This window comes from Jaculus jaculus, chromosome X, assembly GCF_020740685.1.
Source record: "Jaculus jaculus isolate mJacJac1 chromosome X, mJacJac1.mat.Y.cur, whole genome shotgun sequence".
NCBI lineage: Eukaryota > Metazoa > Chordata > Mammalia > Rodentia > Dipodidae > Jaculus > Jaculus jaculus.
The window spans coordinates 97,250,852-97,322,940 of NC_059125.1; the positions used below are offsets into that span (position 1 = coordinate 97,250,852).

At 41.8% G+C, this 72,089-nt stretch overlaps 2 protein-coding genes across 3 annotated transcripts in view; both read right to left on the minus strand.

The window, feature by feature from the left end:
* The window catches only part of Morf4l2 (mortality factor 4 like 2), an 11,789-nt gene extending 7,745 nt beyond the window's left edge, over nt 1–4,044 (minus strand). Inside the window, exons 1-2 of one of the 2 annotated variants that reach the window (XM_045140339.1) lie at nt 3,982–4,044; nt 1,269–1,358 (exon numbers count right to left, since the gene is read on the minus strand). The gene's annotated coding sequence lies outside the window, so the exon portion shown is untranslated. Of the gene's footprint in view, nt 1–1,268; nt 1,359–2,700; nt 2,838–3,981 lie in introns of those variants that run through there. The other variant, XM_045140338.1, reaches the window with a different exon arrangement.
* Nucleotides 4,045–27,291: 23,247 nt separating this feature from the next.
* Nucleotides 27,292–52,429, minus strand: LOC101598882 (glycine receptor subunit alpha-4). The gene is made up of 9 exons (XM_004659168.2): nt 52,359–52,429; nt 48,545–48,675; nt 48,202–48,269; nt 47,109–47,332; nt 46,888–46,970; nt 44,799–44,939; nt 39,090–39,304; nt 33,360–33,509; nt 27,292–27,582 (listed from the first exon to the last, which is right to left on the minus strand). Exons 1-9 carry the CDS (start codon nt 52,427–52,429, stop codon nt 27,292–27,294), a joined length of 1,374 nt encoding a protein of 457 aa, XP_004659225.1.
* Nucleotides 52,430–72,089: the final 19,660 nt, after the last annotated feature.

The window sequence follows — 72,089 nt, forward strand, 5'->3', positions numbered from 1 at the left end:
TTAAGGTGTTTGCTTGCGAAGCCTAAGGACCCAGGTTCAATTCACCAGTACCCACACAAACCAGATGCACAAGGTGACACATGTTCCTGGAGTTCATTTGCAGTGGCCTAGAGGCCCTATAGTGTGCTCTCTCTCTAATGAATAAATGGAATTTTTTTAAAAAAGATTCTAATTGTTCACATTTTTGTGCATTTGTATCACATATTCATGTGCTTAACCCAACAATTTGTTGGATTAAATCCTTAAATGCCTATACCATATCAGTTACACCGATGTCAATTTTCTCATTTCTTCTTGGTCTTTTATCTAAAATCAAGTACATATCATTTTTCTCTTTTGGCTCTGAAATACTTCCTTCACATAAAACAGGCTGGTTTTTGTGGGGGGGGGTTGTACGTGTGTGGGGGGCAACAATGTCTCATGTATTCCAGGCTATAGCAGATGATACTCTGAATCCTCGTACCTCCATGTCCCAGTACTAGGTTAAGATGCATGCACCACCATACCCAGTTTGTGCAGGGCAGGGAATCATACCCAGGGCTTCATCCATGCTAGGCAACCATTCTGCTAACTGAGCTACACTCTCAGCCCAACAGGCTGTTTTTAATCTCAACAAGAAGGAAATGATTTAAAAACTATTAGCAGGGTACAAATGGTGTGATCTGCTAGTTAAAATTAAAGATCATATAATTTTGCTCATGAGCATACTTAAAACTTTCTTATATTGCTAGGACAAGTCAGAAGTCTTAATTTCAGAATTCAGTTCTAGTAGTAGTACCTGCTGCTTCTGGAAAATGAGAGAAATCAACATTATTATTATTATTATTACAATTCCAAAAAAAAGATGTATCCACTGTGTTCTGAAGTATGATTAAATGTACATGTATAAATCAAGATGTCTTATTTCCATTCTTCTTAATTATGTCTTGCCCAGGATTACAGAGTAAGTGGCAGAGCAACAATTCACATTTAGCAAGTCTTTATTTTCTCTCAAGAAAACTGATATTTTAATCTGTGGAATCATTATAAGGCATCAATTTTCTTAGGTTTTATTAAGGAATGCAAGAAAAAAAGCCCTATTTTGATTATCAGGTTTCAGAACCAGAAGCCACAATGGACTTTTATCTCCAATATTCCTTTCTCCGAATTGAGAGTACTTGAAGTACTTTCTCAGATGGAAGCTTATTAATCTTCAAAATATTCCTGGATAATTAGGAAGGCTATGTTGTATCTTATCTGAGAACTGAGTTCAGAAGTAAGGCACTTACCTCGGATACTGCTATCAGAGATGGTTCTGCAGTCAGGATCAGACCTTCTGATCCTTACTGTACAGCAAACTTAGTTTTTCTGATGGTGACCTAAATGGTCAAACAAAGAGAAAGAAAAGGACATAAAACAATATGAGATGATGGTTTTCATTTCCATCATTCAAACCAATTTTATCACACACAAAGGACACCAAAGCTGACAAAGTACAAGTGTTTTATTTTACCTTTTCATGGTTATATTTTCAAATTAATTTTGTTGTGCAGTTACCATTTTTTAAAAAAGGGTTACTTCTTATTAAGAATAATCTCAAATAAATGAAACTGTGAAGAGAACAGTATTACAAACCCAAGAGAATCCATCATCTAGCTTCAACAATTACTAACTGAAGGCCATCTTGTTTCATCTATAACCCCACCCACTACCCCCCCACCCTTTTAGCTCATCGAATAAACGTCTTCTGTATAAAGGAAAATAATTTAAAACACATTATCAGGTGAAACAGATTAATACAGAAAAGCCTACCTGCCTATTGCTCAATTTGAGGTCCCAATTTTGTTTCATTTACATGCCTCCCATGTCCCTCTATAGCTCAATTTTTTTTGAAGCAAATCCTAGTCACCCACATATTTTGAAGCCAATCTTAGTCATTATTTAGTCCGTAGTCACTTTTTGTATACATTTGCACAAAATAGACAATCTGAAAATATAACCACATTACCACCATAAACGTCTAAAAATTGACAGCAATTTCCTTAAAGAGCATCCAAATATTGAATCTGCATTCAAATTTTCCCAATGCACCTTAAAAGAATTTTACAACTGGTGTGGCTGAATCGGGATTCAAAAACAAGGCCTACTCATCACATGTGGTTCACATCTAGCTTGCTCTCATTTTCCGTCTTCCCCACCTCCCTTAAAAAAAAAAAAAAACTTTCTAAATATGGGAAAATCCAATTCCCGCTATTTTGAAGCAATTCTCAGCTAGTGTATAATTTCATTGGCAAAAAAAAAAAATAATATAGGCCTTTTATCTCTAATTTCTCTAGGAAAGAGGCTGATGTGCAGCAAACCACATCAACGGACAATTTTCTTAATTCATAATTTTCTCTAATTCTGTTACGGAAATATTTATCGCCATTAACAATAGCTAATATCTCTCGGAGACAGGCTTCACATTAAATGTCTTACACGCACTATTCTACAGGACACGTCCGAATACACGTCTATGAGGTAGATACTATTATTATCACCATTTTACAAACATGGAAACCCAGACACAGAAAAGAACCCAAGCCTTGGCGAAGCTGGGCGTTGGCGAGCAGGAAGACGAATCCAGCTCTACTCAAATGCGAAGCCACTAGTTAATCCTGTCTAATTCATGCGACGAAATGAGTAAACTATCGACCCTTTTCCCCACCCCCACCCCGAAACCTGAAACGAGAATCCAGTTCTTTCCAGCAGCCGACGTGTGACCACCGCCGCTCCTCCAACCGCCATAGTAAAGCCAGGTTTCTCTGGCAACTGATATCCATAGGCAGACACGTCACCTGGGGGCGGGCTTATGCCATCCAGCCAATCACAATCGTCTTGTCTAAGTTTGAGAATGTTCCATAACCAAATGATTGGATCACTGATCCCACGTCAGCAATGACACTTCGCCGCAGTAAAGGCGGGTGCTAGCAACCTGCTTCTTCATGGCTGAGGCCCAAAACCACCCAATCAGCTTCCTCCTTTAGTCCGTATTCAGACCAATGACGCTCGCCCTCTTAGGTTCTTAGCCCGCCCTCCAAAAGCGCTACCGTCCTTGGGTCATAAGTCTATAGGGCAGCGCGTTCACGTGGCCTATTTTCACGACCCAGAGTTCCCCTGACCAGGGTTTTTATCCACCCCCCTTTCTCTTGCAGGAAGGCATTATGGGTTTGTGTGTCGCCCCCTCACTAGGAGAGGAAGTGTCTACGTGGCTTGCGGAAATAGGATAGGCGGAAATGAGCTAAGGTTCCCGCGAGTGGGGAAGCGTGAGGTCAAATCTCGGGCCACGCCCACGAGCCTGTTGCGCAATTCACGGAGCTGCGGAAAAAGGCGCAATGGAGGTTTTAATGTGTGTGCGAGTTGAAGTGGTGAGTGCCGCGGGTGGATGTGCGTGGGCCATCTCCCGTGGCCTTGGGGTTTGGGTGCAGGCGCGCGCCATCCCTTGTGGCGTTGGAGGTGGAGGGTTTGCGCAGGCGTGCACCCTTGGCCTTGACGGGAGGGCGGGGGGAGCGTGAGTGAGTGATTTAGAGTGTGTGTGGGGGGGGGAGAGACAGAAAGGTGGAAGGTTCTAAATTAGCTGTTTTCTACTTCTGCGAGCTATTCTAACGGAAAATAATAATTAAAATGAAGTATCAACATGAACAGCTCTTGTTAGAAATTTTAGACAGTAAAAACAAATTTTACACGGCTTTTTGTCTGCTAAAATCTTTTTTTCTAAAATAAAGCCCTCCCGGGGTTAAAATCCAAACGTGTATTAGCAATTCTAAAGGGCGGCTCCTGTCAAATGTCCTGGTACACTCCCCCCTCTCACCACTGGCCGCCACCTCACGTCTGCCACCCTCCCGCCGTTCCCAAGTTTTCTACAGTTCTGGTAAAAATATTTCCTAATGAGAATATCAATATGCACCAGCTACCCCTATGACAGAAACCCCAAGTTTCTGTGGGGGGCTGAGGCTCTCCTACCGTTTTCTCCTGATCTCCAAGCACCGTGTTCTTCCTGAAAATTTTCCCTCAGCTTATTTTCCCGAAAATTCTCGCGAGAGTTTTATACATCGCGAATCCGCCGCTAGGTGTCACCAAATCCTAGGGAAGAAAGGCTATGCTGTTTGGGCGCAGAGGGTTGTGAAATCTTGCCTGCCCTCTTTCTGATTTGTGAGCTCTCTGAACAATCCATGAGGATTACTTACATATTATATTTTTCATTCCTAACAAAAATCAACTAATGGAAATAAAATTCGACTCCAGATCCAAATATTTTCATTAACTTCTTGTTTTCAAAAATTATCCTTTTGCCAGGTGTGGTGGCACATGCTTTAATACCAGCACATTGGAGACAGAGGTTGGAGGATGACAGTGTATTGGAGGCCACCCTGTGATTGCACAGTGAATTCCAGGTCGTCTGAACTAGGGCCAGACCCTACCTTGGAAAATCAAAGTTAAGAAAGAGAGGGAGGGAGGGAGGGAGGGAGGGAGGGAGGGAGGGAGGGAGGAAGGAAGGAAGGAAGGAAGGAAGGAAGGAAGGAAGGAAGGAAGGAAGGAAGGAAGGAAGGAAGGAAGGAAGGAAGGAAGGAAGGAAGGAAGGAGGGAAAAAATGAGAGAGAAAGATAGATTATTCTCTCCAACTTTTTTTTCTTTTTCAGTCAGTTGATACTAGTAAATTCTTTGCAGGGTGTGGTCGTGCAATTCTAGCACTCAGAAGGCAGAAGTAGAAAGATCCCATGTTTGAGGCAAGCTTAGGCTGCTTATTGAGACCCTTACTCAAATCATTTAAAGAACATACTAATATATACCTTTTGCTTTCTTGCTGACTTTCTCTACAAATGCCCATTTCTCCCAAATGGCACAAGTTAGATATTTGTGTTTGTACCTCATTTTATGTATTGATGCTACTAAAATTTATTGTATCATTAGAGTCAGGCTTCATTATGAACCATATTTATACTTGCTTGTCCCATGACCCTGTGCAAATAATTTATGTTGTGATCATCAGGTTTTGCATGGTTACTACATTTTCTCATAGATATTGCATTTTTTCTTAAGAGAACTAATAGATGGGTATACTGACTTTAAATTTAAAAAATCAGAAATTCATGAGATGGAAAAAAAGCCCTTCCGGGGTTAAAATCCAAACGTGTATTAGCAATTCTAAAGGGCGGCTCCTGTCAAAAGTCCTGGTACACTCCCCCCTCTCACCACTGGCCGCCACCTCACGTCTGCCACCCTCTGACTTTAAATTTAAAAAATCAGAAATTCATGAGATGGAATTTGGCAATCTGTGTCACTACAAACTGTTGCAGTAATCCTAATGGACTGTGAAGATTGAGAGCAACTGCTTTGGAGGGCAGAAATGTCATGCTTTTTGTTGTACACACCGCTAGAGGGTGCTACAGAACATAAAGCAAAATAATAGGTGGTTATGTTGTGAGGCACCCTGTATTTTGCCAGTCTTGTTCTGTATATTAAGAACTGATATGTAGACGTACAATAACCTTTCAGAACTTCAAAATACGTTGTAGGTATTTTATTTGCTGCTTTGACTAATGTTGACAGGAGCATCAAGAAGATAACAGGCCGGGCGTGGTGCCACACGACTTTAATCCCAGCACTCAGGAGACAGAGGTAGGAGGATCACTGTGAGTTTGAGGCCACCCTGAGACTCCATAGTGTATTCCAGGTCAGCCCGGTCAGAGTGAGACCCTACCTTGGAAAAAAAAAAAAAGAAGATGATAACAGGACAGCAAAGAAAGTACATAGAAACAAATAATTTTTATAGCCTTTCTCATCTCTGTTCTATAATTGGGTATAAATAAAAGCTTATGTGGAGACTACTTACTTAAAAAATATTTTAAATTTTTTACTTATTTATTTGAGAGAGAAAAAAAAGAGGCAGAGAGAGGGGGAGGGGGAGAGAGAGAGAATGGTTGCAATAGGACATCCAGCCTCTGCAAACGCATACACCACCTTGTACATCTGGCTTATGTGGGCCCTGGGGAATTGAACCTGAGTCATTTGGCTTTTTAGGCAAACGCATTAATCACTAAGCCATTTCCCCAGCCCAGACTACTCTTTAATTTGCCAGTGTTCTGTTTTGTTTTTGTTTTTTGTTTTTTGTTTTTTAACAAATCTTTTGTCCTCACTTTTTATTTATTATTTATTTATTTGAGAGAAAGAGGCAGATAGAGAAGGGGAAAGAATGGGCACATTAGGGCCTCTAATCACTGCAAACCCCTTGTGTATCTGGCTTACATGGGTACTGGGGACTCAAACCTGGGTCCTTAGGTTACATAGGCAAGCGCTTTAACCACGAAACCATGTCTCCAGCCTTTATTTATTGTTTATTAATACACATACTTAGTTTTCTCTGAGCCTTATCCATCTCTTCCTCAGACCCTCTCTCTACTCACCTACCCTGCTTTCACCCTCCCACCACCAGTATTTTCCTTTATTATTTATTATTTAAGATCTGATACCTTTTCTTTTTTTCTATTTACTTATTTATTAGAGAGGAAAGAGGCAGATACAGAAAGAGAGAGAGAGAATGGGTGTGCCAGGGCCTCCAGTTTCCGCAAATGAACTCCAGACACATATGCCATCTTTTGCCTTTTGCCTCTGGCTTATGTGGGTCCTGTGGAATTGAACCTGGGATCTTTGGTTTTTCAGGCAAGTGCCTTAACCTGTAGGCCATCTCTCCAGCCATGATACACACACACACACACACACACACACACACACACAGCAACTTCTATACTTACAGACAACAAACCATGGTATTTCCCTCCCCTCCCCACCCACACTTCTTCCTTCATAACTTTGCTCTCTATCATATCCCCTCCTTCTCTCCATTAGTCTCTCTTTTAATTTGATGTCATCATCTTTTTCTCCTATTATGAGGGTCTTGTGTGGGTATTGCTAGTCACTGCGAGGTCTTGGACATCGAGGCCAATTTCTTTCCAGACAGTTGTATGTAAGGAGTGGTACCCTCCCTTTGGCTCTTGCGTTCTTTCTGCCACCTGTACTCTGTGGGCTCCTTACTAGTTTCCTGACATGTACACACACTCGCAACTGGATTGGATAATGAAAATGTGATATATATGGAATTCTATTTGGCAATAAAGAAAAACGAGATTATGACATTTGCTGAAAATGTCATATTAATTGACATAACAGGAACAGAAAGGCAAGAACCACATATTCTCTATTATATGTGGATCATAGTTTAGAACCTTTCTATGTCTGTTGTGGGAAAGAAAGTGTGTATATCCTGGTGCTCCCTTTACTCTTCAGTTATCCTTTTCTAAAGCTATATCTGAATATTTTATGTATAATACAGGAATTAGAGTGTTAGGAAAGACAGTTGTTGAAAACCCATTATCGGCCACATGCTATGTTTTGCTCTAAGCCAATTATTCCCAACAATAGGCCTGTAAATTAGATGACAATTAGCATCACTTTATAGATGATGAAAGTGAGTTCTAGAATCTAATTATTTTTCTTCAGACATATGTAATGGAGCCTGGATAATTAAATTCTGATATATTTGCTTCTAGTGTTCTACTAAGTTTTCTAGTCCTCTGCTTAGAATTTCGTTCAGTTACTATTCAAGTAACTTTCAACAAATTCTCTTGAGTTTTCTAAGGTTCAGTGGCACCATATATTAGATTGAAACAAATATTTCTTCTTCATAATCTTAAAGCCACTCTATACAGTAAAGTATCCAGGTAGAACATGTGACTATTTAAGTTACAATTAATTAAAATTAAAAATTCCTTGGTGGCTTGGACCATGTTTCAAAGGTTCAGTAGCTACACATGGCTAGTAGCCACTATCTTAATGTAGTACAGAATATTCCTCTGTCACAGAAAGTTCTGCTGGACAGTGCTGTTGAGAGGACATAAGGAATATAAACCACCGAATATAGTATAGGCACCTAAGAAAAGTGATTTTCCCTGTTCTTTACATGCCAGAGCTGGAGTGTTCTGTTTTATGGGTGAGATCAAGAGAAGAGAGTAACTTACCAAAGGTACTTCAACAAGGTGTATGTACAACACTGGGATCCAAATTTTATGACTCTTACTCTAATATTCTGACTAATATATTCAACTTCATGCTTTATTGAGTGCAATTTCAAGACAAAAAATGTGAATTAACTTTGAATCAGAAGGGGAGCTGAAAAAGATATAAGAACAATGATTCCTATGTGCCAGGCATCACTGTGTCCAGTTCTTTCAACCTGTTTTCTTAGCAAATCTTTATTGAAGCACAGATAAGCTAAATAGTCATCCAGAGTTGCTCAATAAGTAAACTACAGAGCAAGGCCAGACTTGTCTCTGACTCTAAAGCCCAAGCTTATTCCTTCCTATCATGCTATCCTACTTCATCATCATTATTTATTTCCCTGCTGCTTCCACTTTCTAATGTGTTAAAGCTTTAGTAGATTCCTGACTTATAATGAGTTCTCAGAAAAATGTGACTTGTTTTTCTTTAGGATTAATAGCTAAATTGTTATCTTTATGCTGTTTCAACTGGAAGGGGACGATAGCTTAGGTTTGTTTGGTTCCAAGGCTCAAGGCCAGATAAACTATTTCTGGCTTATCCTTTACAGGATGGACACTCAATGGCTCCAAGAAACCTGCCTTAATTTACAAGGCTACCATTAGCTCACAGAATGTCTTTGTGCTAATCAGAAACATGGGCCACCTAAGGCCAGCCAAATTGCAGATATGCTTACTCCAGTAGAACAATGATAAAAAATACTCCACCTGCTCTAGACTGTTCACCCTCACCAGGGCAGTTGAAAGATGATTTTCAGATTTCAATTTCTTAGTGGAGTATCCATCTTTGTGTACTATGCAACCTGCTTAGTATTATATACAGGCCTTATTTATCTTTCCTTGTAGTTAACACAATCTTCCTAGATCTAGAAGGAAGTGGTCAGTCTGTTCTAGTTTGTGGAAAATGAGATCAATATTCTCCCATGTCATATGAATAGTAAATAAAATTGCTCGTCCCTACATTTGATTTTTTTAAAGTTTGCTTCTGATTAGCTTATTGAACATATCTTAAAAGAATAATTATTTGTTTAATGATGGGGATATAGTTCAGTTGGTATAGTGCTTATCTAGCATGCAAAGAGCCTTGAGTTTGGGATGGAGAGATGGCTCAATGGTTAAAAGTGCTTGCTTGCAAAGCTTGATGGCTTGGGTTCAGTTCCCCAGTACCCACTTAAAGCTATATGCACAAAGTGGCACATGCATCTGGAGTTTGTTTGCAGTGGCAAGAGGCACTGGTGTGCCCATTCTCTGTCTCTCTCTGCTTGGAAATAAATTAATATTGTTAAAGCCCTGAATTTGAACCCCAACTCTCAGCAGGTAGAGTCAGGAGGACCAGAAATTCAAAGTTATGCTCAGGTATATGAAGTTAAAGTCCAGCCTGGGCTACATGAGACTGTCTACAAAGGAAAAAAAAAAAAGAATCATTGTTTAATAATTTAGTTTACAAGATAAGAACATAACCTTGTATTTCAAGGCCAAGTACAATGGTATTTCTATAGTAGAGACATTTTTTGACTATTTATGCCTGCCTTATTGCATAAGAATTTCACAAAACCAGTCCCACCAATTGGTCTGGATCAGCCTACCTTGCTAGTTCAGGATTCTAGCAGTCAGCTTCAGGTTTGCTGAGGTGAACCAGACCAGGCACTGTTATGGAGGAAGGGATTTACTGAAGCTTATAGATTCAGGGGAAGTTCCATAATGGCAGAAGAAACTGGCCTGCTTTCACAGGGCCAAACACACACAGAGAAGCACAAGCCTAAAAGCTAAAAGCACACAAAACAGTACACTTTGGGAACTCCAGCTAGGCACACTTTGCATAGCTTTAGATTGAAATCTGAAACCCACCACCACATCTTAAGACCTGCCCAGTGACACTGCTTCCAGCCAGGTGGCTGAGATCCAAACTACAAGCTGACAAAACACTGAATATATTGGGGGCCATATATTCAAACTACCACATTCTACCCCTGGACCCCAATAGATTTAAAACCATCACACATTGTAAATTGTATTTAGCCCAATTTCAAAGGTCCCCACAGTATTGACCAACTTAAGATAGTGAGTCCTGTAAAACCAAAGAAGTTAAGTGCTTTCAACCTATAAAGACACAGAGTAAACATTTTCAACTGGTATAATGCATAACAAGAAGAGACTAAAACAGTGCAAATACAACTACTAGTAAGCAAACATCAAACTTTTGGAATTTCAGGTCCAATATAACCAGATACTGACCTCCAACAGGGCAGAGTAGCCAGGTAACACTTACATCCCAGGCTAACAGTATGCTCCATGGTAGCCCTTGCACAGTCCTGGTATATCCAACACATCATCAGGTCTCCATGCAAACCACTGTCCATCTTCCAAAGGCTCTTTCAGCCTATCAGGCCTTGCCTCATGCCACGTTAGTGGCTCCTGGAATCGTGGGCACTTTATGACCACTCCATGCATTTTTCATGCTTCCAAAACTAACACCAGGTGTGCAGAACACAGCCATATTCTTAATTGGTGGAAGAAATAAATTATAATCTTGAAAAGCAGGTTCTTTCTCCAGTCAACTCTTTCCAAAAGAGTTTGTGTTTCTATAATAGTCTTTCTTCAGGCATCCTTTCCATTGTTTTAATGTAAAGCAGTTGGGCCATCTTCTTTAAAATTGCTAATGTGACAATAGCAGGCTCAGTAACCTAAAACCAGTCTCAGTGCCTGTAATTTTAACTTGCTTAAGGGTTTTCCTTAAATCTCTCAGTCCAACATCTTGAGCCAAGCACATCAGTCCTTTACAAATTTAACCTTGATCAAACTCTGGGCCTAGGCAGCAGCACGCAGCAAGCCCTTATGCCAGTAGCCCAGTTCCAACAAAGTCCTCTGTAGTCTTTACTTCCCTTTAGAAAGCTCATAAGCCAAGCCTCAAAGTTCAGTACTGTCTACACTTACCATTCTCAAACTCTCATCAAAATAGTCCATAACAGAAGACATTATCAGTTGTAAGCACCAAGTCCATGCCTATTCCTCTAAAAAACAAAAGTTCCAAAAGACCAACATACACATGGTCAGGTTCATCTCACCCCACTCCTGGTAACAACTTCTGTAGCAGAAGCAGTTAGCTTCTGGTTGGCTGAGATTAACTTCCAGACCAGGCACCATTATGAAGGAAGAGATTTATTGAAGTTTATAGATCCAGGGGAAGTTCCATAATGGTAGAAGAAGTTGGGCCTTCTTAAAGGACCAGGCAAAAAAGCTAAAAGCCAAAAGCCACACAGCACAGCATACTTTAGGAACTCCAGCTAGGCACATTTGCATATCTTCAGATTGAAATCTCAACCCCCCCACCACAGTTTAACATTTGCCCAGTGACACTGCCTCCAGCCATGTGGCTGCAGATCCAAACTACAAGCTAACAAAACACTGAATATATTGGGGGCCATCTATTCAAGCTACCACAAGGACAGAGCAAAAAGTGAAAATAGTCATAGCAACATTGTAGCATTCTGCTTTTTAGGGATGTCTGTGTTCTATTCCTGTTATTAAACTACTACCTCCTGCCTGACCCATCTATTTGACAATACAAAGGGAAAAAATATTTCAAATGCTCAGAAAAACTGAGAAATTCAAATAACTAGTGAAGTCCTTGGATGACCTTGGGATGCCAAAATTGTTTTTTCTCTTCCTGAATTAATAGTTTGACATATAGTTTACCAAAATTCATGGTTTTGTGACCAACACATTTTACATGTGAGGATCATATAAAGTCACTCATGGTATACATTTCCTGAGATAAACACTGATTTTCACAGTGATTGTTGATGACTATAGTACCATGGTTTGCCTAAGTAGGTTTTTGCCAGCCATTTTTCCAGAGTTAAGTTTGCTTAGATTTATAGCAGTCTGTATTCCACTCAAAGTGATAAAAACTTGGGCTTTTGAAAATGCTAGCTGTGACAAACCAGTAGTACTTGAAAGTGTTTATCTAAATTGTTGAAGTTTATTGGTGGATATAAGTGTTCATTATACTTACCACTTTCCATTTTGTTATCCATTCTGAATGTTTACATAATATTTTTTGTTTGTTTCTTCATAGTAGGCTCTCACTCTAGCCTAGACTGACCTAGAATTCACTATGTATTCTCAGAGTGGCTTCAAACTCACAGCAATCCTCTGTCTCCAGAGTGGGGATTATAGGCATGCACCACCATGCCCATCCATATTTTTCAATATGATTTATTTATTTGCGAGGAGAGAGAGAGAAGGAGAGGCAGGTAGAGATTGAGAATGGGGGTGCCAGGGACTCCAGCCACTGCAAAAGAACTCCAGACACTGGCACCACCTGTTGCATCTGGCTTACATGTGTACTGGGAATTCAAACCTGAGTTCTTAGGCTTTGCAGATAAGCACCTTACCTAATGAGCAATCTTTCCAGCCCTTTTATTTTTTTAATTTATTCAATTATTTTATTTATTTGAGAGAGAGAATGAAGGAGAGAGAGATTGAGAATGGACCTCCAGCCACTACAAAGTCTAGACACATGCTTCACGTTGGTACATCTGGCTTACATGGATTCTGGGAATCGAACCTGGGTCCTTTGTCTTTTTAGGCAAGTGCCTTAACTGCTAAGCCATCTCTCCAAGTCATAATATTTTCTTAAAAATGAAAATGAGCCACAGGGAAGTGAACAAACCAGGTTTCTCTTAAGAAGAGTACCCATTAACTAAGAAGTTTCATGAAATGGTGATGACCATGTAAACATTTCAGGAGGGGGTCAAATGGAAGAAAAAACTATCTTCACAACAAATACTGGTAAGGCCTCCTAGAGGAGCATCTCCTCCTACCCACAGTCCCCTCTACTACACCTCATAAGTAGTCTTGCTGAAAGGAGCCAACATTAGTGTGTTTCATATCCCTCAGCCATGTATGAATGAAGGAGGGCTGAAAAATGCAAAATGAGTCTTTGGGTAATTGGTGAAAACTTAGCCCACAAACAGAACACAGGCAAAGGGAATGTGGGGCAAGAGTCAGCTATAAGTGTTCTAGGGCTTTGTGCTCCTCCTTGGTGAGTGCTGCAGGGAGCAAAGCTACTAAATATGAGGGAGAGCACGGAGCAAAATATGTGACAAAGGACCTCACCCAGGACCTCAGTGACTGTTCTTATCCTACCTGATTTGTGGTTTAAGAGTGAGAAAATGATCTGAAAGTAAAGATCTTTTATAAGCATGCACTCACATACATTAAAAACATACTATTTTATAGCTCAGCTTAGAAAGACGTGTTCCAGGACAAATGAGATAGCCCTTACTTTTTTTATAGAGAGTTTAATAGGTGTAGGCCCTCTTGTAGCCCATGATTGATGGTAGCTTGATATTGGAGAGTGGGCTTATATTTGGATGTGGTTCTGACTTGTTTACCAGCTCCAGCTATGGGTCTCATAACACTGAGGGGATCAGTTAGCTGAATCAAGAGCAGTTGATTCCCCACCATGGCTGTGTGCCACTATTGCACTTGTGTGGGCATCACAACAGGTTATTTGCTGCTAAGTAGGTTAGACCATGAGTTGCTTGGACAGATATTGGTCGTTTCCCCCAGTCGCCCATGTAGCACCTTCTAGCACTAGACGCGCTGACTGTCTGGGGACTGACTCTCTCCTGGCTTAGAGTCATGTCATTCCATTTATGTGTCAGCTGCATATGGAGTCTTCAGCAATAGGGTCTTACCACTAACATTTGGTGGGTCATCAAGTACTCTGACAGAAATCTGTCATTCTTTTAGAAAACCTTGTAGGTTTTTCTAATCAAAAGCTCATTGTGGGTGATAGCCCCATGCTGGTACTGGGAGTTACAGGTCAGTGCCCCCTAAGAAAATGAGGAAAAAGGTAACTAATATATAAGAGTTAGGAGAGAGAGAGAGAGAGAGAGAGAGAGGGAGAGGGAGGGAGGGAGGGAGGGGGAGGGAGGGAGGGAGGGAAGATGTAGAGGATTTAGGTTAGACTTGATCCTACCCTCTCCAGTGTCTTGTGGTTCAGGTGTTTCCTGTAAGGGCCTGGTGAAGGTTCAGCCATTTGGTCTGCCTTTTAGGAAGTAGAATTTTATGGTATCATTGCCGTTTGGGTCTAGATTAGTGTTTCCCACCCCTTCGATGCCCTCCCCTCCCTCCCCATCCCTCCTAGTGTCTAGTCCATGAGATGCTTCCTGGGTGTGAAGGTATTTGTCCTGGTGCTAACTTGCTCTCTGTTGGAGAATCTGCTTCTCTTTTTCAGATAGATGCAGATCCTAAGGAGAGAGCCACCACATCATACCTCAAAAGGGCCCCAGCTGAAACTAAGGAAAATTGGTGAAACAAGCAAGGGTGCTCTTTTCCTGATGAACGGGATACCAGCACAAGGGGGAAGGAGACCAACACAGAGAAAAATCAACTCCTACCAAATCAGAGAGCCAGAGCCCCAGAGGCCCCCAACACCTCATTACTGAAGCAGACCAAAAGTGAACCCAACATGGCTCAGGGAAATTTTGCGGAAGAGGGGGTGGAAAGAATGTCAGAACCACATGTTGGGTCATGATATAGAGACATTTATCTTACCAATACCTGTGGGCTAACTCCACAATGCACGACCCATATACCTCAACAAGGAGGGGCCAATGGGGAGGGTGTAGGTCACGGATGAGCCTAATAATGGCACCAAACTGCCTGTACTTGCAGAATAGAAAACTAATAAAAAAATAAAAATAAAAGAGACCAACATACAATAAATAAATAAATAAAAAGACGTGTTCCGTTAACTACAGATTGAAACAGTGTTTTGGCTCTGTTTGCCATTTTGTTTTTACCATGTGACTAAGGAAATGAGGGTGTTTGTACATTGCTGCTGATGAACAGATAAGGGTCTAGGGTGCAGGGACCTCAGGGGACATGTTCTGTCAAGGCTCTGGGTATAAGATGAAATGATCAGAAAATGAGGACAGAGAGGCAGAGCAGTTCCTAAAAGGTACAAAGCCGAGATTCACCAACTGCTCCCAGGCTAGAGTGGTGAGTGGGACGTCAGTGGGACCCAGGCGGGTACAGCCAGCTTTCAATAGAGCTGGTCTGTGAAACTTGGCTAAGAGGACAGAGGAAGATTGATGTTTGCTCCAAAGTGGAGCTGTCAGCTGTGCTCACCGCCACACCAGGGTCCCAGCTGTAAACAAAAGTCCTGGCCCTTCATGGCACTGCAGAGCAGTCCAGGCTGGTGTAAGTCTCTGAGGACAGCTAGACCATTTTCTCATCCTGGCTGACAACCAGGAGACAGAAGAAACAATAGAAGGTGGTATGGGGGAAGGGCCCGAATTGCAAGGAGTGAGAAGCAGAAACCATTGGAAAGGAGTGTCAAATTCAGATCTTAGGTCTTTGTATGAAAAGTAGAAAACATTTAGGGAAAACAGACAGACTCCTTTCCTTGTGTAAACTATACAAATAATAAAGAATTGCTAAAGGAGGCCTGCTGAGACTTATGTGCATCATTCATTTACTCCTTAAATTAGTACCATGTGTGCCCATCACTGTTCTAGGTATTCAGGATGATGCTAAAATAATAAAAGATAGTTTACACACTCAAGGTTCTTATAAGCAGTTTGGGAATGTGTGAAATTAGTCTTAACTGTACCAAATACTAGAATTTATTTGAATCAGGATCTCATGTAGCCCAGGTGTGGCTTCACACTCAATATGTAATCAAGAGTGGCCTTGAACTCATAATCCTCCTGCCTCCACCTCCTAATTAATGATATGCATATGTTATTATGCCCAACAAACAAACTTTAAATAATAAGTGACAAACACAGGATAGAAGTTTAAAGCAACAGTAGTCATATCTAGGTAGCATCACAGATGGTAAGATTTTTTTTTTTTTTTGGTTTTTCGAGGTAGGGTCTCACTCTGGTCCAGGCTGACCTGGAATTAACTCTGTCATCTTAGGGTGGCCTTGAACTCATGGCAATCCTCCTACCTCTGCCTCCTGAGTGCTGGGATTAAAGGCGTGCGCCACCACACCCAGCTACAGATGGTAAGATTTGAGAGAGCTGTGAAATGATAAACATGATGTGTGTAGGAAGCAAAGGTACCAGGAATCCCAGGAAGGGTCAAATTATTAATAAAAGAGAGACCAGTTTTCACTAAAGCAATAGGTTAGTGTGCCATAAAGTTTACCCTTTACCACTCCATACTCCTCACCAAGGCTAATCCTAGGCTACAACTTGTAGGCTAACCAGCCTACAAGTCTCCCTTTAAATGTCACCTCCTCAGGTAGTCCTTCCCTCATCTCAAGAACCAGGTTAAGTATCTTTATGTTCTCATATTACCAACTGCTTTCCCCTTTCCAAGGCACCACCATTTTCACCTGATAACCTCAGCTTATGTCCCGGCCACTTATTCTCTACATTAAAAGTCACAAGTTTTTTTATTGTTGTTCATTTGTTTGTTTTTGCAAAGTACAAATGTACTCCATTACTTCTATTTTTAAAACTCTATTGCCCCTGGTACCTTCCTGCTTTGCTTTTCCTTTTCCATTTTTTCCCCTTTCTACTCCTTTGCCTCTTTTCAGTCCATTCACTTCTGTCTCTCTGTCTCACAGAAGACTTCCAGAACATCTTTCCCAACTTTCACCATACCACAAGTAGACTAAGTCCATGATACCTACATATTTTCTCCGTTTTACTATTATCCAAAAACTTACTCCAGAATATGGGCCTTCTGAGAGCAGGAGATGTTTCTAGTTCATTATGTATCCCCTACTTTTACTAGTACCTGGCATGTGATGGTAGGTATTCCACAAACATTTGTAAATGAATTTAAAGGAGATGACAGAATATTAATTATGTGAAAGCCAGCCTGAAGAATTGATCATATACCTATGTGCAAAGATAAACATTTAGGTGTTTCAACTATTGAAGGAAGAAATTATGAAAAAAAAATGGTGTTGGTGATAGAACTTTTATGCATGCTAGGCAAGCACTCTACCACTGAGTTATATCTCCAGACCCTGAGAGTACACTGATTTCTGGGGGATGGGGGGGAGAGGGAAGCAGAAGATCTAAACTTAGTTTACACCAAATCCTCATGGACTTATGCCTTTTAAATATTTTATTGTATTTTATTTATTTGAGAGAGAGGGAGAGAGAAAGAGGGCCGATAGAGAAAGAGATTGAGCATGCTAGGGCCTCTAGCCACTGCAAGCGAACTCCAGATGCTTGTGCCCTTTTGTGCCTTAACCAATAAGCCATCTCTCCAGTCCCCAACTAATGCTTTTTAACTCACTCTTACTTCCCTGACTCTTGCCTCCATTAACATGAGAAATCGAATTCATTGATCTTCCTAACCAAAGAGAATTGGCATTTACTTCCACAGGTGCAGTTGTTCATTCTGCTGATTTTATTGCCCAGTTCAGTTGTACCAAGCTCAGTACATACAGATGAAGGAGACCTTCTGATTTCATGGAGTTCATAATTGCATGAATTCCTTATACTGATCACTCAACTTGATAGCTTCAAATACCTGGCAAGGCTTTCCCTTGCCAGAGCTCACTCAGTGAGGGAGATTTTTCATAGTATTAGAGTCTACAAAGAAACTCAGTCTCAGTGGTTGACCTCTAAAACTGAGAACTCAGTGAGACTCGGAATATATTCTTATACCGATTTACACCAAACTTTCCTCCTTCCATGTAAAAGTTAAATGCCATTGTAGAAAATTCTGGAAAGGCATTCAGGCAGTAGTCATTCTTTAATTTTATTAGAGTAGGCTTACTAAGGACAATAGGCCACTAAGGTGAACTTCTTAAGTAAAACATGGTAGAGGAACTTAAGGCATTATAAGGAAAGGAATTGGATATCCAATTAAAATAGAGGAGCTTCCCTATCCTCTCAAGAAACTGAAACAAGAGGATAGCTCTGAGAAAGCTACTGAAGAAAGGCAACACTTACCCTCACACTGGGGTACCTATTTATGTTAGAAGATTGCTTTCTTTTCATCTTTGATTTAAGGTCCAGGCAATTAGGCAGATAGTAAATGAAGAGGTCAGAGAGACAAACCTACCTCCCTTCACACTACCATCCTCAACCTAAGGAGGAGTAAATGGAAAAAACAGTAATTTGTATCTATACTTTTTATTTTTAGAGAGTATGGGTATGCAAGAGCCTCTTGTACTGCAAACTCTAGATGCATGTTCCACTTTGTGCTTTATGTAGGTATTGGGGAATTTAACCCTGGCTGGTAGGCTTTGCAAGCAAGTGCCTTTAACCTCGGAGGAACCAGCTTGCCAGCCTTATAGGTATTTCCTTAACTGGCTATCTCTTGGTTGAAAAATAACATCAGACATAATTTCAGTGACACTCTGAACATATATCCAGTAACTTTGATCCCTTTTCTCTTACTTGAGGCCTTTACCCTGAATATGACTCCACCACCAGGGGAATGTTTATGTATGTAAAAGAAAGGAATGAGATTAATTTCCATGATTCATTGCTCTTCTCTACTAGGTGGCATTGCTTGAAAAAAGGTTCATAAATCTAGAATTTGAAATCCTAGTGAGAGCAGATAGGAAGGATTAACTCTAATCGATGGAGTACATTTCATGCAAATGTAATAATATGTTAATGAAAGTCTACATTGTCTTCTTCCTTATAGGACTATCCTGAAGTTTAGGAAAATAAAATGATAACAGATGATGTTTCTACTAGAGAAAAACCAAAAGAAATATAAAAGATTGATATTCATAAAGAGCCTCTGGTAAAGAAGACCAGGACTTTTTAGAAATGGAGCTCAGCATGAGCTTTTTACATCTGTAGTATTATTCTGACTCATGCACAAGAATTTGTGCTCTCTTTCTATGAGGAATGTAGCTACTTACTATGGGTGTCAGGTGAAAAATGAGCAAATGAGGTTGAGGACTGCATGATCATTACAGGAACAATTTCCCTTGATAAAAATTAACTTTACATGAATCAGAGTAGTCAAAGACTGAGCCTTTGTATAGACATTTTTCTCTTCCACAGCTTCAACCAACTTGAAGGGAAAAAAGGTCAAAACTAGGGCCTAGGCTTTGCCCATCAAACCTTCAATATCCCCATGTTGTTTGATAAAGACACAATATGAAATGACTGGGGAATGTCCTAGTCCTGTGGTGCCAGGGTCCAGAATCCTGAGATGTGATATGTTGACCCAGATGTCTTATGGGGAAAACCTATGTAATACCAGTTTTTTAAATGAGTCAATGATTTGTTTCTCTGTGAGAAATTAATGATGAGTGGTAAGTGTACTTAAGATCCAAGTGTGTTGCTGTAACCAAAGTTCCAAGTATTCTTGCTCCTCGTGATGGTGTTGCTAATGGTAATTCTCATTGCCTGAAGTAGTTCAAGATCAGTGTAAAACTGAGGACTGATATGACTGAGATCAATCAGTGGACTTTGTTAATAAATGTAGGGGCAAGTAGAGTGACACTTATTTAGGACTTCTGTAGGCTGACCACTTGAAGAGAGACAAACTAATAAAGATGTCTAATTATTAGATTTCTTTCTCATGACTGCTCTTTAACCCATTTCGCCCCATGAATTTAGAATCACCTAGGAGATTGGTGTGACACACCTGTGGATGTATCTGTGAAGCAATTACAGGGAGCATAACTGAGCAGAGGACACACCCTTAATGTGGGTTTGGATTGCACTATCCCATAAGCTAGGGGCCTAGACCGAATAAAAGGGCGAAGAGAAGAAAGCCAGTCTAGAACCAATGTTCCCTTCTCTGCTTCCTGCTGGCTATTAACTCTCAGGGCTAGGGGATGACTCAACAGTTAAAGGAACTTGTTTGCAAAGTCTGACGGCCCAGGTGCATTCCCCAGTATCCACATAAAGTTGAATACACGTAAAGCCCAATACCTAAAGTGGTACCATGCATCTGGAATTCATTTGTAATGGCAAGAGGCCCTGTTGTGTCCATATTGCCTCTCTCCCTTTCTTTTTTAAGTATCTTTTATTTATTCACCTGACAGAATGGGCATGCCAGAGCCCCTAGAGGCTGCAAACAAACTCCAAGAACATGTGCCACCATGTGCATCTGTCTTACATGGGTACTGGGGAATTAAACCTGTGACCTGTGGCTTAGTCATCTCTCCAGCCCTCTCCCTCTCCCTTTCTCTACCTAAAATAAATGAACAAGTATTAAAAAAAAAAAAAACACTCTCACTCCTGCTAGCCATGCAGTGAACAGCTCTTACTCTAACATGATATCCTACCCAAGCATGTGAGGCCATGAGATTGAATCCTTTGAAACTGAGCAAAATAGATCCCTCTTCTCTATGATAGCTAATCTTTACTGTCAACTTGATTGGATTTAAATTTGCTTGGGAGAAAAATTTTTGGGCTTGTCTTTGAGGGAGTTTCTAGGTTAGGTTAACTGAGATAGGAAGACACACCCTGACTGTGAGTGGCATACTTACATGGTCTGGGGTCCTGGAGAAAGGAAAAAGTAGTAAACAAGCTAAGCACCGTTGTTCATCACCCTGTTTGCTTCCTAAATTCAGAATGAATGTGACAAGCTCCTTCATGCTTCTGCTACCATGTCTTCTCTGGTATGATGAGCTGTATCCTCTTGAAATGTAAGCTGAAATAAACCCTTTCTTTTTTAAGTTATTCCTTGTCAAGTATTTTGTCACTGCGAAATGGAAAGTCACCAATATACACCCTTAAGTTGCCTGTTTCAGGAACTTTTGTAACAGCAATGAAAAGCTAATATACCCCCAACCAAGGTTTTCCTTTAGTATTGGCTAAATAATGTAGTTGTAATACTCCTTATTGGCTTATCTCTGAAAGTTATAGATTATGCAGTTTTGATTTAAAAAAATTAAAGCAACTGTAAACTGTTTTTTTACTCCTTCCAAACAAAAATATTATGATGAAGCAATTATATAAGTTAAAAGTTCAGTTATTCTAATTGAATGTACATTTACATGTGGATATGTGAGAGAGGACGCCTGATTTTTCTTTTAGTAAAACTTTGGGACTCCTTGAAGATGACTTTGAAATTCCCTTGCCCCATAGATAAGGCATTGTACTGAGAAATAAAAAAATCTGGGTTTTGCTTCTCCAATATCAAGCTACCATCAATCATGGGCTACAAGAGGGCCTACACCTATTAAATTCTCTATAAAAATTAGTAAGGGTTATCTCATTTGTCCTGGTGCTAACTTACTCTCCATTGGAGAATCTGCTTCTCTTTTTCAGATAGATGCAGATCTTAAGGAGAGAGCCACCCCATCATACCTCAAAAGGGCTCCAGCTGAAACTAAGAAAAAATTGGCGAAACAAGCAAGAGTGCTGTTTTCCTGATGAACCAGATACCAGCACAAGGGGGAAGAGAAAAATCAATGCCTACCAAATCAGAGAGCCAGAGCCTCAGAGGCCCCCAACACCTCATCACTGAAGCAGACCAAAAATGAACCCGACATGGCTCAGGGAAATATTGTGGAAGAGGGGGTGGAAAGAATGTCAGAGCCACATGTTGGGTCATGATATCAGAGACATTTATCTTACCCATAACTGTGGGCTAACTCCACAATGTACCACCCATATACCTCAACAAGGAAGGGCTAATGGGGAGGGGGTAGGTCATGGATGAGCCTAATAATGGTAGCAAACTGACTGTATTTGCTGAATATAAAACTAATTAATAAAAAAATTAAATTAAAAATAATAATAAAAAAATCTGGGTTTTGCTTCTGTTGTGAGACTAGGGTTCATTGATGTTTTTGAGCCTCACTCCTCACTTCTTATATGGGTACATGGTTATTTTACCTGAAAAGCTTGTTTTACTGAAGTGATTGAAAAGAAAAAAATACAAAAAAAATGCTTATTACATGCACAGTATGGTCCTTCATGAAAAAATTTTTACAAGGAAGAATAGTGGATAAGAACTAGAACTGTAATTAGGTGGTTTAAAAAAAAAACCTTGGAGGAACTATAGTACTTGTAACTTTAAAAATATCTAGCAAAACATTGATTTTGTGCTACGTGTGGTATGAGGACTACAAAGATCAATACATTATATACTTAGCTTCATATTCACATTCATGTGTGAGGGAAATGGACAAAGGGACACTTTGTACTTGTACAACTACATATATAGAGTTATGTACAGAGAAATATTATGAAGACTAAGTCTGTCAATGTTGAGTTAGCAGGGATTTGAGACTAGTTCATAAAACAACATGTAGCTAGAGTTGTGATAGATGGGTAGAAGTCTCTCAGGTGTCAGAGGTCAAGGAAAAGTGTTTAAAGGCTAGGGAACAGCATGAACAAAAGCACAAAGCACAAGATAGGATCTGCTGTTGGGTTAAAAGTTGTGTAAGGTAGGTCAGCACAATTAAATGCAGGATGCACTTAAGGAATTGAAGGGTGTGATGACAAGATGACCAAAGCACTGGTGGGGGCCAGAGAAGAAAATCCAGTGTAGGGCATTTAAGGAATTTGGGCCTTTTACTGAGCCATGGAAGAAGCTATGGCAGGACTGAAAACACAGTTAAGGTTAAGGGAAGTGAGTGAATTTTTTCAGGAACCTGTAAGTGCCAGAGCCATAATTCAAATGCAGACTCTGTCAGGTACGAAAACCACCACACTTTCTTAATCACCACAATGAATAGAAGTTATTAAAGTAAATACTATGTGTATTTTTTCTAGATCCTTTACGCAAGAAAATGGTTCCTGAATTTACATGATACTAAGAATTTCCCTTTATTTCCTGGAATTGAGAATAAAAGCAGTACTTCCTTTGTAACATACTGTAATGCATTATAATACAATAAGGTATTTATAGAAGGCCTCCATGAAAACATAGGCCATAGGAAAGAGCTACAAAGTGATGGTAGTTGAATTTTTATGTGACTTCTTCAGGTGGCTATGTGATAGCAGACTTTCTTTGTCTTCCTTCAGAGAGAATGTTCTGAGAGAGTATATCGGCAAAGATACCCTTCTTCCTGGCGCAAGATTTGCTAACATGCAGTTCTGGTTAACAAGCCGTCAGCCCATATTAGTAGACTGCACACATTATTCTCATTGTGGAGTGTGCTGAATTGGAAGAACATCAGCTTAATTGCTGTCCCTTCAGAGATTACTCTTTCTCCAAGAGGACCAACATGTAGAGAAGTGGGAAGCAGATGGTTGTACTTCCCAAATTCCCACTATTGCACTCATCACTACCAGTGTTTTCAATTATACTTAGAACTAGCCTTATAGTATGGAGTAATGTTAGTATTCAGTAAGAACATTATCATTCCTATTTTGTGATAAGCTTTATAAGGTTTTAATATCTTAATTTTGTTCCATTCAGAGACCAACTCATGTGTATATATGAGTTTGCCAGATTTCTTCCATATCTAATTTTCTGTGATCAGTGAATTAAAGGGAAGAGAATGAACAAATATGTCATATATGGTAAAGCAGCTTGAAAGTTATGCTTTCATTTTACATGAATATAGTATTGCTGGTTATCAGGTATTGTGTAGGCTAGCAAGTTGTATAAAAATGCCCTCAAAAGCATAACCTGTATTTTTGTTCCATTGAACCAATGATAATACCTGACTTTCTAATCCTTGAGTGGTTCCTGAGTTTGATTAGTTGGTATTTATCAATAGGACAGCCTAACCAGATCATTAGTCCCAACATTGTAAAGTCAAATTTAAGATTTTGGTAGACAGAAGTGATGAGATAAGAATAACAACTATGGGCTGGAGAGATGGCTTAGTGGTTAAGCGCTTGCCTATGAAGCCTAAGGACCCCGGTTCGAGGCTCAGTTCCCCAGGTCCCACGTTAGCCAGATGCACAAGGGGGCGCACGCGTCTGGAGTTCGTTTGCAGAGGCTGGAAGCCCTGGCGCGCCCATTCTCTCTCTCTCCCTCTATCTGTATTTCTCTCTGTGTCTGTCGCTCTCAAATAAATAAATAAATAAAAAATTTAAAAAAAAAGAATAACAACTACAACAACTTTATATCAGTTTAACATTTTAAATAGAATGCCTGTTCTTTGGTGATAAACAAGGAAAATGCTCGTAAGAGACTGTTCAAGAAATGCATTTAATTCAGTCCTCTTTCACATAGAAATCTTTGAATCTGTGAATTTTGAGAGAGTAAGAGGCCCCGCAGGTAGATTAAGTTGGAAAGAGGAGTCCAAGCCACTCATTTTTCCAAAGAACATGACAAGCTACAGGGAAGGTAGAGGCACTGATAGGCTTAACAACTAAGTAAATAAAGCTTTTCCACTGGAAAAGTATATCTCTAAAGTATTTATCTGATATTAAACATTAACAAATTAACAAAAAATACTCAAAGCATGTTATTTATATAGGAAGTTCCCCCCCCCCTTTAAAAATGCCATCTTAAATCTAAAAAACACTTTCAATGTGATTCTGACAGAAAGTAATGTGTGGCTCTGGAGGGATAAGTAGTATAAGAAAGGCGATAATAGACCTGATCTCCAAATGAGGCTCTTGTGCCATCTCTCTCTTGCCAGTTCACTGTGTTAAAAAGAGGTCTAAGTTCAAGAATTCCATGAGTCAATAGATTTCTAGATATTAGATGTCTCAGTGAGACCTCACATTTACCCAACCCTTGTATATATGTTGGAAGATGAGGAAAATGAAAGTCATCTGCACCCCATTTTCACATTTCATATCCCCTCTCCTTGATTAGGGGCTCCAATGATAGGTATAGTACCTTCCACCTGGCACTGCCTCAGAGTAGTTTTGTGAGTTCCTTCGGGCCATTATATTGGTTGGTACTTTGACTTCTTTGGCACCCAGCACCAGCTGATGCCCTGTTCTGAGTCCCAGTTGAGCATGCTTTTTGCTCAGTACTATAGCTGTCTCCAGGGCATTGTTCTTGAGACTTCCAACAGGGCAGATTTGTGCAGTTGGCCCATCTGGACAAGATCTATAACAAGTAGAGCTCTGTGCAATAAGCTCATCTCCATAGTTCACCCCCTGCTATCCCCGCCTTCGGGCTGCAGCAGCCTGACACCCCATCCCTACCAGAGAGACTATCAAAGAGATACTCTCTGCTCCTTTCAAAGGGGTATTGCTTTGTGGCCTTCTCACTGATTGGCACTACCTGGGCAGAAATAGGAAAACAGAAGCTTTCTGCCCTTCTCAATTCAATCTCCTCCCTTAAGAAAATTTTAACATTTTGATTTCTGGCATGAGAGTGCTAATATAGTATATTAATATAATATATTAAGAATAAATTCCAGATGCTGGCATTGTAGTGCATGCTTTTAATTCCAGCACTAGGGAGGATGAAGCAGGGGAATTGTGAGTTCCAGGCCAGCCTGGGCTTCATAGTAAATTCCAGGGTATCCCAGGTTACATAGCAAGACATTATCTCAAAAAAAAAAATTCTAGAGCAGCTACCTTGATCATCCTAAAATACTTTCTTCAAAACTAGGGGTGACAGGTGGAATATATCAATAAATGGGAAAGATTAGACAAACTGAATATGAAAATAGAAAAAGAAAACTGAGTTTTCATTTGAGAATTGAATTTACATTGAACATTGATTTATTTACCTGCAATTTGTTACACTGTGTGGAATGAGGCATAGAGGGAGGGAATAAAGAAAAAAGCAATAAAGAGAGAGAGAGATTGCATTACATAGTTAGTTATTATTCTGGGTCCAGAAAGCAGCACATTGTATCTTAGAGGTAATTGGTTTATTTATTCCAAGTGCTATTGGCATACTTTAATCTTTGCCAGATCTTTCTATTCCTTACAGTTTGGTCACTTCAGAGGACTCACTGTGCCAGACCCATGCTTTCATGTGCCCCAGAGGCATAGCAACCTACTCCATTATGACCTTTCTGGTAGCTTTGTCTGAGTTCTACACCTACTCACTGGTCCTTCCTGTACTAGGAGAAAGAGAAGCAAGAAAAGGGTAAAGAACAAGTCATACTGTACCTCTTTAACTTGTACAACTACTACCTTAAGGAAGGTTGAGTTTGTTTGTCTAGAGTAGGGTCCTTCTATATAATACCTAGCTCCTCCTCAGGAACTTCAAAGTCCACGTTATCTAGAACAAGATGTCATGGCAATCACCAAAAAAAGGCGAAAGAGAAAGATGAGAATGAGGGGTCCTGGAGAAAGAGACTTTGGAGAAAAATAAGAAACAAATGAAAACAACAGTCTCTCAGGTGTAAATATATATATATGTTTTTTCAAGGTAGGGCCTCACTCTAGCCCAGGCTGACCTGGAATTCACTATGGAGTCTCAGGGTGGCCTCAAACTCACAGCAATCCTCCTACCTCTGCCTCCCGAGTGCTGGGATTAAAGGCGTGTGCCACCTCACCTGGCTAATTTCTATATTTTAATCTTTCTTGGCTTTACTACCTTTGATCTCTTCTTTCCTAGCATTACTAAACAAATTTCTCAAAAGAATAAGCCATATATTCTCTTTTTACACTACCCAGAAGCCTAACAAACCCAGTTTCCATGGTAATTGGTTAAGGAATAGAACAAATACTCCTAAGAATTGGAAGCTTAGGTGTATCTGGAAGGTGGTTTATCTGAGGGTCCAAGGTTCTTGCCACAACTCTGACAGTGTTGGCCTTCCTAGGGCAGTTGAACATACCTCTGTTAGATCATGTGACCCTATCCTAGCCCAGGACATCCTATAACTTTCCCTTCCTTGTTACAAGGTGGGGAACCTATGCTTTTGTCTTCCTGTCACTGTAAGGACACATGACTGGGACACACAAGGCAGCATTTGTGAATGAAAAAGACTCCACATTTGAACTTGCAGCAGGAGGGGCAGAGGTGCTGAGTGAAGGTCAGGCTATGCATGGGAGGAAGCAGAGTGAAGAGTGTGCAGATTAAGATGACAAACAAGAATCTAGTAGCTGTGCTCTGAAAATTCTTCATTGGACTAATGGAAAACATGGGCTCCTGCAGTAACAAATCTTCCTGGCCTCAGGAATATGGTCAAACCTTCCTCTGATGAGCAAGGGGAATGTAGAAAGAATGTGGATTAGAGTGGATAAGCCATATTTATAAGTACAGCCACCATTGGCCTTCTGCAGGATAAATCGGCATAACTTGGGGACTAGGAGTTAAAGTCATGAGTGTGAGGTCAAGAAGGAACTATTGAAGCCTATGATGGAGTTTAATGGAAGGGAAGTCCACCTAAGAGAAAGTGGGAAGCCAGAAGATGGATTCTATATAGCTACCGTCCTATTCACAATGCCTGGTGAATATCTTCTGACCGTAGAACTTTATAGACAACCCAGTAGAAGATATTGAAGATAAGAAAAGTAAAGGGGAAGACAGCCCGGGAGATAGTATCAATTCTTTTCGCTCGGTCCACATAAAGTTTCCTCATGGTTTCTCCCTCCTTTAGAAGAGGGGCTGGAGGTTGGGGGTTATAAATACTAGAACCTTCCATTGGCCCTCCATCCCTTGCCTGCAGGCAGTGTCCCAGGCCATAGCCTCGAAAATAGAAGCGGCTTTCTCGTATGATGTCTTCTTCCTGGAATTACAAAGGGAAAAAGGTCTTATTTGAGGTCAGAGTTCTAAGGCACAGGGATAAATGCCAAGCCACATATAAATGTCTCCTAGATAATGCAATACAGGCAAGATGACTGAATACCTAGACCAACTGCATGCTTTTTGATAGCCACAAGATTACAAGATGTGGTACATGCAGTATATATCATGATTTCCTTTACAGACAGACATTGAACTGCCTTTTAAAAATGCACAATCCTGCCAGGTATGGTGGCATACACCTTTTATACCAGCACTCAGGAGGCAGAGGAAGAAGGATCACTGTGAGTTTGAGGCCACCCAGAGACTACATACTGAATTCCAGGTCATCCAAACTAGAGTGAAACCCCTTATCAAAAAAAAAAAAAAAAAAAAAAAAGGTACAACAATGGGCTGGGGAAAGGGCTCAGTGGTTAAAGGTGCTTGCTTGCAAAGCCTGCCAGTCTGGGTTCAATTCCCTAAAACACATAAAGCCAGCTGCACAAAAAGGCATATGCATCTGAAGTTTGTTTGCAGTGGCAAAAGGTCCTGGCCTGCCCATCCATTCTCATTCCCATGTTCTCTCTCTCTCTCTCTCTCTCTCTCTCTCCGTCATATAGAAATAAAAATATTTTTAAAATGTACAACATCATGATCCATGGTGGTTCATGCCTTTAATCCCAGCATTTGGGAGGCTGAAGCAGGGGAATGCTATGAGTTCAAAACTAACCTGAGCTTCAAAGTGAGTTCCAGGCTAGTCTGGATTAGAATAAGACTCTACATTGGAAAAATTTACATCATTTAGAGTAGAGCCATCTAAAATTCACTGAGAGAAGTTTATTTCAATGTCAAATTATCTCTGACTGTTAAAGGATAGAACAACAAAAATCACCAGATAGTGAAACAGATATTTAGACTTGCTGAAATTGACTTTAATGAATTTCAAAAGCTTCAGAATTAATTCTCTTTGTATATAGTATATTTTTAAAATGATTTTGACTAAAAGATGAAAATTTCATGACCTAATAAGCTATTCATTGTAGTGTAGAACTGATCACTATTGTAAATTTGTATGTTTCTTTGCAGATCAGCAGGTTTAACATAAGGGTCAGTATATCCAGGATAACATTTATTACCCAATGAAAATTTCATTTGTCTACAATGCATGCCTTTGATGGACACATTAACACTGAAGAGGCACATTTTATATAAGCATTGAGCAATTTGGTTGACTGCAGAAAGTCCATTAATGTAATAGTCAGCTGACAACCTTGAGTAGCTATAACACAGCTGGGAGGCAGGAAGTAAAGACAAAGAAATAAAAGAAACTGAAGGGGGTGAGGGGGAGGACGAGAGAGAACACCCCAAACTCTGAGTCATCAGTAGAATTTTACTTATATAAGAGGCCCTCAGGTATCCTTCTCAGAACTTATTCTTATTCTCTCATTTGAGGTCAGATTTGAGAAAATTGTCATTCAAATAGAATATAGCTATAAATGTTAAGAGTACTGACAGCTGTAAAGTAAAAGCTTCATGGGACTGGGAAGATAGCTCAGCCATTAAAGATGCTTGCTTACAAAGCCTGCCACCTTGGGTTTAATCCCAAGCCACCTATGTAAATGGAATGCAAAACATGGCACAACTATCTGGTGTTTGTTTGCAGTAGTAAGAATCCTAACACACTCTTGATGATTACACCACCCAAAGCTGATCTGTTGTGAGGGTGGGCATGATACTGAGTATCGGACAGACAAGCCCAGGCCAGAAATTCCCCAACATATCCTTTCCTTTTCTCTACTGACCTTGGGCTCATGTACAGACTGAGGTATTCCTGCTGTATTCTCAATGACTAGCACCATGCTTGGAACCTAATAGGAATTCAGTAGATGTCTGTTGAGGGAATAAATAGACTGATGAGCCAGCCACATGCTTCAGAATATAAGGAAGGGAATATCTATGTCCTTTTGAAGCCAGTATCCTCTCAGTGTCTCAATTCGAGGAGTTAATTTAGCAGCAAATCTCAGTTATAAAGAGCTTGTCAGGAAAACAATTACTGTTTGCCATGCCCTGGCCAATGCTCTGATGCCTTTGGGTTCTAGACATAGAGCAGCACTTTTGCCATAAGAAAGAACTGGCTGCGGGGGAGCTTTGTTGTCGCATTCTTTTTTTCTTTTTTGAGGTAGGGTCTCACTGTAATACAGGCTGACCTGGAATACATTCTGTAGTCTCAGGGTGGCCTCAAATTCATGGCAATCCTTCTACCTCTGCCACCCAAGTGCTGGGATTAAAGGTGTGCGCCACCAAGCCTGAACTTGCTATCCCATTCTTGATTCATCAAGGTCTGTACAGAGTTGTAATTACCAAAGACACTTCACTATTCACCCAGCAACCCAACCCCAGCTAGATGATGCCAGCATATGATATGTGTTAGAATGTCTTAGAAGAAAAAGCTATTAAAGAAAAAGTTGGATCCAACTGCTATTTCTGTTTCTATAGATCCAATTATTTCCCCTTTTCTTCAGTCATAGTAAATCTTAAGGGAATTATTGGGGAAGATTTTTCTAGGCTAGAAAAAGGCATTCAATATAGGAGAGAAAATAATGCCCATTATAATAAGTTGCTCTTGGCCCTCTTTGATTATGCCATGCACCTCTTGTAGTTGGGGGAGCAAAGATGAGTGGCCTGAAATCCAAGGATAAGGGATAAGAGGTCTTTGGGTTTGGATATTACCTATTCAGTATAAATCCTGAGAGGTGTGTTTGTATGTGTATATGTTGGGCAGGAACCAATGTGCCCTTAAATCCTACTTTGTGACTTCCATGGCTATTGAAATCGAATCACACTTTTCCAGCTATATTTAGTGTTGGAGTACAAAGTAGCTATAAAGAGAAGATATACAGAAGATGGGGAAAAGTGATACATATTAAAGTGAAAGAGGCAGAAAGAAGAGATTGAAAGAGTAGGAAAATGGCACAGCAGTTAAAGGCACTTGCCTGCAAAGCTTTCTGGCCTGGGTTCAATTCCCCAGCACTTACATAAAGCCAAATACAAACAGTGGATCATGTGTCTGAAACACATACTTGCAAATAAATCAATAAAAACTTTTAAGAGATGAGAATGAAGATGGAGGAGAATGCTGGGTGGTGAGTAGACAAAGGTGAACAGGGTCTAGGACTAAGCCCAAGAAGACTCTGTTTTTCCAGTTCTCAAATTATTCTATTACTGCTAACCAGGATGTGTCTTTGTCCAGTTTGGCAGAGAGCCTGTGCCCATCAGCCTGCAAAAGTTGGTGGGCTGGGTTAAATAGCTGCTGTATTCAGAGCCCGGTGATACAGCCTGCTGGTATGGTAAATAAAAAGCATCATCCTCCCCTCTGAATCGTATAGACCAGCCTAAGCAAGATAAAGTGGAAGCCCAGGGGTAAACTTCCATAATTTTAGACAGTGGCATAGAAAGAGACCATCATGTAGGTGATGGGGAGATAAAAAGAAAAGGAAAAACCCTGTCATGGAATGGACAGCTCACTCCTAGAAGAACACTGTCTTGATCTTGGCCAGTACCTCCAGAAAATCATAGGGATTCTCCCTCCATCCCCCATGAAATTTTTCTCAAAGTGAAGGTTTCTACCTCTCTGGCTGGGACAGTGGGTCCACAGAGAATCTCTAGAAATGTATGAACTCTTTATCAACATGTTCAGCTATTTTGGTGCCTGCAAGGTCCCTGGACAGTTCTATTGGGCTGGCAGCAGCTTCAGGAAACTGAGGAAGGGACATGATTAGTGGCACATGCTTGACTTTCAGATTTTGTTCACTTTTTTGTTCAACCCACTTTCAGACAGGCCACAAACTCTTAAGTCAGCCATAGGCTGTTGGTGTAACTATATCATAATCAGACACTCTTATGACACTCCATTATGACCTCACGGTCAACCTGCTTATAAGCCAGAGCAGACAGGCTGTTTGAGAAGTAGGGATATGGATGGGTATAGGAAAGAAAATTGAGTAATGGTAACCTGGGTAACTGTGTAATAAATGTAACAATATGCATCACTAGAACATTGACATAGGCAATTTAGCTGTAAAAGGACTATTTTTTCCCCCATCAGAAGTCCTGTAAAGTTAAGATCTTGATGCTTGTAGGAAGATTTGACCCAACAAAAAAAGGGGAAGACAGTTATCTTAAAAAAAGGGAGCATCTTCTTTTCTTTCCCTCTGCCAATTCTATGTTTTTCCAACCTTCAGTATGGGATAGGAAAGGCTTTTAGGTCTCTGTAACAATGAGTCTTATTCAAGGAAATGCAGTTGTAATTCAGCCCAGTAGAGGGTGTGCTACCCAGGGCCAACTCAAGAACATAAGAGAGGTAAGAATTTGTATTCAGAAAAATAAAAAATAAAATAAAATAAAAATCTACATGAGACAGGAGCCCTGACCTCCCTAGAAAGGAACTATACCAAAGGACATGAAACTATGGAGATAATTTGTGTTATGTTATTAGTACCAGGGTGCTACAGGAGAAGCTAAGGTGGGAGCTAAAGAAGAGTCTTTGTCATGGTGTGGCTCAAGAACCAGAATGTGTGTATGTTGCTATGGATTGAACCAAGACTTGCATGCATCCCAGTCAAGCACTCTGATACACTGAGTTATATCCCTTGACACTAGAGCCAGGATTTTTGTGGGGGGGGGGGTTAGTTTTTTTTTTAATTTTGAGGGGGGCAGTGGGTTTTTGAGACAGAGTCTCACTCTATCCCAAGCTGACCTAGGACTTACTTAGGCAGGCTGGCTTCAAATTCACCACTATCCTCCTACCTCAGCCTCCCCAGTGCTAGGGTTATAGGAACAAGCCACCATGTCAGGCTCAAGCCAGGATTATACCACAGGGTTCAGGTAATGGTTTTCTGTCTTTCTGCAGTAATTATGCTCTTGGCCCTTTGGTTTTGAAACCTCTGGATTAGGTAGAAATAGGGAGTCAGAGCTCAAAACATTCTGTGTACCTAAAGAGTTAGTAGTCGGTATGTAGCTTACCAAAGGCTTTCTGCTTAGTTCATAATTGGGGTTTCTCTCAGGGTAGCCAAGGCACCTCTGTTGTCATGACAACCTACCTATCTATTGTCTGGGCAATTGAGAGTAAACTGCCTCTGTTGTCATGACAACTCGTTCATATATATCCCCCTTGTGATCACTCTGCTGTAGAAGAAATGGTGCTAACAAACAGGAGTGAGGAAGAACAATGCCTCAAGCTCAGCAACTCTGATGTGCCCAATGAAGATCAAGAACAAATCCAACAGTCAGAAGAGGCAAGTAGTGATATTTTAGTTACAACCAAAATATGGGGGCCATCTTATCCCCATATTTACTATCTTATCCCCTAAGATGGCACCAGTGTCTGACTCTTAAGTTTTTAATAATATCAAAACTTGTGGTACCTTCCTTCTGAGTATGGGGAGAACCAGGAACAAATATTACTCCTCAAAGAGATACCATATGAGCTAAATTGATAAAGTTTGAAAATGTTTTCAGTGCTTGCCATGTGCCAGGCACTTTGCCCATACTCTTAATCAATCTACTGCCTTACAGGCGTTAATGTCCCATTGTATAGATAAGAAAACAGATCCAAAAAGATTAAACTGTTCAATTTCACTGCTACCATCCAGGGACTAGATTCTGGGGTTCTAGATTGTCCAGTCCTCGAGTCCCACATTGGGTCTTAGTTTGTGATAGGAGTGGTAGAAAGGCATGGGTCCAAATGAGAAAGCAAGCAGGCCTCACCCCATCAGTGCTTACCATGCGTTGGCGCCTCTGCCTTCTTCGAAGTCTCATGAATTCCTTATGCTGACGAGAGACAAAATTGACAGCAGCATACTCCAGCAAAGCAGCGAACACGAAGAGCAGGCACACGGCCATCCAGATGTCGATTGCCTTCACGTATGATACCTGAAACAACCATCAGCAGAGCCATCAACCTTCCTGGAGTCATTCAATAGACTAACCAGTGGACTTCCAGACATTAATTGCCCACTTATCTTCAGTTTTATCCCTGTGGTTTTAAAACAAGCATACAATGAAATGTTTCTTTGTCTGAAGACTCCTGTCACAGAGATCAGACTACTCATCATCCTTTACCTATCTGCACTCGCCACTTTCTATTTCTATTCTCCTTTATATCCTATTTTTCTTTGCCTTTCTTTCATGTTTCTTCTTAAACTTCTGATTTACCCCGTGTTTCTTGTTCTTTGCTTCACTCTTATCTCATTCTGATTCTTCTTCTTCAATAAATAGCAATGATCTTGAGTGTGATATTTGTTTGCTTTCTGTTATCCCCTGGGTTTCTCATAACCACAGTGATGTTAGGTAGTGTTCACAATTTCCATATGAAATGTATTGGGACATTTAAAGCCCAGAGAGAAAAGATCTGAACAAAGATCATTCTGTGAGGTGGAATTATGACTTAGAAGTTCTGAATTTTTATATTATATTTTATTTATTTGAGAGAGAGAGAGAGAGAGAATGGGCACACCAAAGCTTCTAGCCACTGCAAACAAACTCCAGATGCATGCCCCATTTTGTGCATCTGACTTATGTGGGTACTGAGGAATCAAACCTGGGTCTTTAGGCTTCTTAGGCAAGCACCTTAACGACTAAGCCATCTCTCCAGTACAAGTTCTGAATTTTCAAATCAGTGTCTTTGCCATTTTCCTAGGTTGCAGCCTCATTGATGAAATAGGAGCTCCTTCATTCCTGTTCTTCCATTGAGTCTGTGGCCTTTTCTGCAGCTCTTTGCAAGAGTCTCTGTTAAAGAATGAAGCCCACCAGCAAGCTGCACCTTCATTTCTCACCTTGGAGAGAACAGGTTCCTGAGGAAACACTGCCCATTCCTTGTCATGTCACATCCCTAATTGCAAGGCACTCTTGGCATTCATCTGTCAAGCTCCCAATGCTCTACTCTTGCCATCTTCCTTGGCATCCTTTAAGTTTTGTCTCAGCTTCCATGGTAAATGTTGAACACTAACTTCTCCTGGAGTAGGGTTACAGCTGGATGGGGCCAATTGGAAGGGTATAACTTTAGTTAAACCAGAGTTGATGACCTATGTGTTTTTAACTTTTTAATTTATTTTGCATGTGTGCATATGTGCACACCTTTGCCACTTTTGGGATCTGGTTTTATGTGGAAATTGAATCCAAGAAGATAGGTTTTGCAAACGACTTTAACCACTGGGCCTCCTCCCCAGCTCTTCCCTGTGTGGTTTAGATTTCATCCAAAATGGCTCAATTGCAGGAATAGGATTCATGACTTATGACTTCTTTCACCAGCTACTGCTATATTGAGCAGTGAGGGTGCTACAAATTCCAGGTAAGGAAAGGAGAGGATTTCACTAGAGTCTCTACTTTGGTTGGTTTATTTTTGAGATGATGGGCATTGAACACATAGCCTAACACAATCCAAGAAGACAAGTGTTCTGCCTCTATACTTCTTTCCCAATCAATCACCTTGATGGTTGTTTTTGTGTTGGGGGTGTGTGTTCATGTATGGGGGCTCATATGAATGTCTGTGTCCATGCATATAGAAGCCTCTGGTGTTTTTTTCCTTAGGCACCATCCAACTTTTTTTTTTGGAAATGGGTTTCTTACTGACCTGGAACTCCCCAAATAGGCTAGACTGTCCAAAGAGCCCCAGGGATTCTCTTGTCTCTGCCTTACCAGAACTAGAATTACAAGAGTGTGACAATATGCCTAGACTTTTCTTAGTGATTCATAAAAGGGAAGAAATGTCCCACACCCAGGAACATTTAGCAATGTTTAGAGAAAAATGTGGTCACACAATTTTGGGGTGGTGGTAGCTTCTGGAATCTGTGGGTAGAAAACAGGAATGTTGCTAAACATCCTGAAATGTACAGCCCCTTTCTCTCACACACACACACACACACACACACACACACACACACACACTCCCTAGAATTATATGCCCTGAATGGCAAAAGTGTTAAGGTTAAGAAAACTCTGCTTTACCTCTCATAGAGAAGGGGTGCTGGGTCACTAGGTAACTCTGAGTAGGAATTCCTTGGTGTCTCCACTTTGCCACCTACTAGGAAACCATCCTATTGTGTTTTCTATCTCCCAGGCCCACTGGGTCCCCAAGGATGTCAAATACCTACTATGAAAATCAATAAAGTCATGAAAAAGAAGGATCATAAAGGACTTTAGACCATTAAAAGAAATGGCATCTTAAGTCCTTGTGGTTTGTTGATAATGAATGTATCAATAACACATATTTTAAAAAAAATCTCAGGAATCTAGCTCATCTGAAGGACAACAGTTTGCAAAGTAGTCTCCAAGTATCTACTCTTAATCTTGCTGCCTCCAATCAGATCTCCAGATAGCAGACAGAGTTTTGTTTTCAAAATGTAATCCTGGTCATATCACGCCCCTCCCCACAACTCTGCAGAGGTTCTCCATTACCCTTAAAATATGTATATGTTCCACTTACCATGACCTCTAACCTTTGCCTACCTCTTCAGTCTCCCAGTGCCCCTTGAAATCTGTGTCCTTGTCACAGTGAACTATTTCAGTAGTTTCCTAAGAAGCCAATCTCCCCTTTACTTGGATAACTTTGCCATTCTTCAGCCTCCTCTTTAAATAACATCTTCTGAGATACCTTCACTGATAATCCCAGTATGTGCTACTGTCCTACATATGTGCTCAGCTTACCCATACCCCCTTAGCATCCATCACATATGTAACCATTTCTCCACTAGACTGTGACCTCTTCCATGTTATGAACTGTTTTCATTGTCCTACTCCCAATGTCTGAGTGCCTGGCACACAATAAATATTTTGTGAATGAATGAATGAGTAGATGGATGACTTAGTAGTTTGTTTACTGGCATATACTTGCTGTCATTGCCCTTCTTCTCCCTACATCAAGAGCTAAGGGCTAGATTCTGATGCAGGAAATAGAGAGTTGGGCCCTTCCTTCCTATTGCAACTTTGGATCTAATCTTCCATCTATCCTTTCCTTTCTTCTCTGAGCCACAATTGTGGATATCAAGGACCTGGCAAAGAGATGGAGACTAGTACTTTTGGGAGCCTCCACAAGGCAAAGGAGTGTTATCTTAGAAAGGTGGAGAATGGCTATCTCATGGCTTAGCGGTTAAGCGCTTGCCTGTGAAGCCTAAGGACCCCGGTTCGAGGCTCGGTTCCCCAGGTCCCACGTTAGCCAGATGCACAAGGGGGCGCACGCATCTGGAGTTCGTTTGCAGAGGCTGGAAGCCCTGGCGCGCCCATTCTCTCTCTCTTCCTCTATCTGTCTTTCTCTCTGTGTCTGTCGCTCTCAAAGAAATAAATTAAAAAAATTAAAAAAAAAAAAAGAATGGCTATCTCAGCTGAATTCCCTTACAAAGCAAGTTCTTGTTATTCTCATCCTAGACAGTAGAATTGTATTTGGGGTGGGACTAGTGTTGCTTTCAGAAGTCTCTGGCTCAGCCCCATCTCTTTCCTCAAAGCACCCACCAAACTTAATGTTACGCAAACTCAAGAGTTAGTGGAAGCTCCCTGGGTGAGTCTTTTGTTCCATGGGTCTTGCTGCTAAGTTCAGAGCACATACTTGGCTATTTTGCTTATGGGCCAATGAAGCTATAAAAAAGTCATGACAAGGAGGCACTAAATGTTACAAACAATCTCCCAACAAAGTCCATTTTTTTTTTCCAAATGAGGAAACTAAGTGATTCCTAGGAACAGATGGTGTGAGCTCACTCACAGGAGGGGACCAGAAAAGGAAGTTCTCTTGGCAAGAAGATGTAAATTGCAGTATCTCCCTCAGTTAGGCAGAATCATCTTGCTTAGAAGGTTCAATAACTTAAGATGGGGTTCTGCTTGTGGCCCCTATATAATAATATAGTCATCACAGCCCAAGCTGGCCCTGTGGCTCTTGCCTAAATATAGCCATGGCTTAGGGGTTAATTTGCTTGAATGCATAGCCTATGGACCCAGCTTTAGTTCTCTAGAACCCACATAAGCCAGATGCACATGGTGGCAATGTGCATCTGGAATTTATTTGCAGTGGCTAGAGGCCCTGGTGCACCCATTTTCTCTCTCTCTCTCTCTCTCTCTCTCTCTCTCTCTCTCTCTCTCCCTCTCTCTCTCATAAATAAAATAAAAAAAAATAAATAAAAGAGCCTCCTCAATACCCATTTCCATGTAACAAACACATACAGGATGTAATCCCTATCAACAACCCCTCAGGCATTTGATCCTGATGTAAAATTGTCCCTATAGGGGACTTTAGACTACCTCGAAAGTTTTTCTAGCAAATGAAAAATCATTGAAGGAAAAAAAAAACATGCTTTAGTCTCAAATCCATCACCCATTCCTTTCAACTCTGACATCTAATAATTATAAAAATAGCATTTATTGAACAGTTATGTTTCAAACACTGTCCTATATGATAACATGTATTTTTTCACTAACATTATTGAAGAGATAGCATTCTTACTCCCATACTACAGGCAAAGCAACTAATTTGCCTATGGTCACACTATTAGTAAATGATGAGGCTAAGATTTAAACCTAAATCTGACTCTTATCTCCTACACTTAACCACTACTTCCCCACCCAGTGTAGAGCACATACATAAATTCACCATCAGTGTCTCAGATTAGCCTGTTTAAATCCCCAGTAAAAGTCTATCAGTATCAAGAAAAGAGACAGTGCATTTCCGTGCCTGGTTACCAACAAATCTGAATAAGAGGGAATATATTTAAGGCAAGATTCATAAGGCACTGTCTTGCTTTCTTTTCTATTATTCCTCCATGACCAAGGGCCATACTAGATGCATAGTATGTGCTCAATAAATATTTAGTGAATAAAAATGTGGCCTCCCTGATTTACCTAGAGCCTTGCTGACTGTAAGGACTTTGAGGATGTGACCTTTAAATTTCCTACATGAAGACATGAGGTAGGGAAAATTGTTCCTAGCCCCATCAGCACAAATTTTTCTGCATAGTCAAAACATTACAAGGTCCCTGATGATCAAAGCATACTGTTTTTAATTGCTATTTTCAACCTCAGAATGTTCTCATCTCTAAAGAAGAGACGCTATCTAGAGCTCTTTGTAATAGTATCTTATTTCTTACATAGAAGACAGAAATTGGTTCAAAATTTCTGCTATTTCTTTGGTTGTTTCTGGACAGTATGACCTTAAGAAGGCCATTTTACCTCTCTGGGCTAAGAAGTGGGACTATTTACTTTAAAAGGGTCTTTTGATCTTTAGCATTCTTGTATATCCTGAAGAAAAAAGTACTGTTTCTATTCCTTCTCCGGCAAACAACATCCCAAACCTTAGTCTCCACATTGTAAGCACTGTTATTAGCTGTGTGTTATGAGAGAAGAGGATATGTTGGATGCCTGCTATAGCTTGTTTGTTCTTTGCTATCTAAGGTAAAAGTGAGCATGGAGGGAGGCATGAGATGAATGGTAAATGGGGAGCTTGATGGCAGGTTCCCTCTCATATCTCTTCACCTTAGGCAAAGAGGCCCTGGAGCCAGAGCTCTGGGTTGTCATGGTGAGGACGGTGGTGATTCCAAGGCCCACACGCGCAGGGGCAGCATCCATGTTGATCCAGAAGGAAACCCAGGACAGGATGACGATGAGCAGGCTGGGGATGTACATCTGAATCAGATAGTAGCCCATCTGCCGTTCCAGGTGAAACTTTACCTCGATGCAGGTGAATTTCCCTGCAAGGAAAGAGGTGAAGTATCAAGCTTGGAGTCTCCAGCCTGCAGCTTTGCCTGGGGGGAAGGAGTAAGGCAGCCTTATTATCTCTTTTAGTCAGCCTCTGGGAAACTCAATAGAACTAATAAATGAGCCTTCCAAAATGGCCCCAGGTCATGTCAGATATAGCACTAATAAATCTCTCAAATTGACCATAAAGAATTGCTTTCTTAGGACAGAAGGAGGTGGCTCAATCAGCAAAGTGCTTGCCACTCAAGCACAAAGACTTGAGTTCAAATTCCAAGCACCCACATAAATTCTAGGCATAGCGATACAGGCCTATAATACCAGCACTCGGGAGATGGAGATAGCAGGATCTCTAGGTTGCTAGACTAGCCACATTGGTGAGATCGGGATTATGTTAGGAACCCTGTTTCAATACATAGGGCAGAAAGTGACTGAAGAAGCCACACTGTCTACCTCTGGCCTCCATATGTATGTGCATAAATGTGCACATGTATCTGCTCGTAAATGTTATGTCCACATGCATATTAACACACATACAAACATACATGTACACCAAACAGATACACATGCAAAAATTTGCCTTCTTGTTCATAACACTTTAGCTTCCAGCACAAGGTTTCTCAAGTAACATTGCAGCAATAGAATGAAGAATAAGAAAGTTTTACAGTCAGAGTGGCTGGATTTGAATCCTAACCTTTCATTTAATAGCTATATGACCTTGTGCAAATCACTCAAGCCTGTTTTGTTTGTTTTGATTTCATACAGGGATACAAAGTTTTTTTAAATCATATTTGCTTCCCATTCATTACCTTCTATTATCCTACCCCTGGTGAACTGCTTCCCAACTATCAACTTCCTACTTTTAGTCTTTTGGTTGATCTACTGAATTTAATTAGGTGTGCTTACATGAGCATAGGCAAGGAGAATTTTTTAAAATTTATTCGAGAGAGAGAGAGAGAGAATAGGCATGCCAGGTCCTTCAGCCACTGCAAATGAACTACAGACGTGTGTGCCCCCTTGTGCACATGTGCAACATTGTGCACTTGTGTCACTGTACGGCTTACATGGGACCTGGAGATTTTTTTGAGGGGGGTTGAAGTAGGGTCTCATTCTAGCTCAGGCTGAACTGGAATTCACTATGTAATCTCAGGGTGACCTCAGACTCATGGTAATCCTCCTACCTCTGCCTCCTGAGTGCTGGGATTAAAGGCGTGTGCCACCACGCCCAGCCAGGACCTAGAGATTTGAACATGAGTTCTTAGACTTTCCAGGCAGGAGCCTTAACTTCTGAGCCATCTGTCCAGCTCATAAGGACATTTTTTTAGTGGATCATAGGTTACTTACTAGTGGCTACACCACTGACTTCTCCTCCTAGCAACCATTAACTGCCTAAAGCTCCTCAGGAAAGGGTGAGGCCTCATAGCCCCTCCCCCTCTATGACAGAATGTTGATGGGCCTTGTTTTTTGTTTTTCAATATTTTTAAAAATATTTTATTTATTTACTTGAGAGATGGAGAGGAAAGAGAGAGAGAGAATGGGTACACCAGGGCGTCTGGCCACTGCAAAGGACTTATGCCCAGACTTATGTACCACCTTGTACATCTGGCTTAAATGGGTCCTTAGGTTTCACAGGCAAGTTCCTTAACCACTAATCCATCTCTCCAGCCCATTTTTTATTTTTGAGACAGAAAATATTGTGGCATTGAACTCTGAATCCTCCTGCTGCAGCCTTCCAAGTGCTGGAATTATAGGTGTCTACCCCAATCTTTTTATTTCCCTGCTCATAAAATTGGGTAATTATAATATCTGCTCCATGACTTTGCTTTTGGAAAAATCAAATGAAATAATATATTTGAGGTCTTGAGCACAATAGCTATTTCTATTGTGACATCATTATTAACAAAGGGATTAATTTAGGCTTTATTCACATCTCACAATTCTTGCTTGCATTTGTCTTATCCCAGAATCTCTTTACTAACAATGCTGTAATTAATGACACCTGTGTCTTAAGCAAGTGAGAAGATCAGAATAGCAGACATCAGGCACCAGTGCCCAACAGAGATCAGTTTTGGACAGTGGGCAGCAGGATTCCAAAGATCATGCAGCAGTGTTCTCTTCCACCATACATGGCCCCATACACATGACCCAGGGCTTTACCTCCTATGCCATCTTTACTTTAATCCTGCTTCCAATGGCTTGAGGCTAAGAACACAATAGTCCACAGCTTCCCCTAAAGCTAGGGACTTAAGGTCACCCAAAAAGAATAAGAGAGGATTATTATAGTTATACCTAAGTTTCCTCCATTGGAAAATTGGTTCCAGAACCAATTTGGTAGGGACAAATATCAAAATCTGTGGATGCTCAAGTCCCTTATATAAAATAGAGTAGTATTTCCATACAATTTATGCAACCTTCCTATATACTTTAAATTATGTTCAGATTATTTATAATACCTAACACATGCACATTCTGTGTCTGTAGCTGTTATACTGGATTGTTTATAAAATACTGACAAGGCAAAAGTCTCTACACATTCAACACAAATGCAAATTTTGGTGAATATTCTGGATCTGCACTTGGATGAATCCTTGGATGTGGAACCTGTGAACATGGAGATCCAGCTATCATTGCCATGTTCTGATCCATGTTTACTTTTATCAGGCTGAGTCCTTAAGACAAATGTTTTTATTGGTGACTAATTAAGGTTTTGACAATGCTATGACCCTCTACTATTCCCTGATTCCACATTACTTCACAATACCTTGGACTTCTGTCCATGACATACCTTTATTGTGTACCTGTATTTTCATTCCCTTCCTTCATTCCTTTTTTTGTAATAATAGTTTAAAAATAATTTTATTTGTTTATTTGCAGGGAGAGAGAGATTGAGAGAGAGAGAGAGAGAGAGAGAGAGAGAGAGAGAGAGAGAGAGAGAATGAGAATGAATGAGGATGAGCATGCCAGGGCCTCCTGCCACTGCAAACAAATGCCAGACACATGTGCTACTTTGGGCATCTGACTTTACATGGGTACTGGGTTTTCAAACCTGAGCCATCAGGTTTACAACCAAGTGCCATAGCCACTAAATTGCCTCTCCAGCCCAGTGGTTTTGGTTTTAATTATAAAATCAATGTTTGGGCCTGGTGTGGTGGAGCACACCTGTAATCCCAGCACTCAGGAGGCAGAAGTAGAAGGATCTCTGTGAATTCGAGGCCAGCCTAAGACTACATAGTAAATTCCAGGTCAACCTGGGCTAGAGCAAGACCCTACCTCAAAAACAAACAAAAAATATTAACATTTGGTTAGTATATAGAAATAAGAGAAGGAATAATAACATTCATAAACTCATATTTATCAAACCTATACTTAGTACCCTAACCTTATATTATTTAATCCTGGGAGTAAGCAAAATATTTTTCTCCCATATTACAGATAAGAATACTGAGATATAAAAAGATTAAATTATATGTCTCAAGTATAACCAACTCATATATGTGCAGTCAGAATCCAAGCTCAGATCTTTCTGATTCCAGATTTCTAATTTTGTTTTTGTTTTTGATTTTTTTTTTTTGAGGTAAGGTCACACTCTAGCCCAGGCTGACCTGGAATTCACTATGAGTCTGAGGATGGCCTCAAACTCACGGTGATCTTCCTACCTCTGCCCCCTGAGTGCTGGGATTAAAGGTGTGCGCTACCACACCTGACTTCAGATTTCTAATTTTAATCCATTATATCACATTACTTTAGAAAAGTTTAATTCTATTTGCATTCTGGAATTTTGAATACATGTTTTTGCATTGTTCTTTTTATCCTCATATAGCCGTGTTATATTTGCAACTTTGAACCTTTTTCCATTTGTACTTTCTCATGCATATCTCAGCACCGTGAAAGCAGCCTTTTCATGAATGCATACTATTGTATCCAGTGAGAAAAGTGTATAATTGGTTTATCCTCTGCCTTCTTTCTTGGTGGATATAGAGAAAAATTCTAAGATTTTGCTCACATTAACAGTGACCAAGGAACCTTCTTGGATCCTAAAGATAATGTGATATTTTGTAATGTTTCTGATAATTCCAAGGAGTGGAATTCCTGGATAAATAAGCAGGAATGAATTAGCTTCTAGACTAACATTTCCAAAAATACCATGTTACTTGGAACACTTGAATCAGAAACCTCAAAATGCTTGTTAAAATGCAAATTTCTAGGTATCTAGCCTGGCATATGTGATCAGAATCTCAGAGAAGTAGAGCCCAGTAATCGACACTATAACAGATTCCCCAGGGTAATGTATTGAGTACCACGGCTTGAAACAATTGACTTACTTATAAATTGGCAGTCACCTCCCCCATGATTTTATACCAATTTCTATTCCAACCTGTATTTTCTAAATTTATGAACTATTCCATTCTCTACTCCTACACCTCCCCATACATTCACACATACGTTCACAGGAAGTGCCCAAACTATATCAGTACAACATAGGAGGGACCCTGGAACTCCCTCTCTTCAACCTGATGCCCCTTTCTGGGTCTGGTCTTTTCTGAGCTAAGTCACCAAGGGAAATGGGCAGCCAGCAGCTCTTAGGGAAGCTGAAGGGAACAGATGCTCAGGCTGGAAAAGCACCCCTGTCCATTTCCTAGCTCATATTTCATACCTAGAAAAATAGGTGAGCTGGGCATTGGTGGTGACACAGCTATTGGCTACTCCCACATGTAGATTTCCTAGCTCTCACACAAAATTGGCCCAGGGAAAAGTGAGACACTCTTTTCACCCATTGTCATAGGTCTGTTTCTCGGCAGCATTTGAGAGCTTGTTTGGAGGTTGTAGCAGGGGAGCACAGATACTCATATACCCTTGACCAAAGAACAGTCCTCTTTTATTAGGCAGACTTTGTCCTCTTCATCCGAGCGTGCAACTTTGGGAAGGATGCACATGGAGCAGTGAGAGAGGAAGGGGACACCTGCCTAGCCAGCCAGATTAGCCAAATCAATGCTGGTGATCATGGGGTGACCTATGTCATATCCTTCTGCAGCATTTGAAAGGGCATGAACATGGACTTTGGGGTTAAATCTGGATTTGAATTCTAAAACTCTAATTTATTACCTGTGTGATTAGAACAATTGATTTAACTTCATAAAACATCTATGTTCTTTTCTGAAAATGGTTTTGATAATAGCTACCATGATGAAATTAGGGATAGGGCCAGGTGAGCATGGTGACACATGTCTTTAATCCCAGCACTTAGGAGGTGGAGGTAGGAGAATCACTGTGAGTTCGAAGCCAGCCTGAGACTACATAGTGAATTCCAGGTTAGCCTGGGCTAGAGTGAGACCCTGCCTCAAAAATCCAGAAAGGGGTGGGGAGTAGGAAGCATGTAGCCTCATATCTCTTCTATTGGGTCTCCAGCAGAACCTGGCTACCTTGTCCCCTTTTCTCTCACCCAGAGACTAACTGGTGCCTCATACATAGGCAGTAGAGTCTGATTCTTACCTGTGTTGTAGTGCTTGGTACAATAGCCTAGATCCTTCTCATCACGCAAGATAAACTGGGGCAGAGTCAGCCCCTCAGCCACTTGGACAGCAGGAGCATCTTCCAGCCACTCAAACACAAGATCATTCATGGTGTAACCAACTGCAAGTGACAGAGATAGCAAAGAGCTGCAGAGTGTGGGTGTGGGGTGGAATACAGACAGACTTAAAGCTGGCAGGAAGAAACAGTTGAGGAAGGTGTGGGGTTTAGGAACTATATGCTCATTTTAGGAAGGGAAATGTTTCTTGTTTCTATTTATTTATTTTTATTTCAAGACAGGGTCTCATTTGAGCCCAGAATGATGTGGAAGGCACTTTGTAGCCCCGGACTGGCCTAAAACTCACAGCAGTATTTCTACCTCAGCCTCCTGAGTCCTGGAATAAAAGGTGTATGCCACTACACCTGGGTACAAAAAGACAAATATTTCTGAGATGGGTATTCAGTCAATTGTCTCATGGGCCTAAACTAAGTGAGCAAGTCAGAAAGATTCCAGAAACTTCTCCTACCCAATTCTTTTTTTTAAAAAAATTGTTCATTTTTTATTTATTTATTTGAGAGTGGCAGAGAGAGAGAGAAAGAGACAGAGAGAGAGAGAGATTGAGAACGGGCACACCAGGGCTTCCAGCCACTGCAAATGAACTTCAGATGCGTGCACCCCCTTGTGCAACTGGCTAATGTGGGTCCTGGGGAACCCAGCCTCAAACTGGGGTCCTTAGGTTTCACAGGCAAGTGCTTAACCACTAAGCCATCTCTCCAGCCCTCTCCTACACAATTCTTGAGCTTGAGAAATGCCCAAAGAGAAATTATTCTGGCAGACCTAGAATGCAGGCTAAGAGGATTGGAAAGATGTCAAGGGCCCCAGCTGGGCACCTCCTGCCATTTCCTAAGCCCACAGGAGTAATCATGTGTACTAACCACATGTCTTGAGCTGAGCCAGCCTCAGAGCCAAGGCTTCCGCCACTTCACCTCAGGGAAGAGGAAGCTATTTCTGTCCTTCCAGCCATGCATGGAAGAATGTGCATACCACACACTCCTAGCCAGGGACTTGAACTGGGACAAACTGAGAGTTAATATCCAAACGTGACAAATTGCTCACAAATAGCTAGCAGTTCATGAAGGCTCATACCACATGTACAGGACCCTATTCACACACGTCAGAATATACCAAAGCTTACAGAATTTAGTGTAGTGCCTTGACACAATATAGCTGTGTGACTTTCGACAAGTCATTTCTTCTTCTATATTATGGGGATAGTAGAGGCTGTTTTGCCCATGTTTCAAAGTGGTTGTGGAGGAGCAATGAAACCTGCATGTGAAAGTGATTTATGAACTTCAGTCAGACCACAAGACACATCATATGCATTGTTGGCTGTTGGTATGTGCTAGAAACAGCCTTGCAAGCCTTCTTTTCTGAGGATCCTGAGGACATCTCCTAATCTCAGTTTAACCTCATCAAGGAAATGGTTGAAGAGAAGCAGATGATGGGCCAGCCTTTCCATCCTTTGTCTCATCTATACATTAGGCAGCCCCTATAGACTAGTACCTCTCCCACAGAAGAGCCCTTGCCTGACCTTTCTGGGCACTTTCTTATGCCTGGAACTGTTGTCTCCTACTTCTCTCCAGTCATTGTCTGTATACATGGGGCATCAAAGTTCCAAGAGTATACCTACCTTGCCAACATTGGCATATTTGCGGGCATTTTTCAAAGCTGTAATCCAGATATAGTAAAACTATTTCAGGGATTTCAAAAGGGAACATACCTTGGGCATAAGAAGCATCCTTCAAATAGTCTCCCACAGCTATTCCGAGAACATTTTTGTATAAGGCTTGTGCCATCATAGCCCTCTATGAAATAGCCAGCCCAGTAAGTAACATGAAGTGGAAAAACACCCTGAGCTATGTATCAAGAAGCCTTGAATTCTGTTCTCATCTATGCCAAGACCTGACTATGTTTGCTTAGAAAAGTCCCTCTCCTGTCTGAAATATTATGGGAAAGCCTTAGCTAGCTGTTATTTCAGATCTTGCTCTATGACTCTCTAGGGATACTTACAGCTTTCCAGCTGCATTGTGCATGTCTGGATGTCCATGGGGAAATTCTTGAGGTCCATAGGGCAGGACAAAATGAGGGTCAATCTGGTGGGGAAAGTAAAAAAAATGGGATATCAGTTTAGTGAGGTCCAGCACCACACAGGAAGAACCTCCTTGCATCCCTCCACCTCCATTTGGCTTCTTCTTGATGAAAAAAATCTCCCTACTATCCACCAAGTGCACCTGATGCTGTAGAGCACATTCCCATTCTTGAAAATGCGCAGCAGCTTGTTGTCGGTGGTCACCTCATGGAAGTTGGCCCCTTTCTCATTAGCGAAGAAGAGGTCTGGCTTCCAAATAGAGTCTAACATGGAGGGGTCTAGGTCCAGAGAGTCATCAGGATATTCTCGGTAGGCCAGGCGTGGGTCATTCCATTGCTGCCGCAAGAAGACATTCACCCTGTAGTCCTGGCAGGATGAAGAGAAAGGCATATCAGTAGTAGTACTATTCCCAGAGGCTCAGAAAAGCCAATTTGGGAAGGAAAGCCATAGCTATGAGTAGGAAAAGTTGGAGGCACATCTTGAGGGTAATAGGCACTTTTCTATGGAAAAGAGTATTTAGGGGGCAGATATAGCAAAGATGAGAAGGAAGGGGGCATTTACTTGAGCACCTACTATACAAAGTGCTTTTGTTTTACAGTGCTGAAGATTGAACCCAGGCCCTTGGGCATATGAGAGAAATACTATACCACTGAGCCACAACCCCAGCCCTAAGTACTTTCTTTACATGTATCATCTCACTTAAATCCCACAAGTCTTGTAAGGAGGGTGGCTTTATGATCAACATGTTTCAGATATGTAACAAGGAAAAAGAAAAATTGTTAGGGCTAGAGAGGTGGCTCTAGGGTTAAGGTGCTTGCCTATAAAGCCTAATGACCAGAGTTTGATTTCCCAGTACCCACATAAAGCCAGATACACAAAGTGACACATGTATCTGGAGTCCATTTGCAGTGGCTGGTGACCCTGCTCTACCCATCCTCTCTGTCTCTCTTTTATCTCTTCTCTCTCTCTCTCTGTTTGCAAATAAATAAATAAAATATTTTCAATTATTTATTTAAAAGATTATTAAACTACTTTACATTCTTGATCAGCTGTTGCTTAGGGTAGTTTGACTTTAGCCATGGGAATCTTGGGCTAAGAAGAATATGTTACAAACTCAGACATCCCAGGGCTTCAACCATTACCATGAAACACAAAGTGTTGTAGTAATGGTAGCTTCCCCCACTTAGTCCCCCATTCATAATGGAATGGAAGTAGTGAACAGAAATACCCCTTACCATGGTGGTCTCGGTGACGGAGCCAAAACTGTTGATGAAGATGTTGCAGGTCACATTCACAGGTGGCCCTAAGGGTAGCAAAGCACAGCCCATTGGCAGGGTATTCCAGGAGGCTGGGCATGGGTTCCAAGACTCCCTCTGTGGGCATCAGGCCAAGCCACTGCTGGGAGAAAAGTGGCAGCTACACCAGCCCATGGGCAGCAAGGTGGTGAAGCTCTTTCTGAGCTATAAAAGGACTAGTCCTGGACCTCCAGCCTCCTTCCTTAAGGCAAGCCACAGAGGCTGGCTGAGTGCTACTAAAGGTAAGAAGTAGGCAGGAATTTTGTAGATGGATGTTTCTTACCTTTAAAATTAGGCCGAATCCTGGCATCATATCCAGATGTTCGTCCCATGAGCTTGTCCAGAAAATCAGATGGAGACATGGGCTGGGAGATTTTGGTTCCAGATTTGATATCCTCTTTTGCCAAAGCCACACTAGACAGGAGAAGAAAGAAAAATCTGAGAACTGCGATTTTCTGCATTTATCACAGGGCTTTCCCAGCATAGATGGCCTTATCCTCAGTGCTCAATGACATGGGATTAGGGCTCTTACTTCCATTTCACAGATGAGAAAACTAAAGCTTAAAAAGGAATTACTGGTCCAAATTCTCAGTTAGAGGTTAGCACAGTGAGGAAGGTGTTTGAAAATACTCAGAGAGTGAATTCTAACTTGCAATGTTTTTCTAATCTAGCCTAGCCAGAGATAGGAAGGGAATGAGGACAAAATGCATCCCTGAGAGTTGGTATCTAGTGCCTGGGCTTCATGTGAGACTGTTCAGGACTTAGAACCCAACTTCAGATGAGGGAGGGTTGCCTCCCGCCATTTGCTGTGGCATGAAGATATGGTTTAGTACAGAGCTGTATCCACTGCAGACAGCTGAACTCAACTATAGTTGAGTAATCAGGGATCTATGGTCATAGGACAATTTCCCAGTAATAAGGTGGTCATGTGGAAGATGACACCCACCTTTCCCCACCTAACAGCGTGATTTGGAGCAAGAGGTCAGTAGTTTGGGCCTGCATTAGAAGCCAGCCTCCATTTCCCCTGTCAAGTTTCCTTGTAAGAGCAGCAAAGCCCCTTACACATGCATGTGTACCAGCATATTAACCAACACATAGGCTAGACACCAGGGACTCAGCAAAGTCACCTCAAGGGTAGAGGCAGATGTGAGGACCAAACTCAGGCTGGACTTCTGGCTGGGCCAGGTGCTTCCTGCTGCATCTGTCATCACTGTGCCAGAAGTGATAGTCACCTCTATTGCTGCCAGGACTGCTGCTGCACTGTGGGGCTGGGCATCAGGGTGACTGCTGCCTTTCAGAGTCCTAGTCTCCTTTGAGCCAGCAGGCCCCTCTTTCTCAGCAAGTCTGTGTAAGCCAGTGACTGATAGATTAATTAATATAGCTAAGGCACCATTTAAATACTTCACAAGCTTTATCTGGTTCTCACATCAGTCCTCTCTGATTATCTGTAATACAATCAGCCTTCCATATCCATGGACACTAGTTCTAGGACCCCCTTGTAGATACCCAAATCTGCAAATGCTCAAGCCCTTTATATAAAATGGTGTAATATTTGCATATAACCTCTTAAGCATCCTCTGGAGTTCTCATATCATTTAGTACAATGTAAATGGTATACAAATAGTTGTTATACTATACTGTTTGGGAAATAATGACAGGACAAAGTCTATATGTGCTCAATATGGGTACAATTTTTTAAATATTTATTTATTTATTTACTTGTTAGCAGAGAGAGAGAGATAAAGAGAAGAGAGACAAAGAACATGGGTATGACAGGGCCTCCAGCCACTGTAAAGGAACTTGAGATATACACACCACTTTGTGCATCTGGCTTTACATGGGTACTGTGGAATCAAACCTTGGTCGTTAGGCTTGGCAGGCAAGTGCCTTAACCTTTGCAACATCTCTCTAGCTCTGGGTACAATTTTTTTTTAAGTTTATTTTATTTTATTTATTTGAGAGCAACAGACACAGAGAGAAAGACAGATAGAGGGAAAGAGAGAGAATGGGCACGCCAGGGCTTCCAGCCTCTGCAAACGAACTCTAGACGCGTGCGCCCCCTTGTGCATCTGGCTAACGTGGGACCTGGGGAACCGAGCCTCGAACCGGGGTCCTTAGGCTTCACAGGCAAGCGCTTAACCGCTAAGCCATCTCTCCAGCCCACAATTTTTAAAATAAAATATCTTTTGGTTTGTGGTTGATTGAATCTGAAGACATGGAATGGGTGACTGTGGAAGGCTGACCATATAGATGAGATTTAAGGTCAGTCAGTTGAAGTTACTTCTCCAGGACCATAAAACTAGTGAGTGATAAAGCCAAGTTTCAAACCCAGAGCTACTGACTTCAGGACTAGTGAATCTACCACAGCCTATGAGGCAAGCAGCCTAGGTTGAGCTACTAGGGAATCATAGTGAGAAAAGTTTGGAACTGACCTCCTAGAGTTCTGCCTCACTTAATCTCCAAAGCAAAAAGAAGCCCTTACCCTGGGGATAGAGGCCACCCTGGCCCCCAGAAGGAGTGGCCAAGCAGGTGGCATAAGCAGGCTGTGGAAATCCGAGAAGGTTGGTGTTGGTGCTGGAGCAAGCAGAAGTCTGTGGCTTCACCACAGGATGTCCATGCTAGCCAGGTGCTTCTGCTGCTGTCGCTGCTGTTGTTTCTGGCCATCTGCCATCTGCCTGCTGCGAGGCCACATGGCTCTGCATAAGGAGCAACCAGACCCTCTCTATTTCCTCAGCCACACTCAGACCACCTTTCCCACTAGTCCCAGTTCTAGAGGTCCAGGATAGGCTGTGGACTCAGCTGTCTTCAACTCCAAACACTGTTGTGGTCTCCTCTTCTGGGACTATATTGTCTCAGGACCTGAGAGTTAGAGTCATTTTGTAAAGCCACTTCTCCTCCCTTTCATTCCACAAAAGTAGAACCCAGAAGGCTCAAGAGCTGACAATCCTTCTCATACAAGGCCCTGGGGGTAGGGTGAGAAGAGAACTCTGATTTAGCTACTGGATACTTGAGCAATCTTGCAGGTCACTACCAATCTTTTTTGGTTTCAATATCCATATTACACTAAATAGCTTGGACTTAAGATCCTCTAAAGGTCCATTTTGTTCTGATTGCCTCCAGTCCTCAAGCACAAAGTGGGAATTCTATCACTGGAGCTCGGGCCTTGAAGCAACCTCCCCTCCAGAAGAGCCAACAAAGCCCAATGGGATGATTTCAATGTGTCCATATCCTCCTGTCAACTCTGCTGAACTGTCATTCCATTTGGAGCTGCTTTTCGCTTCTAAGATGACTGTCCCACTCTGTATCCCTGCCTACCTGCCAGGCAATGTGTCTGCAAGCAACAGGACAAGAGACTCCTCAGAGGCAAGCAGTTCTGAGGTGCTACTTCGATTTAAAGGAAGAGGAGGATACTGATGTGACACTCATTCCTTCCACCTTGGGAAGAACTCCTTTGAAAATCACTTATGTCCAAGCCATAGCCATCTTTCCTGCTCAGCTCACCTTGTCAAATTGGACTGGCTCCTGATGTGATGAGAAAGGGTCCATCAGTGAGGGGACATTTACAATGAGCCCCAAACACACTTTGCCTGTAACTCTAGGAAATTACTGCTACTCAAGGCCCCTAGAGGGACATTGAGCAATTTTGTTTGTATACACAGGCAGGTTGATTGCAGGAAACCAAGGCTGGGGCAGCCCAGCATCCATCCTGATGTGGTCTGGTGGAAGCCCTTTGCCACTTGAAGCCTCTTGGGCAGGCGGCTGAGGTGTCTCTGTCATTTTTAGGGATTTCAGCAGAATGTGGCCCGGTTGATAGGGAGATGGGGTTTGGTGGCAGGATAGATGGTCTCCATTTCAGACACTCAGCTACATTGCTCCTACTCAGACCTAGGAAAGCATCCATGCAGAAGCCCTGTCACCAGCACTGGGACCCTCCAACTGTACTGGACAGTTCTTGGGTCCTAATTGAGGGGATGTGGTCTCACCTGGAACCCTCAAACTATGGGCTGTATACAAACTTAGAGAAAACTGTGCCAGCTGCCCCCCACCTCCCAGCCAGTGTTTGCATGCACCTCCTTCTCAACCCCCGCTTAGCTCACCTGAGGAGAACCTGCCCTGGCAGAGTCCAGAGGAGAAGAAAGGAGAGGGTTGCAGGAGCAAAAGTTGTCATTTCGCAGGGACCTTGGAGCCCTTTCTCAGCCTGACTGTCAAGGTGAGAGTGGATATCCCTTCAGGAAAAACAAAAGTACAGAGCCTTTCTCCAACTTGGGCTGGCAGCAAGCAAGAAGCCAGTAGGACTGGGCTAGAGTTGCACTCTCTCCTCTTCTGCTTCTTTTCCTCTGCCCTGTCCTTACCAGTTAAGAACTAGAACCATCCTCCTGGAACTGAACCTGACAGAGATAACCCTACTGGCTCCTGCTTGGGCTTGCTTTGGGCCGTGGAGGGTCTCAGCCTGCCAGCTAGGGAGCCAGGAAAGATTCTCCCTAGATATCAATCATTCTCCAAACCCTGGAGAGTCTTGGAGTGGAGGGAGAAAAGAGACCGGTAGAAAGATGTTTCCTTCCCTCTCACATCCCCCTAGATGCACCCTCCTCGGAAAGCAGCAATTTAAAGGCACAGTCGCTAGCAGCTGGAGTGGGGTTCCCAGCTTGTCTGTGTACTGGGGAGGAGCTTGGGCTGCCTCTGCTGCTTAGGGAGAGCCTGAGGTGTTTGGTCCAACCTCCAACTCTCCAGCTGGAGCAAGCACACGTAGGCAGTCCTTCTGCTCCCCACCCCCCAGCTAACAGATTTTCCTTTAGCCTGGAGCTAAGCTGGGACATAACAGTAAGGTTTTAATGATTTTTCTAAGGGGAGAAGACCCAGAGGGATTAGGCAGAAACACTGGATATCTTGAAGGTGTCACAGTTTCAGCTGGGAGAGAGGTGTGCTGGAGGCTGAGTGCAGGGGCAGATTTTCCCCACTCTCTGGATGGAGAAAAGGAGGATGGATACTACCTATGTGGCTGCCTGGTACCATAATTTGTCCCTCTGCTTGCCCTTGATTCTTGTAGTTGTGCATTCTCCCCCTGATTATTTCCCTCCCTCAGGGTATCTCTGGGAAACATGAGGCCGCCTGTTGCTCTTAAAACCCTTCATTCTCAATATTCCTTCCCCAACCCTGCTCCAGGGAAGGGGTAACTCTCCTGGGTAAGGTTAAAGGCCAAGTTCACATGGGACACTAGCTTTATAGGCTTCCAAGGAATCACAGAGAAGGAAAATGGACTGAGACAGTGACCTAGCAGCCCCACAGTGGTAAATGGAAGAGAGGGGCAGAATGTGTGCATTGACCTCTTACCTGGTCTTCTTCTACATATTTTCCTATGACATCCAAGTTCTTCTAGTTCCATTTTCTCCTCTCTGACACTTCCACAGTCTCCCCCATGTATCATCTAGGGAGTCTCTGGGACTTCTCCCAGTGCCTTTTTGTCCCTTGGATTTTCGTCTCCTCTCTCCCTCTAGTGCTGAAGTTTTCCTTCATCCTCCCTCTTTTTTGTCTCCCTTCCTGTTTATTTTCTGCCTTACCTTCTGTCTCTCTCTCTCTCTCTCTTCTTTCCCTTTCTTTTCACTGTCTAGGCCCTCTGTACCTTCAATCTTGCATTCTTTCCTAAATTACATCAGTGAGAAGCCAGGGGTTTTATTTTCTTCAGTGGGAATTCTCCCACCATCTCTGCTGAGTTTGAGTGTGTGCTGTGAGAAGTGGTCATCGCCACTTTACTTGGTCAGTGCACCAGCTGGCCAAAGCCCCTGCCCCCTCTTTACAAAAGAAAGATTTGTAAGGATTGGAAGCACCTGCCCAGGCGGCAAATTTCATATATAGAGGAATTAATAGCAAAGCATTTACATGTAGAACTTGTGTGCATCTCCCTTTTGGTTGTGTTATTATTAAGACTCTTCAAATTATAAAAGAAAGCCAAAGAAGAGAATTTTCAAGAATAAATGCTGAAATATTGATGAGTGAGCTGAGCTTTGGGGATTGGGACTGAGAATGTTACACGTTTCAGTGCTTCTATGGTAGGTAAAAGCAAAATACTAATTATCCTGGTAACATCTTTAGCCACCCTTTCACTTCTTGCCCTTCCTTCCTGTTTCCCTAAAGGATCACAGTGCCCACTCCATGGGCAGGAAATGAGCATTAAGTAACTTCTCAGAGCATAGCTCTAGACTGGGGAGGTAAGGGATGTGCACTTGTCTCCTTTATTCTTCTGTCTCAACAGTACTCTACTTCTCTCAGTTGTGGACCAAGACTCTACATAATCTGGCCATGCTTTTCATTCCACTGATATGTCCAGTTGCCTGAGCTAAATTTCCAATTATCAATAGTTTCACGTATATCTTCCCTCCATTTTTACCTATCTGGGATGAGTTTAACTGCTCCCACTGTCCTCAAGTCTGAGTTAGGAGATTCCCAGGTATTTTCTTCCTGGCCTCGCCCCTTCCAACTTCTCAGCACAGTCATATACCACAGTTGTGGTGCAGAATCGGAGTCTTGGGAGGGATTAGATGTCCATAAAGATGCAGGAGACTTCTAAGCCTGTGAACTCCAACTTCGGGTTCTTGCCCAAGTTAGCAAAGAATTGAAATTTTGGACACAGAGGAGGGTAAACTATGAATTATGAGAGAGGTAGGATTGAGAGGGAAGGCCGCCATTAGATAGCTTAGACAGGTAAAAACAGGTAAGGGACTAAGAGAGTTCTGAAGAGCCAAGATGGCTCACACGTATGTTTCAGGCCCAATTATATGAATCTGGCATCCAATTAGAAAGAGCCTCATCAACAGACTCAGGTATGTAAGGGGGGACCTGGTTGGTTAGTAGGCTCAAGAGGGCTAATCAGGAAGGAATAGCCCACAGATGTTAAGCACAGGAAAAGTTCAGGAGGCAGCAGGAAGCTGTTGCTGAGGTAGACTTAGGAGGGTGTTGCTTTAAGCCATTTTGGATGCAAGTGAATCTGTTGCTAGTGAATCAGACATGAGTTCTAGTCTTGACAGAGCTGGCAACATAGCCTTCATGCTTCTATGGGCCAGTCCCAACCTAACTACCTGTAAGAAAAAGGCTATCTTGCTCTTAATCTGTATCCGTTGTAGTTTTACTTGCCTCTCCCTGAGAGCAGAGACATAATTATCTGCCAAAGACCTAGCACAGGATAGGAAATTAGGGAGCATTTTTTAAAAGATGCATTTTGGCACCCAGGAACATTTTCTCAAGCTTACTGCCTGTGAACTTCTTGGCCAAAGAAGAATGATATGTTTGAAATCAAGAGATAGGGACAGCATGAGACAATGGTCATAAGGAGAAATGAGGAAGCAGTTTGTATTCACTTGCACCTTGGGCCTGTGGTCTCACACTCATTTATCTGGCTAATGGAAAGCATAAAGCCCTGGGGACTGATCCATTGTTCCACATCTCACCTCCTCTGTGTCCCATGGGATCCTTGAGTGCTGAGGGCATCAAAGGGTCAACTTCCTGGGTGGATAGGTGAGAGGGTGAAGCAATGAGAAAATGTCTGGATGACAAGAGGTACTGCTTTCCTAGGGTGCCTGGAAACAGACTTTATATAAAGAAAGGATGAAATCAGAGCAAAAAATCAACTGGGTAAGTGGCTGCCTGAAGTTGACAGTCATAAGGGGAGATACCAATTTGAAGAGTTCGCTGTACCAACAAGAAAAACATACTCAAGGTTTGAAAGGGAAAAGGGAACAGAGGGAGCATAGCCACCTAGCCTTCTGTTTAGTATCCTAATATTCAGCTTGCTACTTACCCTAACCCCTTTCAATTCCAAATCCCATTAAGAACCTAAGGTTCTGGACTTCTATCCAAATCCCAGCCATTCCCCCCCCCCCCCGCATCATTTCTCCCTACCCAGGAATGAAGGCCAAAAGACCCCAGGAAGAATATAGTGAGCAGGACCTCCACAGAATTAGCTGGGCTGGCCCCCTAATGAACTCTACCACTCTGTCCCATCCTCCCCCAGGACCCAGCCATACTGTCCTGACGTCTCTGCTCTCCCCACCAACTGAGCTCCTTCTGGGCCTAGAGGCTGAGGCCCAGTTCCAACTGCCAAAAAGGGCAGAGGGCTACCTTCTACAACCCCAAGGTTTCCCCAATCCTAGTCACAGACCAACATGGACTCTTGAGACAAAGAACAGCTCCCTAGCACCATCTTATTCACCAATGACAGCAGATGGAATCCCGTCACGTGGTCAGAGCTCCCCTACTCCCAGGTTGTAGGAGCTGGGAGTTCAAGGTAGAGGACAAATGGAGGAGCAAAGATTTCCTCAACACCTCCCACACATGCCTACTGAAACCTCAGCCCCAATCCCACTCCAGCTTCCTGGGTCTCAAAGTTGGGCTGCCTACTGCATGCTGTCAATCCTGCTTGGCAGAGTGGTATCAGAGACTGAAGACCCTGTCAAAATGCCAGTACTCACCATCTTCTGCACTTTCCCTAGGATCTGGATTGGATGCAAGTGCTCAAAGCCTGGGGTAGGCAAGGTAGGATGGTCACTTAAGTTCCTCCTAAAATATGCTGGAGCCCAAGGCAATAATAGAAGCCATGGAGTTTAGGGTAAAAGCAAATCTCTCCAGATTAGGACCTGAGACTCTCTTACCCCTCTTAGTAAGAATAAAGAAAAGAGATTAAAAGTGATTCCAGGTTCCCAACAGAGGATTAACCAAGGCAGTTTCTTGGTCCCAGGGTCTTATTTAATGCCAGGGAGACAGGCTTCAGATCAGAAGACTGAGGGAAGGAGGAAAAGGGAAGGGGGATAAAGAAGGAGAGGGAGGGAAGGCGAGAGAAGAAAGGAAGAAAGAAGGATCAGGGAGGGAAAGAGGGGAGAGAGAGAGAGGGAGGGAAAGAGGAGAGAGAGAAGGAAATGCACTTAACTGGAGCTGGAAGACATAAAGATAAGAGCAAGTGAGGGCTAGGGAAAGGGATTTATAGAGAGGGGAGTGAAACTGCCCTGTGAGGGAGGGGCCATGGGTGGTATAGAGAGGTAGGGGCTGGAAGGGAAGTAGTTTCCTCTCCTATTAATCCAGGGATATCCTCAATTACCATATTAGGGGGTGGTCCAAAAGTTCTAGGCCTGGTGTGGCCAGGTAGTAAGGAAGAGAGAATGAGATGAGAAGAGAGTTCTAGAACTGTAACTCTAGCACCATCACCTCCTGTGCCAAAGCTGAGGGACCTAGAGGCTGTGATGGGACCTTTAGCACAGCCCATCCCCTCTCCACACTACTGCTCTGAGTCTGTGTGGTGATTTCATTGTATGAATAAATGTAATTTCCCTTTGGTGCGGGGGTGGGGGTGGGAATGACAGCCAGGTTTTCTGAAATTGTGGTATTGGAAAGTTATGTCCCACCTTGACTCATTACCATGCTATGATGCGTATGAATTTCCATACCCCAGGTGTATTGTACCTTCTTCTGTTTGCCAATTGGATTCTATGTTGGTCTGAAAACCGGCTTCATTGCAGTGCTTAGGTACTATAGAAACTACAATAAGCAACATGGTTTTGAAGGACGAAACACCATAATTTGTCACGAAAAATCTGCTTACCTGTAAAAAATGGATTAAACACATTTCCATAAATGTTTCATCATGTTCATCATGGAAGTAGTTCATCATGCTTTAGTTCTATGCAGAGAAAATTGCTGCTGTATCCTGCTGACAAGTAGGCTTCTAGAACTCTCTACCTGAGTAACAGCATACCTGTGTTGAGCTGTATATTTATTTGTAAATTCATGGACTTCTTGATTTCTAGGGTGCAGCTTGAAGGACAAAATTGGAGAATAATTTTGCATTTTCTGGACTTAACTCTCACTTACTGAGCTCCCTCACTCCCCCAAAGCTGGATATAGAAATTGAAGTTTCAGAGAGTTGCTTCTACCCCTCCCTGAAAACAAACTCTCAGCTCTAGTCTAGAATCCTAGAATCAATACCTTCTATTATGGTAATTACTAAGCCCCACCCTTGGAGCTAACACCTGAGAGATGAAAAGCCCACCTTGCACTGGCGAGATGGCTTAGCAGCCAAGTCAGCAGCCTAAGGACTGGCTTCAGGTTCAATTCCACAGTACCCACTAAAGCCAGATGCACAAAGTAGTGCATGCACTTGGAGTTTGTAGTGGCTAGACGCCCTGGGGCACCCATTTTTTTCCTATCTCTCTGTTTGCAAATAAACAAACTGTCTTTTTAAAAAAGCCTACCTTACTAAGATTTGGACATCATGGCTCCAATATGATTTCTCATTTCCGCATGAGAAACAGCATTCCAAAAACTCATGCAGCCTGGGCTTTATACCCCACTATGCAGAGTACTTCCCTTTCCCGCCCCCTCTTTTCCCCAAAGGCCTTAAAAACCCTCCTCTCCTTTTCTGAGGTGACTCAGAGCCCCCTCCTACTTTCTCTCTTTGTTTTGAGTCCCACCAGCACCCTGATTGGCATGAAATAATTGCTGTGGGCTCAAAAAGAAATTGTCTCCATGGTTTTCTAAATTTCAAACCTCACCAACTCCAATTACCCAGATCGTAAGGCCTCCACATTGCCCATGTCACTTAGTGAAGTAGAAAGTGTACTGAGACATACTTCAAAAGGTAGGATGTGTCCACAGTCTGAGGAAACTCCCAGGCTTTAGCTACTTTGCAGCAGCATTGGGGAAGAAGGTTGAAATAAAAGACAGACACTTTTTGAAAAATCTGCTGCTGATGATCAGAGCATTTCAGTTAGATCTCTAAGGGACAACACTGTGTCTTTTTGCTGTGTATGAAGTTTTCTTTTCAGGGTCATTTTCAAATTCCAAGGATGTGACAATTTACTTGAAAGTGAGAGTTCCACTTCTGGTGCTCCAGAGCATTGGTGGCAGAGGCCAGAAGTCCCTTGCTCTCCAAAATTCAGAAGGTGGGATGGAGAGTATGGGGGAGCAGTGGTAATTGGGGGGATGCTTGGAAGTGCTAGACTCAGCGAGGAGCAAAGAACAAAGTTGTAGGTGTGTTAGACATGTTCAGAGCTCTCTTGAGTTTTGGACAGTGGTTCAAGTCCAGTGCTTCAAAGATTTAACCTTCTTTTTATGAAACATTTCAGGCCTGGGCTTTGCAGGCAAAACCTGGATGTATAAACTTTGGAGAAGCCTGTACTGAGGTTACCTGAGCTCCTTCCAATCTTAAAAGACAAAGCAGCTGTCGGCATCAGAAGAGTACGAGGGAGCAATGGGCCTGCCTTTGTTGTTGGCTTCTGTATTCAGTACCCAGTGTACACAGAATGGAGAGAGTCTAGCTTGGCAAATGTTTTGACTGACATCACGGTATGTATCTTTTCTCCCTGTTAGACCCTCAGAATCATTACTTACTCCATTAATCACTTGAGGGTAAATTACTGGTTATACAAGAGAGATGCACTATAGTTTCCACAGAATTTGCATTGACTTTCCTTGTCTCTTGGCCCTTATAACTCCATGACTCCTCAACATTCTTTATTTTTATTTTTATTTTTGTTCATTTTTACTTATTTATTTGAGAGAGACAGACACAGAGAGAGAGAGAGAGAAAGGCAGATAGAGAGAGAGAGAGAATGGGTGCACCAGGGCCTCCAGCCACTGCAAACAAACTCCAGATGCATGCACCCCCTTGTGCATCTGGCTAATGTGGGTCCTGGGGAATCGAGCCTCGAACTGGGGTCCTTAGGCTTCACAGGCAAGTGCTTAACAGTTAAGCCATCTCTCCAGCCCTCCTCAACATTCTTGACCAAAGATGATAGAGCCATGCCATGCCTCTCCTCAAAGGTAAATTGTTTTTTGATTATGATCATGCATATGAATATCTTATTTCACTCATTTGGAGTTTGTTGATAATCTGAGCCTGTGTAAGGTGTGACACTCTTATGTAACAAAAATAACAGAGCTTGGAAAAATTAATAAATATTTATTGTATTAAATGGATCCCACTAATTCATGGATGCAGCCAACAAAGATGTTTTGAGTGCAAATAATATAGGAAATGATTTAGGTGCCAGGTATATGACAGCGAATAAAGCAGAAATCTGTGTTCACATATACCTTATATTCTAGTGGGTTAGCCTTCCAAATAAGGCTTCTGCATGGGTCATCCAGTCCCAGAGCTCAAGTACTTCTCACAGCATTTGAACAAGGCATGTATTACATGGCCTAGAAAACAAGCTACTTTTTAGCAGGTTGTAATGAGCTTCATTTCCATCCATCCCAGCATCTATCTGCTAGTCACATCACACAGGTCATCACCCTCCAGACATCCTCCCAAGAAGCTTATACTCCAATAATTCAATCCGACAGAATACCCATCTGAATTACATGATTATCTCTGCTGAGATATATATGATGTGCAACTGATAATAAGTACCTTCCTCACTGAGAGTCAGGTGGTATTGGCAGTGTTGTTGTTATTATTATTATTATTGCTGTGGAGCTTCTCTAAGTGGTCTCCAATGATTTAAAATTCTCTTTCACCTTACTTCCCACTTCCCTTCTTTTCTACTTCTATTTTAGTCCATCTTGCTGTTGGTAAATCCTCCTGTCATTTCTTCTGCCTTTCTTTTTAACCACGATTTAATTAAATGTCTGCTGAACTGGGCACTGAACACTGAGATATGAAAAGTTCAGTTGTTAATTGCATAGAATATTCGGTTGGTATGAGTTGGACCACTAATGTAGATAGAGTTAAGTCTGAGAATTTTGTTTCAAGGATTAGGCATTTAATATAATGAACAATGCATTACCCTAGCCTTGCATTCCTGTAGGGTTCATCATCGGAGTATGCACATATGTGTTCACGCACGTCAATATGCAAACAGGACAGCCTGTCATAATCTGAAGGTGATACTCCTGCTGCTAACAATTATTGCCCTAGAGTGTGACTGTGGCTGAAGAAGTTGAATTTTGATGAGTAGTCCTTTTCATTTATGGCTGTGCTTCGACATATACTGTACTAATGAAGCCCTTCTAGACACAGTTACTTATGCAGAATAATTGGAATCCCTAGGTAAGGTGTAAAATGGGACCACATCTTTTTGATAGGGAGTGATTATTCATTTCTGTGAAGTTGTGTGGCATATGGCCCCAAATGACAAATTCTAATCAGTCACAGGCACTTCAAAAAAGCCACCAGGGATGCTAATCAGACAACAGGCTACTCCAAACCTCAGCAGGTCACACACATCAGTTTTGCTGCCACCCACTCCTGCACCGTCAGCAACATCATCACCAGACAGCAAGTGTTGCTTTGAGAACTCTGACTTCCCTTTTCTGCCCATTGTCAGTTTCTCTCTGTAACCTTCACATTGCCTTTCTACCATGCATTACATCCCACGTGTTCTTTAATCCCCTCACTTTCCACAGCAGTGTGCCCACTGCTGAGTCAAAGGCAGGTGCTCTTTTACAACTGCAAACCCAGTACAACTAGCCTCAATTATGGTCCAGTTTCAGAGAGACAAATAGGATGCTGAGGTCTTAATATTTTCAGGCAGGAAAATCTGCACAGCTGTATTACCTTAAGGCAAAGCATTTGGGAGACCATGTCTTCTCCATGTGTAGAACCAGTCTATGAAGTGGTAGGATGGAAGAGATGAAGACCATTTTCAGCTCACTGAATAAGACTGAACTTTCTCGTCCTGCAGAGAAGCACTCAAGAGGAAACTGAAAGTGACAGCAGGGGAGCTCAACTTACTTCGAGTTACTGGAGGGACAGAAGATGTCAGCAAAAAGGATGTTGTTATTCTATTCAAAATCAAGTAGCAGCAGCGGCACTAAGATGAGAAAACTAAAGTGGTAAACCCGTACTCCTTAGCACTTGGAAAACAGAGGCAAGGGGATTTCAAGCTTGAGGTGACCCTGGGCTTCATAATGCATAAGAGGCCAACCTGGCAATATAACAAGATCCTGTTAAAAAGTAAAACAAAAATCCTGGACCTGGGGATATGGCTCTGCCATTAAAGGTGCTTGCTTGCAAAGCCTACCAGCCTAGGTTCAATACTAAGACACCCACAAAAAGCTGAACAGGCATTTAATTGTAGCAGCAAAATCCCCAGTGTGCACACACATGCAAATAAATAAATTTTTAAACCCACTATCAACAGTGAAAACAAACAAACAAAAACAAGCAAAACAACAACACAACCCTCATACCAGAGACTGGTTCCTGGTAAAGCTTTTTTTTGTTTTTTTTTTTTTTTTTTTTTTTTTTTTTTTTTTTTCTAGGTAGGGTCTCACACTGGCTCAGGCTGACCTGGAATTCACTATGTAGTCTCAGGGTGGCCTCGAACTCTTGGTAATCCTCCTACCTCTGCCTCCCGAGTGCTGGGATTAAAGGCGTGCGCCACCACGCCCGGCCCTGGTAAAGCTTTTAATCAGTGTTGAATAAGTCAGTGCTTTGGGAGTATCAGTTCATGTTAATTGCATTGTTTGAAACCTGGTGTAGAGCTGAATCTGCCATAGCCTCTAATGGCCCCAAAGGGCCCTCCCTATCCCTTTTCCCTGAGTGGATTATTTTATCCTGTAGAGGCTGAAAATGAGTTATAATTACTGTGAGACAGAAGTTTTGGCATTCAAATATGCCCAAATTGTCAGAGGTAAGGAACAAAATAGATTTTTTTCAATACTTACTTTTATTTATCTGCAAGAAGAAAGAGACAGGAAAAAAGGGAGAGAGACAGATAGAATGGGCACAAATGGACCTCTAGCCACTGCAAACTAACTCCACATGTATGTGCCACTTTGTGCATCTGGCTTTACACTGATACTGGGGAATCAAACTCATGTTGTTAGGCTTTGCAGACAAATGCCTTAACCACTCACTGATCTCTCCAGCCCTAATGTAGATTCTTAAAGGTTCTTAAAATATTGTAAGACAAAAGATAATCAGGATCAACAACTCCTATCTTTTTCTGTGGTTACTGGCAAAGTTGTCTCCATGCCAGTGAAGGCATCCTTTCAGGCAACAGATGAATCATGGATGAAATTAACTCAGTTTTGTTTCTAGAGACATTAATCACTTTTGATCCATAGCCTCCTTCCCATGTCACTAGTTCTCCTCAACCTTTCCTTACAGATTGATGTGCCTCTAACTGTGATCAGAAATGGCAGCAGCATTTATTGTCCTCCTAGCTGATTTAGAAGTACCTTGTGGTTTCCATTTGGTGGCTAATACATGTTGATTTTGTGAAGAATTGTGAGAAAGACTAAAATGTGTGAGAAGAAGCTTTCATGTGGCAAAGGAAGGTGTACTTTAAAACACCATGCAAGGGCTGGAAAGATGGTTTATCAGTTAAGCCACCTTCATATGAAGGCTAAGGACCCAGGTTGGATTCCCCAGTACCTACATAAACCAAATGCAAATGGTGGTAATTGTATCTGGAGCTTGTTTGCAGTGGCTAGAGGTCCTGGCATGCCCATTCTTTCTCTCTCCCTCCATCCTTCTCCCTCTCTTTCTCTCATAAATAAAAAAAAAAATAAAACATGCAAAACCAAGTTAGAGATGACCAAATATTTTATAGGATAATTTTGACAACCTTACATACATAATGTATTTAGATCATAATCTCCTTCCATTATTGATTGTTCCTCCTTCCTATCTTTTCCAACTAGTTCTTCTAGGTTGATGTCTTTTGTTTTTTGCTTTCTTCTGTCATCCATGATGACAATGTTGATGGACCCAACAGGTGCTGTGAGGTTATGAATGCAATGGCCACTTCATGTCCAGAAGACAGCATTCCAAACCACCTCCTCCCCCATCCTCTCCTCTTACATTCTTTCCCCCACCTCTTCCACATTATTCTGTGAGTCTTGTTTTGGTATGGTAAACATGTTGTTTTAAAAATATATTTTTATTTATTTGCAAGCAGAGAGAGATATAGAGAAGAGAGATGGATAGAGAGAATGAGCACACCAGGGCCTCCAGCCACTGCAAACGAATTCTAGATGCATGTGCCACTTTGTGCACCTGGCTCTATGTAGGAACTATGAAATAGAACTCAGGTCTTTAACATTTGCAGGTAAATGCCTTAACCACTAAGCTGTCTCTTTAGCCCTGATAAACATGTTTTATTTGGTATTGAGCACTTAACTGTCACTTCTCAGGACTTTACTGAATCTTGGGTCTCTTCAGTAGCTAGCTAATAGATATGGCAAGATCTTAAAGGTCAAATACAGCCCCTGTTTTGAAGACAACCAAAGGGACCAGAAGGCTGAACAGAAAGTTCCAAGGTGATCTATCAGTTTGGAATTTGGAGTTTGGGATTAGATCTCAGAAATTTTAGATCCCAAGTCAACTGTTCCATATCACATGTTTCTTTCCATCAAAAGGCCACACTGGTCCTCGGCTCTGTGATTTGTGACTTTTTTGTTTTTTTTTGTATTTTCCTCCCTACAAGACATGCCTGTGCACAACTATGCTCTCCAGGTTCTAGCCATGATCTCCTCCTAATTGAGCACAGGCTCCAGCATTCTGGCCCTCCTGAGTTGCCACTTCTCAGGAAAGGGCCAAGAAAGATGTATTATATTAAGTCAAAAGATATGGAGTTATGCAACAAGATGTGCCACCTCTACTACATATATGGGGGTCCAGAAGAAATTGTGAGGAAGCACCAACGTGAGTATTGCTCCCAATTCTAGCTCAGCCTCCACATCCAGGAAAACAGAAAAAAATACTGTGGTGAACCAAAACACATCATAGCAGAAATACAGAGGCTACAGAGAAGTCAACACTAACCAATAACAGCCTCCAAGGCTCAGGGACTATTGCAGATGAGGGGTTAGGAAGATTGTGAGAGCCGCAAGGCTGGTAAAAATACCCTGAGGTACAGTGCTCCCCAGAGATAGAGGACCTAATAACCCCACAGTGAATACCAATGACCCTAATGAGGAAGGCCTGCAGGGAAACGGGGGTGAGTGAGGGAACATACTACAACCTATGTTAAAAAATAGTAAAAACACACCCACCGAGGGTCAGGGAATTTTGCAGAAGAGGGGGCAGAAAGACTATAAGAGCCACAGACTGGGAGAGAATATCCAGAGACATTGCTCCCCCCACACAATGACTAACTGCTTCTCTTACAACTCATAACCCACAACTCCATGGTGAATACCAGCAATCCCAATAAGAAGGGCCCTCAGTGGAATGGGGACAGGAAGGAGGAGGGAAATGATGGTACCAGCATATGATGTGAGCATACAAAGTTGCTACTTAATAAAAAAATAAAGAAAAAATTAATTAATATAAAAACAATAAAAAGGAGTTATGGAGTTATATAACTTATGCATGTGCAAGCAGCATCCCCACAGTTTAGCACAGTAACTCTCCAAAAATAATCAGAACAACAGAGATGAGGTTTAAAGGAAGGAAAAGAGATGAGAGAGCAAGAAAGACTAGAACTGGCTGAATTTGTCAGTCTTTAAAAAAATTATTTATTGTCAATTTTAATACACATATATAATTTATTTTGATCATAATCACCTCCCACTGCCTTCTTTACTCCGCCTCCCAATGAACCCTTTCTTCTTTCCAACTATTCCTTTATCTACTTTAATGGTGTGTGTGTGTGTGTGTGTGTGTGTGTGTGTGTGTGTGTGTGTGTGTGTCATTGAGTTTAATTAGTGTTGCCTGCATGAATACAGGTTGAAGGCTTTTGCCATGCAACTTACCAGTGGCTATGCCACTGAAGAAAATGTTTCCTGCTCCCCTAGCAACCCTTGGATGCCAATAACTCATCTGGGAGTGATGGGGACCTCACACTGTCCTCCACCACCCATGACAGAAGTTTGATGGCACCAATAATGTGCAAGTTACCACAGCCAATGTGAATTCATGAATGCAATGGTGATGTCCTGTCTAGAAGAGATTACTCCATAGCACTCATCCCCATCTTTTGTTGCATTCATTTTTTTCTACTCTCTCTTTTGTAATGTTTCCTGAGCCTTGGAGGGGATGATATGGATGTGTCATCGAATGTTGAACATCCAGTAGTCACTTATTCTCAGCACTTTGATGAATCACTCTTTTCACTTCCCTAAACCATTTTCTTTAGATTATTCTTTGGGATAACCTTCCTTTGCCCTTCTGGCATGCATTGCCCCAAAACAACGATGACAGTAATGCCTCAGTTGTGTCAGTATCTAGAGACTTCATCAGCATGGAGGGTGGTTTTGGCAACCAGTGCTATATTTATAGAAGGCTGAGTCTCTTCTCTGACCAAAAAGTTGTATGCAATCTAGAACAAGGAAGCTACCTTTTCCAAGGGACAAGTCAGTGCATGCTATGGACAGCTTTGGATTATTCACTTTAAGAAAATCCATTCTTTCTTGTTTAAGAAATCTTATTTTATTTTTATTTATTTACTTGAGACCAACAGGCAGAGAGGTTAGGAATACAATATAGTGAAACAATTTCATCTCACAGAGAAGATGAAGGGAAGTAAGGGATCTAGAGTGAGAATAATAATCATCATTTATCAACTGCTATGTGTAGACCTAACTCTAAAGCCCAATGTGTATTATTACATTTAATCTTCATGGTAACCCTGATGGGCTTTGTTTTGTTATGTAACAAATGGGGAGATAGAACTGGGTGTAATAGTGCATGCCTATAATCCCAGTATTAGGGAAGAAGAGGCAAGATCATAAGTCTGAAGACAGTCTGAACTGCATAGCAAGTTCCAGGCCAACCAGGACTATATAGCAAGATCTTGTCTCAAAACAAGGTAGGAAGATAACAGTTCAGAGAATGTGGGCATTTTTTTTTCTTTTTTTGTTTTTTCAAGGTGGGGTTTCACTCTAGGTCAGGCTGACCTGGAATTCACTATGTAGTCTCAGGATGACCTTGAACTCATGGTGATCCTCCTCCCTCTGCCTCCCTAGTTCTGGGATTAAAGGTGTGTGTACACCACCATGCCCAGCAAGAATGTGGACATTTTTGAAGAATACCATTTAGAGCTTTCTGAGAGCAAAGAACAATAATTACTAGGCCACTAGTAACATAGCTAATCAAACACCATGGATTAAAAAATCATGGATGAGAACCATAGTTCTGGGAGAAGAGATAGTAGGGAAAGGAAATATGGGGAGACAGGGAAAGAAAAATTTTGGAAAAAAGAGGTAGTGGGTAGGAGAACTGAAGATATGCTAAGTTGTTCTTTTATTGTTAAGCCCAAATGAGGGAAATAAAATTAACATCTGTAGCAGACAGATTCGGGTTCGCTGAGATAAACTTCCAGACCAGGCACAGTTATGGAGGAAGTGATGTATTGAAACTTATAGATCCAGGGGACGTTCCATAATGGCAGAAGAAGCTGGCCTGCTTTCACGGGACCAAATACACAAAGAGAAACACAAGCCTAAAAGTTAAAAGCCACACAGCACATCACACTTCAGGAACTCCAGTTAGGCACATTTTACATATCTTTAGATTGAAATCTCAAACCCACCACTACAATTAAGTTCGGCCCAATGACACCTCCTCCAGCCAGGTGGCTGCAGATGCAAACTACAAACTAATAAAACACTGAATATATTAGGGGCCAGTTATTCAAATTACCACATTCTGCCCCTGGCCCTCAATGGATTCATAACCATCACATAATGTAAATTGTGCTCAGTTCAATCTCAAAGGTCCCCACAGTCTTGACCAATTTAAGGTAGTAAGTGCTATAAAATCAAGCAAGTTAAATACTTCCAATATATAAAGGCACAGAGTAAGTATTTTCAACTGGTGTAATACATAGCAAGGAGAGACTGAAGCAGTGCAAACTCAACCACCATCAAACAAACATCAAACTTCTACAGTTCATGTTCAGCATAACCAAAGACTGACATTCTCCAGATTTTCCAATTCCACCAATCCAGCTGGGAAGAGTAGCCAGGGAACACTTTCATCCTAGGCCAGTAGTGTGCTCTGTGGTAGCCTTTACACAGTCCTGGTATATCCAAAATATCTTCAGGTCTTTATGCAAACCACAGTCCATCTTCCAAAGGCTCTTCCAGCCTATCAGGGCATCAGGCCCTGCCTCAATCTACATCTCAGCAGCAGCTCATGGAGCCATGTGCATTTCATGACCATTCCATGCATTTTTCATGCTTCTGAAACCAATACCAGGTGTGCAGGACACAACCATATTCTTAATTCAGAAATAAAATAAATCTTAACCTTAAAAATCTGGTTCCTTCTCCAGTCAACTCTTTCAAAAAGTGTTTGCATTTCTATGATAGTCTTTCCTTAGGCATCCTTTCCAGTGTTTTAATGTAAAGCAGTTGAGCTGTCTGCCTTAAGATTGCTAATGTGTTTGACAATAGCAGGTTCAGTAAAACCAGTCACAGTGCCTGCAATTTTAACTTGCTTGAGGTTTTCCAGATTAAAACTCTTAAGTCTCTCAGTCCACTTATCTTTAGCCAAGCACATCAGTCCATTACGAATTTAACCTTGATTAAACTCTCTGGGCCTGGGCAGCAGAATGCAGCCAGCCCTTATGCCAGTAACCCAGTTCCAAAAAATTCTCTGCAACATTTCCTGCCCCTTAGAATATTCATAAGCCAAGCTTCAAACTTCAATACTGTCTGCACTAAGCATTTTCAAACTCTCATGAGAATAGTCTGTAAAACTTGGCTTACCACTCCAGAAGACATCTTCAGTTGCAATCACCAAGTCCATACCCATTCCTCCAAAACAAAAGTTCCAAAAGACCAACATCCACATGGTCAGGTTCATCTTAGCCCACTCCTCAGTACCAACTTTGGTAGCAGACAGCTTCAGGTTTACTGAGATGAACGTCCAGACCAGGCACAGTTATGGAGGAAAGGATTTATTGAAACTTACAGATCCAAGGGAAGTTCCATAATGGCAGAAAGAGCTGGCCAGCTCACAAGCCTAAAAGTCAAAAGCCACACAGCACAGCACACTTCAGGAACTACAGCCAGGAACACTTTGCATACCTTTAGATTGAAATCTTAAACCCACCACCACAACTTAAGATCCATCCAGTTATACTGCCTCCAGCCAGGTGGCTGCAGATACAAACTACAAACTAATAAAACATTGAACATATTGGGGGCCATTTATTCAAGCTACCACAACATCTTTATTGAAAAAAGCAAGAAAGTAAGAAATATTCTTGTTTAGGGAAATCTCATGCAGAAAGGAGCAGGTGCTGGGGGCCTTTGGAGGCAGGTTGCCATGGTGATGCTATATGTCTTCTTTTCTATTACCTTGTGAATCTGTCAGTTGATGGTTTCTTTCTTCTAAGACCAGGGCTGAATCCTTAGTGAAACATTGTTTTCATCTTCAGTGCTTTGGTTGTGCTGTGGGACCTACTAGCTATTGTCAGGTCTCCCTTTCTAAGCATTTAATTATTTATTGACGTGTGTGTGTGTGTGTGTGTGTGTGTGTGTGTGTGTGTGTGTGTAGGCATGCCAGGGCCTGTTGTCACTGCAAACAAACACCAGAAGCTTGTGTCACTTTTTGCTTCTGGCTTTTGTGTGTGGCTTAGGAATTGACCTTGGGCCAACAGGCTTTGCTAGTAAGAACTTTTAACTACTGAACAATCTTCCCAGGCCCACATCTCCTTTTTGATCTAATACCTGTCTAGGAAGCATGAAACAATTGCAGGCTTAGGAGATAGAGGCAGAAGCCATCTGTGTACTTCTTTCCAGATGGAGAAGAAGGCAACTTTAACAACCAGAGATGGGGAGATTACCAAGAATTTTGTGACTCCTTCCTTTTCAAAGTAAATCCAGGTGTTCACTTTTCTAGGAAGCTAGGGTGACCAATCATCCTTGTTTGCTGAAGACAGGGGTTTTATGGGATGTAGAACTTTCCATACTAATATTAGACAGGCACAAGGGATATAATGAGTTTGGAGCAGCCTAAGGGGGAAAATACACTAAATTGCAAGCTGAAGGGACCTCAACCTCATCAGAGCTTGATATTGTGAAAATTATATGAAAAAAAAAATAAAGAAGGCTCTTAAGAGGAATTCATTATTTCACCCAGGTTCCTGAACATAGACAATGACTTGCTAGCTTAGGTTCCTCATAATAATCCTGAATCTTGTATGTAAGGAGAATCTCCAAGTTACTTAACATTAGAAGCAACTGGGGACTTGTTAAAATGAAAATGTCAGGACACCACTTGTCATAGACAGCTCTATGATGCTGGGACAAACTTCCAAACAGACACAGTTTATGGGAGGAATGAGTTTATTTCAAGCTTATATATCCAGGGAAAGTTTCATCAATGGTGGAGGAAGCTGGCTCCCATTCATAATTCCAAGCACAGAGAGGAAAAACCACCATAAAACACCATAAAGCAGCAAGCAGAACTGGTAGCAAACAGGACCTCCAGAGCTCAGACTGTTCTCTACATCTTTGGGTTGGAATCAGATCTGCCCCCAGTGACACCTTAGGGCTAGACTCCAGGATCCGCCCCCAGTGACACCTCCTCCAACCAGGAACTGAAGATACAGGTTACAAATTTAATTTTAACACCTGACTCAATGGGGGGGGAGCACACATTCAAACTACCGCAGCACTGTGACAGGCTTAGTCAAAATCTCAGACAGTACAGCCTAGGATTCTATACTTTCTTTATTTTATTTTATTTTATTTTATTTTATTTTATTTTATTTTATTTTATTTTATTTTCATTTATCTATTTGTGTGAGAGAGTGATAAGCAAGGAGGGGAAAGAGAGAGAATGGGTGTGTCAGAGTCTCCACCTGCTGCAAATGAACTCCAGAAGCATGCACCCCCTTGTGCATCTGGCTTATGTGGGTCCTTGGGGATCAAGCCTGAGTCCTTTGGCTTTGCAGGTCAGCACCTTAATCACCAAGCCATCTCAGCAGCCCAAATTCTACACTTTAAGTCTTCCTGATTACCACTTCCTCATAGTCTGACAGGAGTTCAAACAGCAAAGATTTCTAGATGAGTGAAAGTCAAGAGGCATTCTGGCCTCAACGAACCTGACTCCACCAAGGCAAAGGGCTTGCAAAGACCATGGCCTTGAAACAAGGGCATGCCACCCACTCTATCAGTACCCATCTCCCCTCCACACTTGTCTGGACTATGTATTCTTTTTTTCTTGGGAATGAGGCTGAAACATCACCTCCTCAGTATTCTGTTCTGGCCTCCTAACCAATCTTTGTCTGTATTTATCATCATCTGCTCTGTACTCTTACATTCCCATGAATTGAGACCAAGTCTGTTTACCTCCTTGCTATGCACCTAAAGCATCTAGCACAGGGACAGACACAGGTACACGGCAGATAAATATTGTTGAATGAGTGTGTGGATGAGAGTGGATATGGAGGCTCTGGAACCCATCCTTCCCAGATGACAATGCTGAGTATCACTGCTTCCAGAAGGCCAGTCCTTGCTGCTCCTGTGGCAGTATTTCCTGCAACACCACATTGTCTTAGTCATCTTGGGCTAGCATTAAAATATTCCACAGCCTCAGTGGCTGAAAACAGCGGAACTTGTCTATCACATGCTGTAAGCCTAAGACCAGGGGCCAGTATTTTTGGGTTGTTCCTAGCTGGCAGATGACTACAAGCTCATTGTGACCTCACAGTGGGGGAAGACAGAGATAGAGAATGAATTAATATATACAAGTCAAGTGACAGGTCTCTTCCTCCTATGACAGCGAACCCATTGTGAAGATGTTGTAGTTACCTTCTCATTGCTGGATAAATATTTGACCAGAAACAGCTTATGTTAAGACTGAAAGGCTGAGACCATGGTGCCAGAATCATTGGGTTGTTTTTAGCTGGCATATGGCTACACTGTGCCCTCACATA

What these genes read in the sequence shown, in the direction of transcription:
- LOC101598882 (XM_004659168.2), bottom strand. Translation starts at nt 52,429, where the DNA reads ATGACAACTTTTGCTCCTGCAACCCTCTCCTTTCTTCTCCTCTGGACT. An exon ending in CACAATGCAGCTGGAAAGCT is followed by an intron (nt 44,940 to 46,887) that starts GTAAGTATCCCT and finishes TGTCACTTGCAG; the next exon opens with TTGGTTACACCATGAATGAT. An exon ending in TACCAAGCACTACAACACAG is followed by an intron (nt 39,305 to 44,798) that starts GTAAGAATCAGA and finishes CTTTCCTTGCAG; the next exon opens with GGAAATTCACCTGCATCGAG.